Source organism: Cupressus sempervirens, chromosome 2 (genome assembly GCF_028749045.1).
Source record: "Cupressus sempervirens isolate cs-2001-9-10 chromosome 2, ASM2874904v1, whole genome shotgun sequence".
NCBI lineage: Eukaryota > Viridiplantae > Streptophyta > Pinopsida > Cupressales > Cupressaceae > Cupressus > Cupressus sempervirens.
The window spans coordinates 528,656,084-528,728,172 of NC_143119.1; the positions used below are offsets into that span (position 1 = coordinate 528,656,084).

The following is a 72,089-nucleotide window of genomic DNA, read 5'->3' on the forward strand; positions in this document are numbered from 1 at the left end:
CTTCATATCCAAACCTAAAAAGGAGGCTAACACAACATTATCGAAAAAAATTGAGTCTCTTTCAACACTATCCTTCTCATCTGCAACAATATCATAGAATTTACATATCTAGTCGCTAAAATTTGCAATTGGTTAAGTTCGTTTCCCTCATCTTGTTGCTTGTTCCGTGTTGCCATCTCGTCCAATCCCATGCAACTTTCTTCGTCTAAAGTTAAGCCATTCAATTCTGTCCGTTTGTATCTCCATTTTTCTACATCTGCCTATCTTGTCACGCCACGTCATGTAGGAGTGGGATGATATATTCTATAGATAGACGCATGTCATTTATTTGTGTCTGAATAGCTTTTGGTCTATATTAAGGCCAAATCAGTCAAATATATCAACTTGAAAGTTGTGCAACGTCACAAATGAAAAGGAAACGGGCTATTCTTCGGACAAAGTGCACCTTAAAAGTCAAAAAAAAAAAAATTTAAAACATTCTTCAGATCTGCGAAAACACACTGATTTTTTTTCAGATTTGGTCTTTTTTCTTCTTCTAACCATTAATATCAACAGGAATACATACGGAAATTTTCGGATAAAATCGCTGTGTTTTCATAATTTTCAAGTGAAAGGTGCAATTTGTGCGGAAGAAAGCCGCTTCCAATAAAAAGTAATCTGCAATGTCTGTCATCTCAAATGTAGCGAATTATTTTACAAACATCTTTGAATGTACAAGGTAACGCTGCTTTTCCCCATTTGCAGAGATGTTATACTTTCCATTATTTCTTGTGCTTCTTCATTTGAGAGACGTATTTATAGTCTTATTTTATTCCATCAAGTGATGATTCAGTTTTACAGAAGGAATGCTGATGCCCATTCCCCAGGCTTGGAGTCTGTCACGTATAAAGACTTTTATGATATAAAGACCTCTGGCTATTGTGTGTTAGAAGCCAAAATGTGACATTTTCCATCTAGAGAACATGGCACTACTGTTTGATTTCCAAAGTTGAAGGCCTACCTAGAGAATATTGTTTCAAATGAACTGAGGAAAACATTTCAAATTTTCCAGTCTGCAACAAAATTGTAAAGCCAAATTAGTATAAATAACTCCTTGTTGCCTGCTCCAATTGATTATAATGCAGTTGAACAACAACAGCAGAAAGATTCTAGATTCAATAGAATGACCCGAGTCCTCAACCTAACGCCAAACCACAAAAGAACAAAATCTCAACACAACGAAATTACCAAATAATTTTAAATGGAATTCTAAAAACTGAAAAAAATGGCAAAGCTTTAGACAATGTTGAGTTAAAATCCATAAGATACATTAATGTTGAGCTTGTGTCGAAAAGATACAACAGGAATGTATGCCCTTTGGTAACTGTAAGTGTTGCACTGTTGAACAACACAAGTGTTTTCTTGAGTGTCTTATATGATAAATGGCGAAATGCAAGCCCGCAGTAGCTTTTTCACCTGATTTTTAATTAGAAACCATTGTTTCTGTCTCTTTAACAAAGCCATCACCAGTCCAGTCCTTGTCAGATGCTAATCCTTTTCGAATGGCATTCCTCTGCCTGATAGCTTCTTGTTGACGCCGCACCAATTCAGTATGAGTAGTGAAGTAACCAAGAGATGCCCTGAAATATCTAAGAAAGTTATAAGACTCCAGGATAATCACAATATACACTTCCTCTCATATAGACATCTTAAAGATTCCCGAGAAAACTAAAATATTCCTGAATTGGTGAAGTTTCAACTTTCCCTTAAAGATGGTAGGGACAATGAATTACATTAGTCTGATTATTGGCAAAAGAGGCATATCATTCACAATAAATGCTACTAACATGACCAAAGCTTACCCCCGAAAATCTTCAACAGATGAAAAATTATGCTTAGCCATAAAATCTTTTAGCTCAGAGCAGAGTTTTTTCACAAGTCCATAGCCATGCATCATGACCCCTGTACAAACCTGCAAAACAAATTTGAATCTCGACAAGAATAGATGGAGGGGAATGAACCAAATTGATCAAAGCATACGATGTTTCTTCTCCTCTGAATAAAAGTTACCGACAAAATATTAGCATGCAAGAGCTATTGAAGCAATAAAAGTTCTTTTAATATTGTTTATTATTTACAAATATTCTACTCATATGAGCTTCAACATGAGACTTATACAAGCTGTTACAAACACAACCATGAGACCAATACTAGTTCTTTCAAGCAAGCACATTAGAAAAGACCTATGTAAGACCATGAATCACAACTTAGAATTCCATATTAGATGCCCCTTTGGAATTTAAGCTTGGTTCTTCACATATTTATAAAAGAAACATAGCCAACAACAGAAAAATGGGAAACAAATCATTTAAAATTCCTGCTGAAATCAGAGTCATAGAACAACATTTATTGCACTTATCTCACCAAAGTTGCACGGTTTCAATAAAAGTCTTATAGTTTAAATTAACAACCAAATTAAAAACCAAATAGTAAAACCAATTGACTGCACATAATTAAACCAGTCTTTTAACCTGAACGGTGTTTGATCCGAGCAATATAAACTCAGCTGCATGATTTCCAGTTTCAACTCCTCCTATGCCAGAAAGTGACAGAGTTGGATCAGGGAACTCATTCTTCATCATTTGGGCAATGGACATCACTTTTGCAAGAGCAATAGGATGGACAGCCTTTGAGGAATATCCACCAGGAGTTGAATAACTGCAGAACAAAAGTGTAGTAAATAAACACCAGAAACCTACAAAAATAGACCAATTGTGTAAGACAGCTTGAACATAACATATTGACATAGATAATTGTCATTGAGTGCCCACCCCTCAACACAAGGTTCAGGTCTTAATGTATCAAGATTGATCCCCATTACACTCATAATTGTGTTAATGGCTGCAATTCCTTCACATCCCGACCTCAATGCCACCCTGGATGGCTATTGCATCAAAAGAAAACAATAAGATATTTCAAACTTTTAAGGAAAGAACTTGACTGGGAATTTTTTATAATAAAGTTGAAATCTTGAGATAAAAGAAAAAGAGAAGGTTAGAAAATTTTCTGATAATCATCAGTATAAAAAAGTGCAAATTAAATTCTATATAATTCACATATTCCAGTGGCATCTAAAATTGAAAATCCATATTACTAGCAATATAACATATCCATCTCTCTGGCTATAGTTAATATCCGTATTCCTTGACCTGTTTGTTACGATATCCTAAGTATTTTCTGTTTGACCTGGTCCCTTCTTTTTTCTGTGACATGGCTTAAAGTCTGCACGAGTAGACTGCTCTTCCAAGATTGAAAAAGGAATGCACAGAGGTAAAAAGGAAACAAACTTTTTGTTTTCCCATTTTTGTGGTGGGGCTTAATGTCTGCATAAGTAAACTGCCTCTCCACGATTGAAAAAGAGGTTGCACAAAGATAAAGAGAGATGATCATGACAAAAGGAAACAACTAAATATTAAGCATTTATTAATTGTATTTAAAATGCTTTAATAGGAAGAAACCCAAGTAATATATGTGATAGTAGTGTCCTCTTTGCAAAAGAGAAACAAACTTAGTAGAAAATAGGATTAAACTTAGTTACCGATTCGGGTTCGAGGTCAGATTTGGGTTGGAGAATCCAATTCATGGATTCATGATTTTTTATTTTTCCCATTATGATTCATAAGGATTCATTTGTGTGGATTCGTGGGTACTCATTCCAAGTTTGGTCTGCGGGTCCTTGGGGATTCATGCAGGATTTGCATGGGTTCACATGGATTTGTGAGGGATTCGTATAGGTCTGCATGGATTCGTGATGGATTTGTGCAGGGTCCGGAATTGACCCTGTGGATTCATCCGGATTCGTGGTCTGAAAATCCGGGCAAATCCATAGGATCAAAGCTGGACCCTGCATGACTCCGACACAAACCAGTTCACAAATCCAGTCCCGGTAAGGACCTGGATCTGGTTCGGGGCCTGGATGCACGAATTTAATTTAGTCGTTAAAAATTAAAATGCTTAGAAGAGAAGGAAACCTCAGTAATATCTGTGATGTTTGGAGTCATCTTGGCCCAAACAGGAACTGTAGCTTTCTCATTTATCCAGCCACCAACTTCCTCCAATAAGCCACAGTCTTGACCAACAGCCGCACCCATCTTGCGTTCAGGCATCCCATGAGGACAGGAAAAGTTAACCTCTATTGCATCCTGAGCCAACCAATATCAGAACACGGAAGAAGTTACAATCTGACTTCTGAAGATGGGGTAAAGTTAATTAAGCACCTTAAGTAAAAATGCCACTGCCCAAAGTACATAAAAATCACAAAATTTTCTTACAACTCCAGTTTCTTCTACTCGTTCAATGAGCTCCTGCCAAGCAGCTTTATTATACTCCTCCATAATTGAAGCAATGAGAATCCTATCAGGGTATTCCTTCTTCAGCTGTTTAAACTCTTTCAACATAATCTCCAATGGGCGGTCACTAATAAGTTCAATATTTTCCCACCCAATGACTTCTCCTTTGGCTGAACCATTAGAACCTGCTCGTAGACGTGCATATCGTGGAGTCACATTGATGACTTTACTAGAATCCAAAGAAACCTGCAAATTTCCAAGAGTTGAAATGTGTTATTCATGCAATATTTTCAACACAAAAAAATTGATGATTGAGAACCATTCAAAATTTTATTGGCATAATTGTACTACTAACAAAAAAATATTTTTTTTTAAATTTAACTATACCAGATGTCATCCATTTCATATTGCCACAAATGACATAGAACATGCATATACTAACAAAGCTGCATATTTGCACCTACAATTTTATTCTTGAGATATGGACATGGTGTCTCCTCTTATATTGTCTTAATTTAGAAATCCCTCTCCTAGATATCACCATTCTAATATTAGGTTAAAAATTGTCCTTGTCCAGAATAAAAAGGCATTTTCAAACATTAGTGCTATAACATCAATTGTCAGTGACTATAATAGGTAAGATTATCATCACTTACCTTTATTGATTAATAAAATAATCCGGGGAACTAGAAGATTGATCTGTCAATGCATCAGTTGTACTGGACCAATGGAATGGGAACACCAAAAGAGCACAACAACAGCCATCCTCATGCAAAAGATATTTAAGGGTAAGGAAAAAGGGATTGAAAAGGTCAATTTGGTTCAAGAAGATAGTACTCACTTGTATTGCAATTTAAGCAAGATATTTTTGTTGAATAAAAAAATCCTAAATTGTTTCTCATGCTATGTAGAATTCCTCATTGTAATGCAGAAGATCGTATTCTCAAGTAGACATAATAGGCGTTAAATGATTTAGGAAGAATACAATCTACCAGAATATTGCATATGTTTCAATGGAATTATTTTTTGTACCTATCTGTATATACTATATACACACCCATATTTTAAAAAAATTATTTCCAAACATGTTGCAGATTCCTTTCATTGGTATCCTCTCTCTATAATTATGAACCACTAAAAATAATACATAAAATAAATTTAAAAAATCAGGAGTGTAAATTCGGAAATGATTTGTACATTGAACCTACTCAATGGAGCTTGTATTTTGCAGCCCTATATTACCATTTCAATACAGTTTCACTTTTATGTGGTTGAAATTAATCATGAGAATAGCTGCTTAGTGTAATTTAGTTTTCTTTTCATGTTTAAACCCTAGGTTCTCTAAAATTCATCATTTTTATCAACAGATCATGTGAAGAAACTTAAGCACAACTTTAATTTAGAAAGCAATCATCCCAAATAGAGAATTTCAATATATTAAAAAAAGAAGGAAAAAGGTAAAATAATTTTGAAGTTGTCTTTGAGTTTTTATCTTTTTGCTATATGACAAAAAGATAATGATGTATCTAGTCACTTTCTTCTGTCTGTTTTGATATTGTATTCTTTTCATTCAGTAATTGAAACTCACGAAGTATTGCACAAACAGAATTGATCCATTTCTTTCTTGGGTTTTACTCTAACCATCCCTACTTTGTCATCCAATACATTCTGCTTGCTTAAGCATCTAGTTTAACCTAATGAGAAGGTATGCTTAGTACTCCCAAAGACATTTGCATCTTAAAGTAAACAATTAATACCATTTAACCACAGGGATGCGTTCACCCCAGACCGGAATCTGTGCTTTTGGAACAGGACAATTTTTGAGATGCAGGGACTTGGGGAACATCCCTGTGCCACACCACTACCTTCATCAAGATGCCTCCAGGATGTCAAGATGTCCCCAAGGCATGTGGTGAACACCCAAAAGTCCGTTGACCATCCCAAGGACACCCAGGACTCACCCATAGCCCCCAATTAGAAATTCCAACTGAAAACACAAAAAACTGACAAATTGTGAAAATGACATTTGTAATGAAGGTTTCTGAGGTTTTGAAGGGTTTCTTTATGCTTGTTAGTAGGGCCTCCACCCCTCCAACCCACCTTATATCACAACAAGGAGTGGCACATGCATACTACCCCTTGAGCCCCACAAGAGGTCCTGCCACTTGACCCTGTTGGGGGCTCTACCCCAGAGCTCCGTAAGAGGTCTGCCCTTTGACCTTGTTCGGAGCTCTACCCCAAACACTCACCCACCATTGTTATTGTTAACACAATCACTGTCATTACTTTTATGTTTATTAGTTCAAACTTCACTTAGTATGTCTCATTTTCATCTGCTTTCTCCCTAAGTTCCAAAACTCTGCCCACCATTATTGATGTCCAAAATTCAATGCAATCCGTATCATGTTTTTAATGTTTATTACTTTAAACCAAGGTTGCATGGGGACGGGGGTACTTGGGTACTTAGGGTACCGGTACAGGTACAGCTACAGCTATTTTTCAAAATAGGGGACTGGGGTATTTGGGTACGTCATTTGTTTTGATATAAATTAATATTTATAGAAAATCTGAAAATATGAGTCATGACAATAGTTTTAAAAACAAGAACAGTGATAAAGTTTACAGATGGAATGGATTGTTTTCAGTTTCAGATTTGTAGTATGTTTGTAATAATAATATATGATAAATGTTTAGATGCATAACAGAGAAGGCAGCCTTTAATCATGAACAAGAAGATCATAAATCGTATAGCAATGACAGATTGCAAATGATAAACTTCCGACTTGAAAAGCCAAAACAATTATTGTTAATCAATATTGTATCAAAGAATCAAACTGATTAAGTATTGAATTAAGCTTTATAACAAAAAGCTGAAACAAAAATAAGAGATCTTAATCAAGGCCCCTATGTAGAGCCCCGTAAGAGGTCTGCCCTTTGACCTTGTTCGGAGCTCTACCCCAAACACTCACCCACCATTGTTATTGTTAACACAATCACTGTCATTACTTTTATGTTTATTAGTTCAAACTTCACTTAGTATGTCTCATTTTCATCTGCTTTCTCCCTAAGTTCCAAAACTCTGCCCACCGTTATTGATGTCCAAAATTCAATGCAATCCTTATCATGTTTTTAATGTTTATTACTTTAAACCAAGGTTGCATGGGGACGAGGATACTTGGGTACTTAGGGTACCGGTACAGGTACAGCTACAGCTATTTTTCAAAATAGGGGACTGGGGTATTTGGGTACATCATTTGTTTTAATATAAATTAATATTTATAGAAAATCTGAAAATATGAGTCATGACAATAGTTTTGAAAACAAGAACAGTGATAAAGTTTGCAGATGGAATGGATTGTTTTCAGTTTCAGATTTGTAGTATGTTTGTAATAATAATAAATGATAAATGTTTAGATGCATAACAGAGAAGGCAGCCTTTAATCATGAACAAGAAGATCATAAATCGTATAACAATGACAGATTGCAAATGATAAACTTCCGACTTGAAAAGCCAAAAAAATTATTGTTAATCAATATTGTATCAAAGAATCAAACTGATTAAGTATTGAATTAAGCTTTATAACAAAAAGCTGAAACAAAAATAAGAGATCTTAATCAAGGCCCCTAGCTAGGATGATATCCATTGAGTACTGGTACTTAGGGTACATGTATCGGCACGTGGGTTCGCATCCGAGGGGTGTGGGTACATGTACCCATGCAGCCTAGCTTTAAACTTTACATAGTATGTCAAAGTCTAATTTGCAATTCTAATTAGTTATTGTTAAATTTTAAAGGATTGCTGCAAATGAAATAATTATTACGATAATAGATAGTTTCCATTATCTTTGTTTAGAATCTAATGGTTATCTATTGTAATCTTTTGTAAATATTAGAATGTTTCTGATATTTAGGTTTTTGTTTCTAGAATAGAATGTTTTTATTATTTACAATTGTTTCTCAAGAAAACATTATTCAGTCTCTTGTATAAATTGATCTCTTGATCACTGTTAATAACAAGCAAATATTTTCCAATTACTTTGTAATATGGTATCAGAGCCAATACTCTAAATTTTTTTGAAAATAATTATAAATTCTTGGTTGAAATTATCTATCTTTTATTTTCGAAATTATTTTACATGCATATTTGCTTCCAACTCTCTCTATAATCTGACTAGGGTTTCCGTTTTGAGAGATTTGAGTCCACCAACTTCTGGTTCAGTTTGCAACCCATTTATTGATCCGTTTGTTTTTTCTCCACATTTTTGCCATTTTTTGTAGTTTTTTGCAGTAGGGCTGTTTTTGTTCAAAACCTTAATTTTTGGATCCAAAACAATTTTCAAACTCTTGTTCTTGGTGGGTTTTTCGAGAGCTAAACTGAGTTAAATTTTTTTGGGTGCCTTGATTTTCAAGCCAATTGATCTAGAAACTAACAACAAATTCTTTTTGGATTTTTCGAGCTCTCTTTTGGGTTACCCTTAAAATTTTCTGGGTCTCTACTTTTTTAGGGTTGCATGTACTTGCATGTTCATTGCATGCGTTGCTTTACCATGCAACATCTCGTGTTTTGCCTCCCTTAAAAATTCTGGTGGGTTTTCATAAAAAAAATTCCTCAAAAAAAAAAGTTTTTGATGGGTTTTTATTTTTTAATTTTTATGGGTTTCTATAAATTTTCGTTTATAATTTTTTAATTCTGTAATTCGTAAAGTTGTGTGGGATTCCTTTGTGGGGTTGTAATTTTTTTCTCAAAAATTATCTGTTGGGTTTTACCATTTTTCCTTTTAAAAAAATGAAGCTTTGTAATGTTGGGTTTTGAATCTTGATTGATTTTTCACCTCAAAAATCATGTTGGGTTTTGATTGTTTTTGCACCACAAAAATCATGTTGGGCTTTGATTGATTTTTCACCTCAAATCATGGCTTTTGTAGTTTGTTTTGGAGCATTATGCTCATCTACAAAGTTTTGGAGCATTATCCAAAGTACCATCACCAGTCTTCTCAGTAGACATCCTTTGCTCCAGATTCAAAAGGCTCCTAGAAGGAAAACATTCAATGCAACTATTGCCACAAGTTTGGGCACATGAAAGTTGAATGTCGAAAGCGCTTAGCTGCCCTTTCTAGGCAATATGGTTTGTAGCCCACAACGAACAGTGCGCAACACCTTGAGCAGACAGAATATGTCTTTTACTCTTATTGACAACTCCGTGCTCAGGATAGATTAACCATTAAGGGAGGGTATTATGATAATAGATAGTTTCTATTATCTTTGTTTAGTATCTAATGGTTATCTATTGTAATCTTCTGTTCTAATATTTAGTTTTATGTTTCTAGAATAGATTGTTCTATTCTTTACGATTGTTTCTTAAGGAAACATCGTTCAGTCTCTTGTATAAATTGATCTCTTGATCACTGTTACTAACAAGCAAATATTTTCCTATTACTTTGTAATAATAGTATTGCTTGTAATTTATATATTTTTCAAATGCAGCAATCTCTCTCCATTGACATGTCTATTCATTAATTATTTTTATTATATATATATATATATATATATATATATATATATATATATACTTGGTTACCACTTCGAGTTCGGTTCGAAATACGGGTTCAAAGAACCGGTTCACCAGTATGGCAAAATTTTGGAAAGGGTTTTGGGTTCATTCGTACAAAAATATGTAAAAATTATATATATACATATTTATGAAGCCTAGATGCATAGAGTATCATAAAATCATATGATGTAAACTCCACCTTGCACAAACTTCTTTTGCTCAATCACCTATTTGCACACCACAAATGATATTAGAAGCCAAAATAACCTACATGCATTCACATTTTAGGGCAATTGGAACTCAAGAAATATAAAATTCGATCTAGGCAGCCAAAAGTCGCCCGGGTTTGAATTCTGAATTACGGGTTCAAACAAGCCCAGAGAAATTCAAACCCAGATCGAACCGGACCCATATTTCGAACCAGTTCGAACCAACACAAGGTTCTTGGGCTAAAACAGCGAACTCGGGTAACTATGCGTGTGTATATATATATATAATAAACACATTATATCTCATATATAGTATTCATTGGTTTATCCGACTAAAGCTATAAAACATTAACACTCCCTCTTAGCTAGGGAGGATAATCATATGATAAAAATTACACCATTGGTAATATTAGGAAGTCACATCAAGGAAATCTTTGATTAGAAGACTTACATTATATAATATCATATGGGTATTGGGCTATCAAAATATCAACACATGATATTTGCCAAATACTCTTAGTAATGGCCTATCAAAACATCAACTAAATGATATTCACCAAGTACTCAATGCAGTAGTGGCCTATCGGAATATCAAGGCAAGATATTCACCAAATACCTATCATATATCTATACAAACAACTTATAGACAATCAATTTAATGACATCTAACACTCAGTTGTTGATTTTCAAGATACAACCTTTCATGATATATTTCAACATTTACATAAAATGTATATCATGATATAAGTTAATGTAAGGTCGTTACCTTCCAATAACTTTTGCAAGTACAAATGATAATCATTTGGAAGTCATCACTTCCTCATGATGTACACAAGAGGGTTGCCCATACACATGAAGTCACCACAGATACTATCATGTGGTTATATCATGACATCTACCATGGATCATATTAGAGAATAAGGTTTTCACCTCAAACTTATCTCTCATAAAGAAGCATGTATTATGAGGGATTTCACTTGGAACTTCTTCATGAAGAAACACTAACCTTTTGATCTCCTTGTCAAGTTTATTTCCAATAAGGTGTCAAAACTCCCTCTGAATCTAAAACATATCTTCTATCTACTCCCTCTCTTTGTCCAAGGTTGTCTCTAATTGTTACATTCCAAATTTTGACCTAGTTTTAAAATTGCTCATAGCCATTGGATTTAACGGATTTTTCATTCATGATCATGTGAAGTAGGTAGTTAGTTATATCTGTTGTATTAACTATTAATGAAGATGGTCGTTAACCATTATTTTCTATATGATGTTTAGCAATTGCTTGATTTTGGAATTATGGTTAATAATTTTGAAGTCTTTTAAATATTTATATGAAAATTATTATGGAACTATTATTATGGTGGAAGTTTCACAGGTGATTGCAGGTGAAGATGAAGGGGGGAAGCATTGCTAAACGGGATCATCAGAATGGGATACTTGCTTAGTCCAATCAACAGATAGGTATGACCTTAAACTTCTTTGGTAAGGACCTAACGACTTAAACACAGGATACATCTGTGGGATCCGCATGCGCTATTAAATAAATAATTTAAGAAACATAAAATAATTTAATTAAAATATAAAACATACTTCAAAGGTTAAAATGATCTTTCACCATATATATATATATATATATATATATATATATATATATATATATATATATATATATATATATATATATATATATATATATATAGATATAAAAAAGAGGTGGCACCATTATATTATTTTCTTATAATTAAACGATGCCACCTCACTGATATATATATGTGTGTGTGTGTGTGTGTGTGTGTGTGTGTGTATTAACACCTTCCAACTCTTTTTCCATCTTTATTCTTTTCCTTATTTATAACCAATTAAACACTTGGCATATTAAATTGACAAATATTCTTTAAGTTACGGAAGCCAAAAAGTCTCTTTAAACCTTTTTATATCATGAGTCGAGAGAGACAAAGTTGCAAGAGCACTCCTCGTTTCTTCCTTTTAATATCGCATTTCTTCCCTACTTATTCGGTTCATTTTCCCAATCGATACTCTGCAATAAACCTATCAGATACCTGCAATACCATTAAAAAAACTTGTTCATAGCAGTGCCATTCTATACTCTCTGTCGTATATGCTTTTCTTGCCAAGGATATAAGTTTTTATACACTGTGGTGGTGTCTACAAGCAATTGAAGAGGAGCTAATACAAATCAATTTGCAAACTTCAAAGAGTGCCAAATTTATATTAGGGCATGTGATAATCATTCTAGATTGTGTTATTCCAATGTTTTAAATCGATTTCCATAGCGGTCAGCTAGGCTTAGAGACTTCTTTCCTTTCCAGATTACTCTTAGGTTACGTTATAAGCTTTGCTGAATATTCCATGTCATTTGTTATTGATTTTTTTAAACTTTCATAACAGCTAGAATCATCATAGATAATGTCAAATAGAACCTATTAAGAGAGAACTTTCTAAATGCAATAAAACCTAAATGAAACATATTCTATGGAAATCAGAATTCAATAATATTTTCAACTGGTCTCAAGAACATATTCTTCCAAGTCACAGTTTGTGATAAGACATATTAATCAATGAATCCTTTTAGAATTTATGCATAGACCAGATTGCTTAGAAGTTCGAAACACCTGAGATTCACTGGTTGTATAGCCATGTAAAGGTGAAGAGGTGGAATGAATCTGCAAGAACGTAGAAGTGGAATTAGATATGATTAAATTAATTAATTAACCATACTTAATAGCTCATGCTCGTCCCTATAAATGTTCCTGTTGTCAAGTCGAGCGGTGGTGATCGAGTCGTTGAACCCATTAGAAAACCTTGGCCAAGGTAGTATAAAGGCATGTTTGTCATCTAATAATAACTTGATGTTAGTGGTGTCAGTTATGTAGACATGTTCGTTTCATAACTGTGCAGACATTCTAAACACCACGATGCTCAGGTGGCTAGACTAAGAACATTCCAAGCTCGATCCCGAGATAGGGAGGGTCTTTCTAATTCAATAGATTGTGTGGGGATAAGTATGGTCCGAGGTTGGGAGGTTAAGTCTATGTCAATGCTTCTCCTCTTACCAAAAGCCGAGGCTTGCACAACCAGCTAAAGGCTCTCCGGATGATATTTGTATGTTTCTTTTTTTTTTCCCTTGATAAGCATTTACTTACTTGTAAGTAGAAAGGATAGTTAATTGATAACTTAGTTATTTCAATTAATCATTGATACAGTTATTTCCAGTTGATCATTAATACAGTTATTTTCAGTTGATCATTAATACAGTTATTTTCAGTTAATCATTAATCGTTAATCTAGTTATTTCAGTTGATCATAGATACAATTATGTTCAGTTAATTGTGAATCTAGTTATTTCAGATGATCATCAATACAGTTATTTTCAGTTAATCGTTAAACTAGTTATTTTCAGATGATCATTGATATGGTTATGGTTATTTCAGTTAATTGTTAAAACAGTTAATGTCATATGAAAAAGATTTCAGTTATCTATTCAATGAATGTTGGAAAATCTTTATATAAACTTTGTTTTTAATATGAAAAAAATCGTTTGTTACATATGGTATCAAAGTGTTGGGTTCAACACTAAACCTAGAACAGACTACCTTCTATGTAAACTTGAAAAGTTCTTAGAATAATTGTACAGGATGCAAGTACATAAAACACCTCGCAAGAAGGCTCGACATCCCATCTTCTCTTATTTAATTAAAAAGATGCCAAAATTCAACTACACTTGCTGCTCCATGCCCCATTGCAACGAATGAAGAAAAAAAGAATCAAGTGGACTCCTGCTAATAAAGCAACATATACGAATAAACTAATTTAAAACTGGAACACTCATCAGAGCAACTCTTTTCTACATTTCCACAGATCCTGGATGGTGCGGGATATGTACAAATCTGAGTTAGAACTGAATGCTAAAAAGAAAGATTAGATTCCATAATGTAAATATCCTCAGTAGAGACACAATCATCCCCTTCTCTTCGAATAGAGACAAGTCTCTGGATATAATAAGAAAACCTCTTCACCCACTCAAACTGAAAAACAAAAGATACAAGAAATAGTGGCTGATCTATTAGCAGATATTAAGAAAATCAAACCACCCAAATTTGCCAGTTCTGAATCTAAAGAGGATGCAAAGGTTTGGTTAACTGAAATGGAACAGTATTTTGAAATTAAAAACTTTTTAGAAACCTCAAAGGCGGTTTGGGGAATATACCACTTTACTAGGGAAGCTGCTACCTGGTGGGGAAACACCAAAGTTGAGCAAAACATTAAAACCACTGAGATTACTTGGGAAAAATTTGTAACCATTTTTAGAAATCGCTGGCTACCCCAAACCATTTATGACCAAAAACTACTGGATTTCCAAAACTTGAAGCAAGGAGACATGACTGTACACAAGTACTAGGAGAAATTTACCCCAACTATTGAAGTATGTACCACCATATCAACAAAATAGAAATCTGAAAGTGAGGAAATTCATTATGGGTCTGAATAACAAAATAAGAGTAGTTGATGTTCTCACTCCTCGAACCATAGAAGAAGCTTTAGAGAACGTTGTCCAACAGGAATACAAAATCAAGAAGGATGACTCCATTCGAGGTAATAAAAGGAAAACAAACTAGAATACAGAAGGTGTAGATACTGGATCTCAGAAAAAACATTCTAAGGATTTCAAGTATAGCAAACCAAAATAAAAAGGAAATGAAGTCAAGGATTTTAAAAGTAATTTCAATACAAGTAAAAATAATAAGAGTAATGAAAATAAGGGGCCACCTTTGGGATGTTACAATTGTGGGGGAGATCATTATGCTAGTAAATGCCTTGTCAAACCCAACATCAATCAACCGCATCGACCACCTCTTCCACAATAGCATGTTTATCAGCAAAGAATCCATGCAACCCTGGACAATAGACAAGCAAAACAACAGATAGGCCTCATTGAATCTTCGGGTAAGATCTACGGGAACCCTGTCTCTATTTTAATTGATACTAGAGCTTCTAAATGTTTTATATCCCCTAAACTATTAAGTAGATTTCCAAAGAGATCTAATTTTATGGCAAAACCATGGACAGTCGAGTATGCAAACCAGTCAAGGGCTAAGGTAGAGCAATGTTGTTAGGAACCTGTGTGTTCCTTCTGTTTATTTTGTTAGAGTAGTGTTGTTGGACGCATATGCTTTATAAGTCGTCCCGTGAGTATATTTTATTATCCCACATGCATAGGTAGTATTACTTTTCTAGATCGTACCCAGTATATAAGAATAGGTTGAGGCCCTTGATGGACACGGACGAATTTATTGTATTGAGCTTGCTCAAAGGAGGTTACCCCCTCGAAGTGGCCTGCGATCAGTAGATTCATTCTGAGTTCTGCTATCACTTTGTATTCTGTTATTTCGAGCATTCGCACGATATTGCTATAAGGAGGTTCTTCACATCTGGTATCAGAGCACTCTCTTGGGCTCGCTGGGTGGAAATTACATCAAATTTTTTTTCTGTCGTGGCCTTCAGGTTCCTCTCACTTCTAATATCTCTTGTTATTGCAATAACTCTTTTCAGTTGTTCTGTCTGTGAGTGAATTTTTCTAAGTCGACTGTTCAAAAAAAAAAAAAGAGTAAAGATTTTTCTGTTTTTTAGTCGTAGCTTCCTTGTTTGCTTTCTGTTTCTGCTCATACTTCCGCAGAACGTCTGCAATATCATTTCGCATACTTCCTTCCTTGGCGACCCAACCCCAAATTTTACATATCAAAGCCCTAAATCCCTCATTTATCTAATTTTAGGGTTTGCCCTATCTTTTTCACCTCTCATCCAATCGCCACCAAACTGAGCCACAAGATTCAATTCCTCATTTTGCTCCCTTATCCCTCTTGGACTGTTCGCCTCATTTCGCCTCCCTACCCTTGAAACCCTCATTTTTCTTTTTCCCTTGTCCCCAGATACTCTCCTACCACCCGTCGAACACCCATTTCCTATATGAGTTTTACCCAAATCCAAGTTTGCCGTAACTAAAAAAGTTTTTGTTTCTCATCTTCTACCCATTCCAAAAAAAAAAAAAAAAAAAAAACCTTGTTTTATGGTTGTTACGCGTACAGGAGCAAAAATCATGGAAGAGGAAATTGCATCCCTCAAAACCAAACTTCAAGATCTGGATGACAAAATTTTGGGTCTTAACTTTCAGCAGTCAGCCATGAGCCGAAACCATTCAGGAGATACTGGGTCCTCTTCTGGCAATTTCCGTGGACCAAAGCTTGATTTTCCACGCTTCGATGGTTCTGATCCGACTGGATGGATCTATAGGGCAGAGCAGTATTTCAGCTTGCATAATACTTTGGATAACCACAAAGTCTCCCTTGCATCTTTTCATTTGGAACATGAAGCTCTTCAATGGTTCCGTTGGTACATCAAGGCTAATGTAGGCCCAACGTGGAGAGAATTGTGCACCCTCATTTTGGAGCGCTTTGGCCCTAGTTCCTTTGATGATTTCACAGGAGCACTCACTAAACTGCGTCAAACAGGCACTGTAAGAGAATACCAGACAGAGTTTGAAAAATTAGCTAATTACACAGAGGGCTTGTCTGATGAATTCTTCCGTAGTTGTTTTGTCAGTGGTCTGAAGGATGCACTTCGCTCAGAAGTCAAAATGTTTCGACCTACTACAATGATGGAAGCCCTTGGGTTGGCTAAGTTAGCGGAAGACAAGATTAGTGCTCTACAACGCTCCAGATCTACTTTTGTTCCATTCAGAAATACAGGTTCTCACAACCCTCCAGTCATACCAGCTCCCAGAACTACTCCGATCAAGCACTTGTCTGAAACAGAGATGCGAGTCAGGCGAGACAAAGGGCTTTGTTATAATTGTGATGAGAAATGGTCTCGGGGCCATAGATGTGTTCAGCAAAAGCTCTATCTCTTGGATGTGGATTCTCCACCGGAACTGGAAGAATATGTAGATGCTCAGGAAACAGTGGATGATGAGGTTGAGCCTCACCAGCCTGAACCTCTTTCACCAGAAGCTCCACCAGAGATATCTGTCCATGCTTTGGCAGGAGTCACTACTCCACAAACCATGCGGGTCCAGGGTTTCTTCAAGAAGATCCCTCTTACTATACTCATTGATTCTGGTAGCACTCATAACTTCATTGATCCACGAATAGCCAAACAGGCTGATTGCTTTATCCATCCCTGCTCTAGCTTTGAAGTCATGATTGCCAATGGGGGCACTTTACCTTGTAAAGGGAAATGTCGCAATGTGCGTCTCTCTATTGGAGATTATAACATGCGCTCTGACATGTTTGCCTTACCCTTAGGTGGCTGTGATGTGGTTTTGGGTGCCCAATGGTTACGCACTCTTGGCCCCATTCTCTGGGATTTTGCTGAACTTTGGATGCAGTTTTCAGCCGAGGGGCACCAACACACTTTGAAAGGCTTACAACCAGGGTCTCTCAGCATCATCAGTTCACACCGTATGGAAAAACTTCTTAAGAAGAATTCACATGGTGTCATCGCTCAGCTCCATTCCATTCAGATGCAGCCATCAGCAGTCTCTAGCACTCCTGCCGATCTCCAACACATTTTGGACAAGTATTCTGGTATATTTGCTGAACCTGTGGGATTACCTCCTTCTCGTCCAGAGGACCACCGTATTCAGCTCCTTCCTGGCAGTGTTCCGCCCAACATCAGGCCCTACCGCTACCCATTTCATCAGAAGACCGAAATCGAGATACTTGTCCGTGACTTACTGAAGCAAGGTATTATTCGCCCTAGTACCAGTTCCTTTTCTTCTCCAGTTCTGCTTGTTCGCAAAAAAGATGGGTCATGGCGACTCTGCATTGATTTCCGAGCACTTAATCATCTCACTATAAAGGACAAGTTTCCCATTCCAGTTGTTGATGAACTTCTTGATGAACTTCATGGGGCTCATTTTTTCTCCAAGTTAGATCTTCGTTCTGGGTATCATCAAATTCGGGTTAATGAGGAGGATATACCTAAAACTGCCTTCCGCACACATGATGGTCACTATGAATTTTTAGTCATGCCCTTTGGCCTCACGAATGCTCCTTCAACATTTCAGGCAGTGATGAATAACATATTTCGACCATACCTCCGGAAATTCATTCTGGTCTTCTTTGATGATATCCTCATATATAGCAAAACTTGGGCTGAGCATCTCCATCATCTGGAGCTTGTCTTGCAACTTCTCTCTGATCATCAACTCTGTGCAAAACTATCTAAATGTGTGTTTGGCCAGGAGGAAGTGGAGTATCTCGGGCATATTGTTGCACACCATGGAGTGCGGGTGGATCCTACAAAAATAGATGCCATGAAAACTTGGCCACATCCTAAAACTCTCAAGAGCCTTCGGGGTTTTTTGGGGTTGACTGGCTACTACCGCAAGTTTGTCAAAGATTACGGGAAAATTGCAGCACCATTGACAGCTCTGTTAAAAAAGGATGCGTTCTCCTGGACCCCTGTTGCTGAGACTGCATTTGAACAACTGAAACAGGCTATGTGCAGTACACCTGTTCTCGCGATGCCAGATTTTTCCAAACCCTTCACTATTGAGAGTGATGCTTGCGGCAATGGATTGGGTGTTGTTCTCCTGCAAGATGACCATCCTATTGCGTTCACTAGCAAAGCCCTCTCTGGTAAGAATCTAGCCCTCTCTACTTATGAAAAAGAAATGATGGCTATTTTGCATGTTGTACAGAAGTGGCGGCCATACCTCTTAGGGAGTCATTTTTGCATCAGAACCGATCACCAAAGTCTGAAATACTTCCTGGAACAACGGGTATCCTCTCCTACACAACAGAAATGGGTCAGCAAACTCATGGGGTATGATTATGAGATCACCTACAAGAAGGGTAAGGAGAATATAGTGGCAGATGCTCTTTCTCGCACATTTGATAATCAAGCTTCCCTTTCCGCTATTTCTATGCCCATTCCCAATTGGTTAGCGTCTGTTCAGCAGGGCTATGACAGTGACTCTTCTTTATCTCAAATCATTCACCAGCTAGCCAATAATCCTTCTGCTATACCACATTACTCTTGGGATGGTGCTTCTCTTCGATACAAGGGTCGGCTAGTGCTTCCTCAGAACCCAGCTCTACATCAGGCTATTTTTTATGAACTCCATGCTTCTCCTTCAGCAGGGCACTCAGGCTTCCTCAAAACTTATGAGCGAGCAAGGAGAAACTTCTTTTGGAAAGGGATGAAACAGACGATTCAACAGATGGTGGTTGAATGTGATACTTGCCAACGCCACAAGGGTGAAACGACCCTCCTTCCTGGCTTGCTCGAACCATTGCCCATCCCTACACGGATTTGGACTGATATTTCTATGGATTTCATTGAAGGGCTTCCTAAATCCGGTGGCAAGACAGTGATCTTGGTTGTGGTTGATCGTCTCTCGAAATATAGTCATTTTTGTGCCCTCAGCCACCCCTATACTGCCTCCTCTGTTGCACAAATCTTCATGGACCAGATATTTCGTCTTCATGGACTCCCTTCTTCTATTGTCTCTGATCGTGATGCAACTTTTACCAGTCATTTTTGGACCGAACTGTTTCAGAAAACTGGCACCAAACTGAAGATGAGTTCGGGCTATCACCCACAAACTGATGGTCAAACTGAAATTGTCAATAAATGCTTGGAAACTTATCTTCGTTGCTTCACTTCCGAACAGCAACATCAGTGGGCCAAGTGGCTCCCTTTAGCTGAATGGTGGTACAATACCTCTTACCACACTGCCTCTAAAATGACTCCATATGAAGCAGTCTATGGTCAGGCACCTCCAGTGCTCCTTCCCTACACTCCCAACAGCTCACCAGTCCAGGCAGTTGACATAGTTCTCCGCAGCAGGGATCCGATTCTTCGTACCTTACAGGATAATCTTCACATGGCCCGTAATCGGATGAAACAGCAAGCAGATCAACACCGTTCTGAGCGCTCATTTCAAGTTGGGGATATGGTTTTTCTTCGTCTACAGCCATACAAACAATCCTCCCTAAAGCTGAAAGGGCGTCATAAGCTGGCCCCAAAATTTTATGGGCCTTATAAGGTTCTGCAGAAGATTGGTTCAGTTGCTTATAAACTGGAACTTCCTCCTTCTTCCCGCATTCATCCAGTCTTTCATGTTTCTTGTCTAAAGAAAGTTCTGGGTACCACTATCAGAGCACAAACTACTCTCCCTGAAATGGATACGGAAGGATCCATTATCCTGGAGCCGGTGGCAATCATTGACCAGCGCACTCGCCAGCTTCGCTCTCGCTCCATCTCTGAGGTCTTGATTCAGTGGCATGGCATGCAACCAGAGGATGCTACCTGGGAACCCCTTCTTCAGATTCAACAACAATTTCCACACCTTAAGCTTTGAGGACAAAGCTTTTTTCTAAGGGAGAGGGGATGTTAGGAACCTGTGTGTTCCTTCTGTTTATTTTGTTAGAGTAGTGTTGTTGGACGCATATGCTTTATAAGTCGTCCCGTGAGTATATTTTATTATCCCACATGCATAGGTAGTATTACTTTTCTAGATCGTACCCAGTATATAAGAATAGGTTGAGGCCCTTGATGGACACGGACGAATTTATTGTATTGAGCTTGCTCAAAGGAGGTTACCCCCTCGAAGTGGCCTGCGATCAGTAGATTCATTCTGAGTTCTGCTATCACTTTGTATTCTGTTATTTCGAGCATTCGCACGATATTGCTATAAGGAGGTTCTTCACAAATGTCTGTTTGAGGCTCAGGTTGATTTTCCAAATTTTTTCACTGAATTGAATTTGTATGTAGCACCTCTTAGGTCTTACGATATTATTATAGATATTAATTGACTCAGTGAACATAACAAGCATTATGAGGATTAAACATAAAATTAAATCAAAACAGATATCTGCCATGCAACTTAAGAAATATGGAAGAAAAGGTTGTGAGGTTTTTGCAGTAAGAGTTGAAGACATGAGAGATCCTATAAACACCACTTATGGAGATGATTACATTCTTGAACATGGGGAAATCAGAGAAAAGTTTAAGGAATCTTTCGAAGAAAAGTATCCCTATCTAAAGAATTATCGAGATGTGTTTCCTGAAGTACTCCCCGATCTACCACCATCCTGCGTCTTTGATTTTACCATAGATTTGATACCAGGAGCAGAACCCATTTCTCGAGCACCATATCGAATGACTACCACAGAATTAATGGAGTTGCAAATACAATTACAGTATATGTTAAACAAGCAATTGATTCGGCCCAGTGTTTCACCATTGGGAGCCCCAGTATTGTTTGTTAGGAAGGACAAAACCATGAGATTATGCATAGATTACAGAATGCTCAATAAGGTTACCATCAAGAACTGGTATCCACTTCCTAGAATTGATGACCTTTTTGATCAAATGGAAGGCGCAACAATATTTTAAAAAATTGATTTGAGGTTAGAATATCACCAGCTCCGTATTGAAGATATTCACAAAACTGCATTTAGAACCAAGTATGGGCATTATGAATTTATAGTGTTAGCTTTCGGGTTAACCAATGCTCTAGCAATTTTTATGAACTTAATGAATAGCATATTCCAAGATTGCCTAGATAAGTTTGTGATGGTCTTTATAGATGATATTCTAATCTATTTAAAGAATGAGGAAGAACATTTGGAAAAAGTTTTACAAAGGTTAAGAGAACATGTATTATATGGAAAATTGTCTACGTGTACTTTCTATCAAAAGGAAATTCAGTATTTAGGGCACATTATATCAGCTCAAGGAATAGTTGTAGATCCGTCAAAAATCAAAACAATTAAGGAATGGCCTATACCTAAAATGTCACAGAAGTTAGAAGTTTCATAGTTCAATAGGAAGTTTGTCAGGAATTTCTCCAAAATAGCTTACCTGATTACATCACTTCAGAGAAAGGGAAGGAAATTTGTATAGACAGAAAAATGTCAATCAGCTTTTGAATACTTGAAAGAAAGTTAACCACAACACCCATATTAAGAGTACCTGACCCACAAAGGAAATTTGTTGTTATAACAGATGCATCAGGACGAGTAAGAGGTGTGCTAATGCAGAATGAGCAGGTAATTGCATATGGATCTAGGAAATTGAAGAATTATGAGCAAAATTACGCCCCTTATGATTTGGAATTAGTAGCTATTGTTCATACTCTTCAAATGTGGAGACATTACTTGATTGGAAAACCCTTTGAACTATGATCTTACCATCATGACCTAAAATATATTTTCACTCAACCAAATCTAAATGCTAGACAAAGAAGATGGTTGGAATTTTTAGCAGACTATGAATTTGACATAAGTTATATTAAAAGCAAGGAAAACAAAGTGGCAGATGCCTTAAGTAGGAGGAGACACATTTCTGCAATGGCTACTATAAATTTCAGATCAAGGGACTAGATTTTACAGCACCTAGAGTGTGACGAATTTTATGCAGAGATCGGCCTAGCTCTCATCAGGGACCTATAGGATTCCAAGTATTCAGAATTTAGGTTAGAAGAGGATGGATTGTTAAGATATCATAACAGGATTTATGTACCCAACAAAACTGAACTTCATTGAATGATTCTGGAAGAATCTCATTCAGCTCCATATTCAGGACACCCTAGGGTAACTAAAATGTTGTCAGATATAAAACCTCTATATTTTTGGAAAGGAATGAAAAGGGAGATAACAGAATTTGTGGCAAGATGCTTAGAATGCCAAAGAGTAAAAGTAGAACATCGATACCCCATCGATCTTTTGCACCCAAATGAAGTAACAAAATAGAAATGGCCAATAATTTCCATGGATTTTGTGCAAGGATTACCAATGACACAGAATAGACACAATACCATTCTGGTAGTAGTAGATAGATTGACAAAAGTTGCTCATTTTATACCAGGAAATCTAACTGATGGAGCACTAATGGAGCACTAGAAATTGCTTATAAATTCATAAAAGAAATTTTCAAATTACATGGAGTTCCAAAGAAAATTATTTCAGACAGGGATGCCAGGATAACTTCTAGATTTTGGCAAACATTATTTTCAGCACTAGGAACTAAACTACACATCAATTTAGCTTATCATCCTAAGACAGATGGTCAAACAGAAAGAGTAAACCACGTATTAGAAGATCTTTCGAGAGTTTACTGTATGGATCGATAATATCAGTGGGAAACATATTTACCTTTGGTAGAATTTGCTTATAACAATTCCTATCGATCCACCATTAAAATGGCCCCCTTTGAGGCTCTATATGGCCGCAAATATAGAACTTCGGTGAGTTGGAATCAATTGGAAGATAGAATTATTGTTGAGCCTGAAATGCTTAAGGAAATGGAAGAACGGATAATCCACATTTGTCAAAGATTGAAGGAAGCTAATGACAGACAGAAAAGTTGAAGGAAGCTAATGACAGACAGAAAAGTTATGCAAACACAAAAAGAAAACTTAGGGAATTCTTAGTGGGAGAAAAAGTACTATTAAGAGTAAAACCTTAGAAGAGTATTACCAAGTTATCCCCACGGTATGTGGGACCCTTTGAAATATTGGAAGTTGTGAACCCAGTAGCTTATAGAATTGTTTTACCACCAGCCCTTGCAATGATGCATGACGTCTTCCATGTGTCATACCTTAAGAAATACATTACTCATCATGATCATATAATTGATTAGAACCTATTACAGGTGCAAAAACCAAGGGTGGTAGAATTAGAACCACTCAGAATACTCGAGGTGCATAAGCTACGCTTACGAAACCGAGAGGTGACTCAATGCGAGGTCCAGTGGGATCAATATGCAAAGGATAATGTCACCTAGGAAGATTATCACAAAATCTTTCAAATACCCTCATCTTTTCTCCAAGGCTAGAACCTGAACATTTCTTTTCTTGAATTAATTTGATTAGATATTGTTTACAATTTTCTTGTGAAATTCATCGGGGATGATGAAAAATTTAAGGGAGAGGATATGTTACATCCCAAATTTTGACCTAGTTTTAAAATTGCTCATAGCCGTTGGATTTAACGGATTTTTCTTTTATGATCATGTGAAGTAGGTAGTTATTTATATCCGTTGTATTAACTGTTAATGAAGATGGTCATTAACCATTATTTTCTATATGATGTTTAGTAGTCTTTTGATTTTGGAATTATGGTTAATAATTTAAAGTCTTTTAAATGTTTATATGAAAATTATTATGGAAATGTTATTATGATGGAAGTGTTTCACGGGTGATTGCAGGAGAAGATGAAGGGAGGAAGCATTGCTAAACGGGATCATCAAAATGGGATACTTCTTTAGTCTAGCCAACAGGATTGACAGGTATGACTTTAAATTTCTTTGGTAAGGACCTAACGACTTGAACATAGGATATATCTGTGGGACCCGCATGAGCTATTGAATAAATAATTTAAGAAACATAAAATAATTTAATTAAAATATAAAACATACCTCAAAGGATTTAAAATGATCTTTCACCATATTATTATATATATATATATATATATATATATATATATATAGATATAAAAATGAAGTGGCACCATTATATTATTTTCTTATAATAAAACGATGCCACCTCACTAATATATTTACATGTACATATATAAATATAAATGATAAATTATGACCTTCCAACTCTTTTTCCATCTTTATTATTTTCCTTGTTTATAACCGATTAAACACTTGGCGTATTTAATTGACAAATATTATTTAAGTTACGGAAGCCAAAGAGTCTTTAAACCTTTTTATATCACGAGTCGAGAGAGACAAAGTTGCACGAGCACTCATTCTCATTTCTTCCTTTTAATATCGCATTTCTTCCCTACTTATTCGATTCATTTTCCCGGTCGATACGCTGCAAAAAACCTATTAGATACCTGCAATACCATTAAAAAAACCTTATTCATAGCAATGCCATTCTATACTCTGTTGTATATGCTTTTCTTGCTGAGGATATAAGTTTTTATACAATGTGGTGACGTCTACAAGCAACTAAAGAGGAGCTGATACAAATCAATTTGCAAACTTTAGACAATTCCAAATTTATATCAGGTCATGTGATAATCATTCCAGATTGTGTTATTCCAATGTTTTAAATCGATGTCCATAGCGGCCAGCTAGGCTTAGAGACTTCTTTCCTTTCCAAATTACTCTCACGTTACGTTATAACTTTGTTGAATATTCCATGTCATTTGTTATTGATTTTTTTTAACTTTCATAACAATTAGAATCATCATAGATAATTTCAAATAGAACCTTTTAAGAGAGAACTTTCTAAATGCAATAAAACCTTAATGAAATATATTGTATGGAAATCAGAATTCAATAATATTTTCAACTGGTCTCAAGAACATATTCTTCCAAGTCACAGTTTGTGATAAGATATACTAATCAATGAATCCTTTTAGAATTTATGCATAGACCAAATTGCTCAGAAGTTCCAAACACCTAGGATTCACAGGCTGTATAGCCATGTAAAGGTGAAGAGGTGGAATGACTCTGCAAGAACGCAGAAGTGGAATTAGATATGATTAAATTAATTAATTAACCATACTTAATAGCTCATGCTCATCCCTATAAATGTTTCCTGTTGTCAAGTCGAGCGTTCATGATCAGGTCATTGAACCCATCAGAAAACCTTGGCCAAGGTAGTATAAAGGCGTGTTTGTCATCTAATAATAACTTGATGTCAGTGGTGTCAGTTATGTAGACATGTCTGTTTCATAACTGTGCAGACATTCTAAACACCAAGATGCTCAGGTGGCTAGACTAAGAACATTTTAAGTCCGATCCCGAGGTAGGGAGGGTCTTTCTAATTCAATAGATTGTGTGGGGATAAGTATGGTCCAAGGTTGGAAGGTTAAGCCAATGTTAATGCTTCTCCTCTTATCAAAAGCCGAGGCTTGCACAACTAGCTAAAGGCCCTCCGGATGATATTTGTATGTTTCTTTTCTTCTTTTCTTGATAAGCATTTATTTGTATGTAGAAAGGATAGTTAATTGATAACTTAGTTATTTCAGTTAATCATTGATACAGTTATTTTCAATTGATCATTAATACAGTTATTTTCAGTTAATCGTTAATCGTTAATCTAGTTATTTCAGTTAATCATAAATACAATTATGTTCAGTTAATTGTTAATCTAGTTATTTTAGATGATCATGGATACAATTATTTTCAGTTAATTGTTAAACTAGTTATTTTCAGATGATCATTGATATGGTTATGGTTATTTCAGTTAATTGTTAAAACAAGTAATGTCATATGAAAAGGATTTCAGTTATCTATTCAATAAATGTTGAAAAATCTTTATATAAACTGTCTTTGTTTTTTATATGAAAAAAAACCGTTTGTTACACTAATGAACTGTTATGCTCCATGGTTCAACAAGTATTCATCTATCTAGGAATGTTGTGGTCTAGATATCCTTGATTCACATGGAACTTCATCCCATGAATCATAGTCCCCTCAACCGTGATAATTTTCTAATTAGTGGAGAAACCATCTCAGCACACTCTACTCCTTCTAATCCAATATGACCAAGATTCTTAGAAGCAAACTGAAACATAACATCTATCTTCTCCTTCTCAGACGGATGTGCCACAATCCCTCTTGTTATGGAAGGGTACTCATATTTTCTAGCATGCCTAATGTACCATTCTTCTTATCCTACAAGAACATTCTTGGAGACGAGAAAAGATCAAGGCAAAATGGCTCTTTATAGTATGTATTGATATACAAATAAGAGGGAGATACTATAATGAGTAGATAAATGTAATACTCAAGGATAATAAATACTTATCTACACATTAACATCCTTGCCACAAGTTTCTCTAATGCATCAAACCATAAAATGCCTTCATATAAGCATTTTTTTCGAATAATTTGTGAAGTAAATACACTCTCAGATAGTCTTGAGAGATGTCTCCCCCTTGAACCATATCGTCTCTAAGGATGGTTCAACTTGGAACTCTGATAGTGTCTTTTCTCTAATATCTTTCCTCTAAGAATGGAACAAATTGAAATGGAACATTGGTTATGATTCCCACCACAATGTATAATTCTCACACTTATATCATTGAAAAGTTTTGCATCATATCAAATATGGAAAATTTCTTTCTTTCCCTTTTCTTCTTTGCAAAACCATCTCTGGCAATTAAAGAAAAGAACAAGAGCATAATAAAGAAAATAACTCTTATATTCCATGCATGGATTAGTTACGAGATTGACTTCAATATGCAAATAAATGCTATAATCAAGAGATAGTGAGCTTATCTCATTATTTGGAAGCAATTAGAACAAGCTTTCAACACTAGCAGAGAATCACATCATTATTGTAATCAGAGTCCCTAAGGCCTCCCATAGAACTCAAGAACTCATGTATTGCACAGTCAGTTACTACAGTATTCATCTTCCTTCTGTAATTTATCTAGAGGTTGTTATTTGCCTCGGACCTAATCACATACTCATGGTTATGTGCCTTCCCTGGTTGACTGTGACTTTCAGCTTATCTCATGAATGCTGCTCAGGAATATCTGTACTGATCAAACGGAGTTGCCAGCAAGGAAGCAATGGACTCACATGTTTTTCACCTTAGCGACTTCCTCTTTAACAACCTCCAAACATTATTTTATACAGCCTGATAAACTCCAAAACACTCAGCAACGTCTTATTAACCCAATTAATGACTGGGATGTGTTATTTTAATCTCAATTTCTCTGTTGGAAAGTCTCCCAATCACCATGGACTCATTTGTTTTTTAATACAAAACTTGAGCCCATACACATCGTTTCTGTGTTCATCTTTAGCCACATCATTTTAACTCTGAATTTCGTTATCAAAAAGATACTTGATATTTGCTTTGTTGGCTGTGTACACTTTGTTCCTTGGCATCGATAAGTCAGAAGCCATTGAAGCTCTTAATCACACTTAAAGATCTGAATGCTTAAGACCTTTCAAATCAATGAACTTTTGCAAATCTCCAATAGGCAGTCATCAAGCAATATACTCTCTCGAGATCATTGCTCATATTCACTAAATCTGATTGATCAAAAGAAAAGACATCATCTGCACACAATGTGATAGACATTTTCACATTACCATAGATATACCTGACATCTCCATATGTATAGAAGATGCAATCTAGGTCTTATTGAATCATATTATAAGATGAAAAATTATTCTGATTTTAAGAAATTTGCAAGCATCGACAATCATACTAGGAGCAGACACAGATACACATGATGCTAGAGTACATCAGCATGTCATCTATATCATTGTATGGTGGTGTAACAACAAATATTCATGCCTATGAAGAGACATGTCCCTTGAAGGGACATGTCTATTCATTAATTTTATATATATATATATATATATATATATAGAGAGAGAGAGAGAGAGAGAGAGAGAGAGAGAGAGCCTTATATATAATAAACACATTATATCTCATATATAATTATTCATAGGTTTATCTGACTAAAGCTATAAAACATTAATAGTTATTTCTTACACATCCTTTTATATCAAAATTTTCAAGTGCTATATGAATTTGCAAGTCCTGGCCACCCCACAACTCCCACAAACCTAGGCCCTTGGTCCCCGATCCCTGTAAAGAAATTCTTTGGAACTATAATTAAAAAGGTACAACCAATCAAAAAGAGTTATCAACATATTTATTTCTAATTTTTAAATCCTTTTACTCTTAAAACAACATAAATGGCAATGATTATTTACTGACTCACTCTCTCCTCTTCCAAAATGACATCTAAATGAAGAAAACATGAATATGGATCAGGCCCAATGGCAATTATATTCAGCCCATGCATTATTTATGTATGTAATAGATGTCTCAAGGTATGTTTTAAGTAAAATGTAATAACCTGTTCTAGAACGTCTCTTTTTTTAATATGATAATGCTAACTCAATAATAATTGTAATATTAGTCATACAAAATATTGTTGCAGAAAATGCACTTTGGTAATAATTTGACTTGGAAGCTAATAATTTTTCTCTTGAAAAACAAGATACTCGTCCCTTAGTTTTCTATTCTATCTTCTTCAAACTGCAACGATTTCCTCTTGTATTTCTTCTTAGAAAGTGCTTTCAGATCTGCCATAATCAGGGGTTTTCATCCCTAGTTCAACAATGGAAAGTAAGGATTTTTATCCGTAATCATACAATCAGGAGTTTCATCCTAGGATTGGTTCAATATTTAATCATTTTAATTCCTCCACAAAGAAAATCTATAACGTCTTGGTCAATTGATGTCCTCCTTCCCTTGTTTGGACTCCCTTGAAAATATATTATTTCTTCAACAGTCATAACTCTTCAAAATATCCCTTGACTGTTCTTTATTATTTTTATTTAAATGGATAATTAATTATCTCCTCACATAAGGCAGACCAAGGAGTATTCTATCAGTGTTTGATGCCTTCATAAATGAGGCATATATTATTTGATGTCCCTTAATAGTATACACCAAAATAATCTTCTGCAATTTATGATTAGCGATTGAAGACTATGGATAAAAAACATGATTTAATTTGGAGTCTTTTATGACTTGGCAGGGATTAATCTTATTTTCATTTCAAGGAGGGGTATTAAAGGGTCCACCCAAAGATTTCTTGTCCTTGTGCAATCACAACTAAGATGCCGAAGATCTTTTCTGCAATCGATTGACTCTTCCTAGGGTTACCAAGATCCCAAATCAATCTTGGACATACACACAGTCTTTTAAGTGATGCAGTACATTTCATTGACTATCTATTTGTTTGCAAACCTTGTTGAACAACTGTCTTTGATAAGTAGGAGATTTTTCCACAGCAAGTCAAATTGTGATATTGCTATCAGGATTTAACTGTGTAGTTTTTTAGTCAAACTCATTGACCCATATTTCATGAGTAGTGGGTGAATGAGTTTGCTGAAAAACTACACAATTAGATCCTGATAGCAATATCACAACTTTGTCTTTCTTGTCTTCAAATACTTTTGCTTGATGATTCATTTTACCTAGCAAAACTTGTCAAACCATACCTAAGTCTACTAATTGTTCTTTCCCTGGTATGCCACTCTGTTATTATCACAAGTTGCAAAATTCGCACCAGAAAATGTTTCTGCCTTTAACTCAAATAATGGGCTATCCCAATAAACAAATCTCTCTGTATCCATATCAAAAAGTAGGTTATCTAATGCCCAATGAATAATTTGAAAATTATTCCTATTATTCGATTGGAAATCAAATTTCTGTTAAGACCATTCATATTGGCCCAATGCTGAAAAATCATATTCTAGATTAATCACTTCCAATTCCCAGCCAATGCCATTTTTTTTAACTTGCTTACCAGTGATAGTGACTATCAAAATCATTTCTTCAAGTTATTCTTGGTCATCCAACACATCCTTGATAAAAACAATTACCGTGTCAGAAATAAAGAGATCACCCAAAAGTTCATCTTTCATAAACCTTTCAAACACTGTTTTGGCTATTTGTACCAAAACAACTTGTTTTCTTGAAGTTTGAGAAATGAACATAGAGAAATTTAATAGGTAAATTTGCAAAAGCTTTATCAATAACGATGATATTGAACTTATTACAAACTTCACCCTTCATGTATTTTGAATTATAACCTGGATCCCACACTATTATGTTCCAACAGTTTTGAGTCATAGGATCCATGTATTCTTTACAACAAGTTAAATTTCATTTTACTCCTTTTCAAATGTCTTTCATAGTGACATACGTGGAATATATCTGTGCTATCACTCCCATAATTGGAGCTGAAACAGTACAAGTATTTTGTGTACTTGCCTTCTTTAGCTGAATTGGTAGTTTTTGAGGGATTTACTTCAAAAAAAACATCATTATAACTTACGATTTCAGCATTAGAATCAATTAAGAAATCCTCCAGAACTGTGTGCTATTCAACCTGGCTACTCTAACAAATCAACTATATGCAGCAAAATTTCATCTTTTGGGAAATAAAAGTGGTCCTATTGGCATAACTGGTGCAGTGATGGTAGGTGATGTATGGTGTTTTCATTTTACAGATTTGGTTCAATGATGATCAGTTATTGTGTTGTCATTGATATCAAGTATTGAACTAATGTTCCTAGTATGTTGTTGAGTATAACTATGATGAACAAGGTGTTGTAATGTGTTCCAAGAGTATCGATCCTTATGAGACTTATGGGTGTTCTATAAATGTCGAATGTATGACTGCTACTCTTGAAGTAATGATTTAAGCACCTTATGATCAGATGAAGGTTGACAATGCAAATGCTAGAACAATTAGTGATAGGCAATAGGTGATTTGACTGTTTTGTCAAATCTTTGAAAAGTTAAGTGGATTGGTCACAGCAGAAGGTAAACAATGGTCCTTAGATGCTATGATTGTGACCACAACTCATTTGGATGACAGGTGAGCAAGTATTATAGCGATGAACAAAGTTTTTGGATAAAGTGTTTGTGTTTTTGAGCTACCATTGGTAGATCTTGGATTGGTGACCGGTATGGATGATGAGGCAAGTACAAATGAGTTGGTCGCAATGTAGTGACATATCTTAGGAGGTGATGATCTAGCATTCAAGTGACCAATGCAGACGTGCCATAAAGAGTCTAGAAGAAGGTTTGTTTGGTCAAAATGTGTTTGATTGTTCTTCATGAATTCAAATGTAAATTTAATTGTGGGAAGATGTGGTATAGGAAACTTTTGTACATGGCGATATGTGTTTAGGTTTCAAATTCAAATTGAGACGTGTTCAGGAAAGTCTAAGGTGGTGGAACATTTTAGGGTTTAACGAGCATTATATATTTGATGAAGGTGAAAGAATTGTGTTGATCATGTAAAGGCCATGAATGTTAAGGGGTGATCAAGCTAGGACATAGTTGAGTATAAAGTGAACTGATTCTCTGGATTACAGTGGATCTAATCAGACAAAGAAGTTGTTGTTTTAGAAGATCTTGTTGATGCTTGGTAGCTTCTATCAGATAAACATATATATGATTATATGAGATATAAATTTATGAGAGAAATATATATATATATAGGTATGTATGTATGATTAAGAATATTATTATATTAATTATCTAATAACGAATAGACTTACCTTCAAAGGGACATGTCCATTCATGGTTTATACTCAATATAAATGTAAGTGATTGTTGCATTTTGAAAACACATACCAAATATTATGGCAGTGCTTACTACATTTGCAGCGATCCTTGAAACTCAACATGGTATTAGAGCCTAGTTCCTTTGAAGAAAGCTTTACCACTAAAAGGAAGATTTTAAAGACCTGAATACTATAAGGATAGAGATTGCAGAAAATTTGCTATGCAAATGTGACGAGAAAAGTATAGATGGATGTGATAACAACTATGAGTTATATTTTTTATAATGTGCAATCTGATACAAATGAGATAGAAATGATAATTTTCTCATTATAGCATCAGCATTGAAAGACACATATGCAAATCGATATACAAATCTGAAGTATATAATCAAAATTTGTTGTTACACATTTTTAATGGCATCGGCTCCTCGATATCTAATGGTTCATAATGATGCAATCGAGTGTCCTGATCAACATCGTCATGAATTGGTCCTGTGATCTCAAATGAATGCTTGAAAGACCACTGGCAACTGTGTCAACAACTGGAACAAATAGTATATGACACTGAAGACCTTATAGATGGTTGCTATGTGTATGGAAATGCACTATGTATGCCAAGTAATAATGTCGATGAATTACATCTCTCGTGCATGTATAAAAAGAAGATTGTAGAGGTTATGAATAGTTGTTTATGTAATTTAATGACTGGATTAATGATATGGTTCTGTATCTATTCGTGCATTGGAGTCTCTATGTTGTTGTTGTCATAGATTTAAAAATTGCCCCTGATTGTTTTCTTTAGTAGCGTACTCTTGAAGGTTATCACAGATATATGATATATCAACTTATTGATGCTTGGAATAGAAATTACAAAAAAATTTAGAACACCAAGGCAAGGAAATTGCAAGAAAAGAATTGAGTGCAGATTAACCCTTGTGATCTCCAAATTTATCTTGAGAACAACTTGGAATGTGAGGATTAAGTTACAAGATACTAAATCAAAGAGGACTCTTTTAGCCTGATGTCGTTCTTCATGCAGATTCCATATCCAAAGAGTTTTTTGATAACCAGATGAACATTATAAGACGTGATTAAAGAAGGAACACCATTGAGCAACTATGGAAAGTCAAGCCTCGATAATTTGAATATCGACATTCTTAGAACATTTAAGATAAAATAAGACAAGGACTCGATGTGATTGAGGATCCCACCACAATATGGACAAGGAAGAAATATGAAAGCATCAGGTCCATATTTAAAGTCGACATGGCTCTTAGATGTTTCCACAAAATGATTGAAACTACTTCATTGTTTGAACATGTTGGGCATTGTGTAATCTCCCAGCACTTTCCTTCCCAAACCTAGCGTACCGCCTTCTTTGAACAAACCTTCAGTTGTCTATTTCCCAAGCATCTTCCTTACTCGACATGTCTCCACCCCACAAGCATATCTAATAGGGAAGAATGAGAAGGTAGCTTATAAGGAGAATAAATGGCAGAAAGTATGCACCATATAGCAGGGACGTAAGGCAGGCCATAACATAGTGAGGTATTGGGTTGAGGAACATGGTAACCAGTGATGAAATAAGACCATGCCATGATGTGGAGATAATAACCCCAACACCATACTCTACTTGAACCGCATATCAAGCAAAGTGTTAGGCGGGGCAATTAAAAGGAGTTCAACCCTTAAGGATCGGACAACGCCCACATTACTAGAGGGTAAAGGTAAGTGGACACAGCATTTGCAAGTATGCCACATTAGGCGTGAATAGTATTATGAATTTGAATTTGTTCTCACAGATATAATATTAATTAGGATGTTACTAATTAATTAGATATTTGTTCTTGTAATGTGGTTATTAATAAGGAAATAATATGTTCAAAATATAGATTAAAATATATATATTGAGGATTGAATATATGCATATATGTTCAAATCATATATTTAAATTAGATATTTATCTATATTTTAATGATGTTATATAATTATGTAAAAATACTTGTTTTCCTTGGGTATTATTGCAATCTCTCTCTCTTAGTTTTATTTTAATACACTATAAGAGCTACTTGCCTTGATATTTTCTTGCGAGAATGTTCTTGTAGGAAAAGGAGGATTGATATCAAGTTCAGAGGGAGTTTAGTACTTCATCAGAAGCATTATTGGATGAGGAGCTCAGAAGATTGATGTTCATAAGGAGTCTGACACATTCGTCTGAAGGAGCGGATGGAGGATATATTTCAGTTGATCTTTGGTGATCTCGGCCATATTGACTCAGAGGGAGTAAAAAAAATTGAGTATATGGTGAATGTCTTGCATATCAACATTCTGGAAGGTCATGACTTAGACAGTATTTGGTGAATATCATTGATATTCTAGGAGGCCAATACTATTGATATTAGATGTGATATCAAACCTTATTTTGAGTATTTGGTGAATATCATTGATATTCTAGGAGGCCAATACTCTTGATATCAGATGTGATATCAAACCATATTGAGTATTTGGTAAATAGGATATGTTGATAACCTGGGAGACCAATACTCTTGATATTGAATGTGATAATCAAAATGATGGATATCTTTTGATCAAAGATATCCTTAATTTTGCTAACTTAATATTACTTTTGAGGTAATATATGTGTTTATCCTCCCTAGCTAAGAGGGAGTGTTGATGTTTGGTAGCTTCTATCAGATAAACATATATATGATTATATGAGATAGAAATTTATGAGATATATATATATATATATATATATATATATATATATATATATATATATATATATATATATATAGGTATGTATGTATGATTAAATATATTATTATATTAATTATCTGATTAACGAATAGACATGTCCCATGAAGGGAGAAGGGACATGTCTATTTATGGCTTATACTCAATATAAATGTAAGTGATTGCTGCATTTGGAAAACACATACCAAATATTATGGCAGTGCTTACTACATTTGCAGTGATCCTTGAAACTCAATAGATCTTTCTACTTGTTGTTCCCTAAATAGTTGCTGCAGTAAAATCTCTTAACCAAGTGGATCCTAATAGGTCATTTATTGTAAATCCTTTAACAGGGTTATAAGTCCCTGATTTAGCAGGTTCCTAGAGGTTGGATTTTGTCATCTCATCAGCACGACCCCAATGAGTTGACGTGTGGTTTTGGGGGTCTTTGATATGGATTTTCTATTTGTGGACTTACTATTTTTAGTAAGTCACTTTTGGCCAGTTTCTATTTTGGTCAAGGAGGTTTTGGCAATGTTGGTTACTGTTCTTCTTACTTTTGGGCTATGGTTGAAAGGATTCAGTGAAATCATATTTATTGCAATTATAGTGGGACTTAATGATTATTTAATGCATTGGTGATTGATTATGGTGCTCTTAATACAAAGTGTTTGAATGTTATATTATAAAGCAAGGTTTAAGTGAGGAGTGTCAAGGTGAAGCCAAGTTGCACAAGGTCTATATAAAGATGACTTCATTTCGAGGAGAAAGGCATCTTGAATATTATATATTTCTTGCTCTTTCCACTACCTAAGGGTTTTGAAGAAGTTTTGAGTTTTTCCCATCGATAATTGTGCTGAGGTAAACAATTATCCCAATCTCCAACTATATTGACTGTGGCTCTAGAGATTAATTATTTTGAAGAAAATCGTTAATGTTGGGTTTGCAAATTGGCAATCAAATTTACACAGCGATTGCAAGATTATAATGTTGTGGCGACTCCTCTAAAAGCAGCGTCTGAGATTTCTAGGAGCCACGCTTAAAGTGTTGTTGTTGTTCTCCCAAGGTGGTAGGCGGATTGTGTCATATCCTAGCCGACAAAACCAAACTATAGCCTAGAAGTTATAACGCTGACATGAGCCTGCAAACAAGTCTTCACTAGACGTTATCACTTGGTCATCGATTCATTGCTGGTGTAACACGCACAGTAATTAGTCCATTCTCTATTCCTCAATTTGGCATCAGCATTCTTACATCGTATATTGCGTGAGGGATCATCTAATTGCATAGCGTGGACCTTTCCTTTTAGCCGGAAAGGGCTAGATTGTGGTCTACAAATTTGATTAGGTTCTACCATTTTTTTTAAGAAAGGAAATTTAGTTATGATAATTCCATTATTTCCTTTTAATTACATGTGATGTTAAGAGGTTAGTTGATGAGGAAAATTGTTTGTATTCACTATATCTATTAAATATCAAATAAAATCAAGAACTTTGTTCTCTGTTTCTTGGTAATTCTATTGGAGTCGACTTGGGGTCATTACAATGGTATCAGAGCGGTTTCCTACCAGCCTACAGAAATTGGGCTCAAAATTTTCAAAAGAATATTTTTGTTGTTCTACATCTTGAGATATGGAGGGTGATAGAAGGTTTTTGCCAGGCATGCACTACACCCAACGGGATCAAAATGTACCTCCCAGAGAGGGAGAGCCAGAGATTCAGTTTGGCTCAGTGGGCAGTCCGGGTGGTTCTGGTAGCTTCAGACAAGGTGCTACAGATGCTCAAGCATTTAGGAATATCGCAGCTAGGCAACAACAAATGACAAGTGTTTTCCAACACTTGTGTCACACCTTGCAGTAGTTAGCTTTGCCTCGAGATTGGGGAAGTGAGAGGGATCAAGATGTTTCTGTTGGTTCTCATAGGTCACATGTGGATGTGAGGCCCAGGGTTGATGACAGGCACAAGATCGAGGATCATGTCAAGATAGATGACAAGGTGGATAGGACAGGCTATATTGGTGCTCAGGACAGGCCACAGAGACCCACTTTTCTGAGACTTGAATTAGATGCAGTTAGCACTACTTCTAATGTTGCTCCATTTGTTGATGATGCACTGGCTCATTTTCATGAGTGGGATGCTCTTCCTTAGACAGTAAAGGATAACTAGAATTTTGATAGATATCTGACACAAAAACGTGAGCATTCCAAGGGTAGGCCTACTACTGACAGATAGCAGCCCAAGTATATTGAGCTCCAGCAGGCAACTGGTAAGATGACATTGGCTCATTTTGATGGGACCGGTAGAGTGATGGCTAGAGCTTGGGTCCACAAGCTCGACACCTACCTTGCATTGCGACCTATGACTGAGGAGGATGCCATCAGGTTTGTTGCACTACACCTTGATAGAGTTGAGCATGATTGGTGGTATCATGGTTTAGTATTTGTCCATCATGATCAGATCATATCGTACTAGGAGTTTGCTGACAGGCTGATAGAATGTTTTGACAAGAAGGATCCTGAGGTATATTTTAGGGAGTTGGCTCAGTTATGACAAATAACTAGTTTGGAGGCATTCATCAATGAGTTTAAGAGGTTGTTAGTGATGGTGTATGATATATCTGAGCGAAGGAGGGTTATGCTCTTCATTGAAGGTCTTGTTGAGCCACTCAAAGGGTGGGTTAAGTCATTAGATCCCCCTTCGTTGCAGAAGCCAATGAAAAAGGCTCATAACTTAGAGGCTTCTACACTTAGAGGCAAGTTTGTCCCAAAGCCTGCTACATCCTCCTATGATAGTGCACCACTCCAGAGAGAGAAGAAGACTAAGGGTAAGCATCTTGCTGCAGCACCTTTGAACTGGGAAACCATTAATGATCTGAGGAGGAAGTTGTGTTTCTATTGCAAGGGTCCTTATGATGTTGACCATGACTGTCCTATGAAGCCTAAGGGTAAAAATAGGATGATGGAGTGATTCTATGATGATGATAGTAGTGCTGATTTTCAGGAGCAATATGGGGATTATGATCAGGATCAGCATAGGAGTGATGATATTGATGATGAGGTGGATGACTCCAACCTCAAGGTAGCTTACTTATCTGGTATGAGGAAGGAGGGAGCTTTCAGGATGCGTGGGCTCATTGTTGGACAGTGTATTGTTGCTTTATTTGATACTAGAGCTACTCACAATTTTATAAATGCACAATTCGTAACATGAGAGGTATGTTGACTAAGGATTTTGAGGGCCTATAGGTACAAGTAGCTGATGGTTACACTTTAAAGTGTAACAAGATGATTATAGATCTTCCTGTGAAACTCAATACATATACCAACTCTACTGATTTTTATGTGGTAGACATGGGGGGAATAGATATAGTCCTTGGTATGACCTGGTTACACGCACTTAAATATTTACTTAAGTGTGGAGAAAATGTAGATGAGATTTATTAAGGACGGGCAGCCCCAAGTTCTTAAAGCAATCCGTAATGATGAGCTGAAGCAGATCTCCGTTAGGCGCATGTAGCACATGGTTCGACATGAGAATGTTATTGATTGGGCAGTGGAGTGCAGGATTATGCCTACTCAAAAGAATATTGAGGAGACAAAATATCATCCAAATATCCAGCAGTTAAGAATTAGAGATTCTAAAGTGTTTAATGATTTACCCCTTGGTAGGCCACCTGATCGTGGGATTAAGCATATTTTTGAGTTTGAGGAGGGCACTAAGCCTATTATGATTACTCCTTATCGCCATCCAAAAAGGCTCAAAGATGAGATTCAAAAGACCATATAGGAGCTACTTGATCAGGGGCATATTAAGCCAAGTAAGTCCCCATTGGCTTCTTCAGTTGTTTTGGTGAAGGATGGCACCCTTCGAATGTGCATTGACTACCGAATGCTGAATAAGAGGACCATTAAAAATCGGTATCCAATTCCACGGATTGATGAGCTCATTGATGAATTGCATGGGGCTGAGTATTTTTCGAAGATTGATTTGAGATTCGGCTATCATCAAATCCGGGTCAGAGAGCAAGATACAAAGAAGACAACATTCAGATGTCATTGTGGGCATTTTGAGTTTTTGGTCATGACTTTTGGTCTTACCAATGCTCCTACCACTTTTCAGCTTACTATAAACAAGGTGTTCCATAGTCAGCTCCGCAGGTTTGTGTTGGTCTTCTTTGACAACATTCTGATTTGCAGTAAGACTTGGGACAATCATGTTATTCATTTGGATAAAGTCTTGGGTATATTGGATAGGGCTTCCTTGTATGCCAAGGAGTCCAAGTGTGCTCTCGGTATGACAGAGTTACTTTACTTGGGACATATTATTAGTGCTGATAGAGTTCGCATGGACCTAGATAAGATCCGTGCTATTGTGGAGCAGCCTACACCTTAGACCCCGACACAGTTGAGAGGGTTTATTGGACTTTGTGCCTTTTACCGTAGTTTTGTAGCTAATCTCTCATGACATGCTACTCCCCTTATAGATTTGACCCGTAAGGGTGCTTTCCAGTGGTTGGCTCAGGCACAGGAATGTTTGAGAAGTTTAAGACAAGTATGACTTCATGTCCAGTGTTGGCTTTACCTGATTTTTCTAAGCCTTTCGATTTGCATTGCGATGCTTCCAGAGAGGGCATTGGTGTTGTTTTGTCCTAGGATCGACATCCCATAGTTTTTGAGAGCAGGAAATTGCGGGATCTAATAGAACTTTTAGTATTTATGATAAGGAGATGTTAGCTATCATGCATGCTTTGGCTAAATTCAAGCAGTATTTGGTAGGCAACAAGTTTTGTATTAAGACTGACCACAATAGCTTGAGACATTTCCTAGAGTAGAGGGATTTGAATGAGAGACAGCAGAAATGGGTCAACAAGCTACAGTCTTATGATTTTGATATCTCCTATATCAAGGGGACTCAAAATGTAGCCGCGGATGCTCTTTCAAGGAGACCTCACCTTTGTGTAGTATCTGATATTTTAGAGGATTGGAGTCATTTAATTATAGCCAAGTATGCCACGGGACCTATGGGCAGTAGGTATTGTGGATGGTAGTATTTAGGATGATAGATATTTGCTTTCAGGAGAGTTGATAATCTACAAAGGGAGGATATATTTGGTTCCTTAGTCAAAGGTGCGTAAGATTATCTTGCAGTCATTTCATGATTCTCCTATGGTCGGTCACCTTGGTTTTTTAAGACTTATAGACTGGTTCGAGAGAGATTTACATAGAAGGGATTGAAGACTGATGTTCATCACTATGTCTGTGAGTGTTCGGTTTGTCAGCAAAACAAACATGAACACACATATCCTACTGGTTTAGTATAGCCACTTCCTATTCCTGAAAGGAAGTGGGAAGGGATCTCCATGGACTTCATAGTGGGCTTACCCAAAGCCCAAGGACGGGATTGCATATATGTGGTGGTAGATAGACTCATGAAGTATGCTCACTTCCTTCTTATTACCACTACCTATTCAGTCGTGCAGTTGGTTGAATTATTTTTCAGAGAGATCTTCAGGTTGCATGGTTTACCTAAAACCATTGTGAGTGACCGTGACAGTAGATTTATGAGTCATTTTTGGCAAGAGATTTTTGGATCGTGTGGGACTGAGTTGACTCCTAGCACCAACTACCATCTCCAAACTGATGGACAGACGAAAATAGTGAACAAGTGGATAGAAGGATATCTGCAAAATTATGTCTCTTCTCAGTAGAAGGCTTAGGTAAAGTGGATTCACTTATGTGAATATTGTTACAATTCCACTCACCATATGACTACTCAGATGTCGCCTTTTAGGGCTCTATACGAGTATGATCCACCTACTTTTATAGATTTATTATGTGGTGATAGCAGAGTACCGAGTGCAGACATTTTTTGCAGGACAGTCAAGATGTAGTGAGATCCTTGAGAGATAATATATAGAGAGCACAAAATTAGCAAAAGCAATATGCTGATCAAAAGAGAATAGTTCGGACTTTCTAGGTGGGTGACATGGTCTACTTGATGCTACAACTGTATCAGCAGTCTTCGATCAAAAAGAGTGGGGCTGAGAAATTTAAGCCGCATTATTATGGTCCCTTTTGGATTGTGCGGCGAGTTGGTGAGGTGGCATATGAGTTGCAGTTGCTTGATCATAGTAAAGTTCATAATGTGTTTTATGTTTCACGCCTCAAGGAAGCTTTGGGCCATCATGCAATACCTTCTCCTGTATTGCCTCCGTTGGGTGATGAAGGAAGATTGGAGTTGATTCCAGAAGTAATTCTTGATGCTAGAGAAAGGCAGTTGCGACGGAGGACCATTCGTGAATTTTTGGTTAAGTGGTAGGATCTTCCAGATGAGGATGCCACTAGGGAGCCTGAGGATATTTTAGAGCATCCCGGATTGTGATTGCTTGAGGGCAAGCAATCTTGGGGAGGGAGGCCTGTAATGTCCCCAATTTAGTAAGTTCCTGGAGGTTGGATTTTGTCAGCTCATCAGCACGACCCTTGTGAGTTGACGTGTAGTTTTGGGGGTCTTTGATATGGATTTGCTATTTGTGGACTTACTATTATTAGTAAGTCACTTTTGGCCAATTTCTATTTTGGTCATGGAGGTTCTAACAATGTTGGTTACTGTTCTTTTTGCTTTGGGGCTATGGTCAAAAGGATTCAGTGAAATCATATTTATTGCAATTATAGTGGGACTTAATGATTATTTACTACATTGGTGATTGATTATGGTGCTTTTAATACAAAGTATTTGGACGTTATATTATAAAGCAAGGTTTAAGTGAGAAGTGTCAAGGTGAAGCTAGGTTGCACAAGGTCTTATAAATATGACTTCATTTCGAGGAGAAAGGCATCTTGAATATTATATATTTCTTGCTCTTTCCACTGCTTGAGGGTTTTGAAGAAGTTCTGAGATTTTCCCATCGATAATTGTGCTAAGGTAAACAATTATCCTAATCTCCAACTGTATTGACTGTGGCTTTGGAGATTAATTATTTTGAAGAAAATCGTTAGTGCTAGGTTTGCAAATTGGCAATCAATGTACTCATCAATTGTAAGATTATAATGTTGTGGCGGCTCCTTTGAAAGCAACGTTTGAGATTTCTGGGAGCCATGCTTAAAGTGTTGTTGTTGTTCTCCCAAGGTGGTAGATGGATTGTGTCATATTCTGGCCGGCAGAACCAAACTACAGCCTGGAAGTTATAACGCCCACGTGAGCCTGCAAACACGTCTTCATTGGACGTTATCACTTGGTCACCAATTCATTGCTCGTGTAACACACAGGGTAATCAGTCCATTCTCTATTCCTCAGTTTGGCGTCAACATTCTTACATTGTATACTACGTAAGGGATCAGCTAATTGCATAGTGTGGGCCTTTCCTTTCAGCCGGCAATGGCTAGATTGTGGTCTGTAAATTTGATCAGGTTCTACCATTTTTTTAAGAAAGGAAATTTAGTTATGATAATTTCGTTATTTCCTTTTAATTACATGTGATGTTAAGAGGTTAGTTGATGAGGAAAATTGTTTGTATTCGTTATATCTATTAAATATCAAATAAAATCAAGAACTTTGTTCCCTGTTTCTTGGTAATTCTATTGGAGTCGACTTGGGGTCATTACAAGGGTGGCACTTTAACTAGTGTTCTTGGTCCTCTAACAAGGCTACTTTTAACAAGGCAAAGCTCCAAACAGGGCTAGAGATAAATCATGTGTTCCACGGAGATGCATCCACTAGGTTTTCTGCCCCGTACTACAAAATGGGGACATAGGTACCATTTTTCAATGTACCCTGTGCTATGCCGAAACAACAATTTTGGGTACCATCCCGGAAATGCGGTTCCCAATTCAACAAGAAATGGGGGTATGAAAGTCCATACTAGGGATTCCATTCCTATCCCTCGACCATCCCCGATACACATTCCTGTCCCCTTTTCCTAGAACGATGATAGTTTTAAGGCAAAAAAATAGTTATTTTAATTTTCTCTCCCCTCCACATGGACGTTGGGATATGATAAAAAAAGAAAACCCTATTTTGACTTTAAAAAACAAAAGGCTCAAGTCTTTTCTTCATTTGCAATTATTTGCTAATTGTGAAGGGAAAATGAAAACAGCAGCAGCAAGAGAGGAGTGCATTTGGAGATGCAAGAGGAGGTTTTGCCTTCATTTCTTCTTCATTCCAGGTATGTATTTTGTTTTCTTTTTGTAAGATTCAAACCCAATTGTATTTGTTGTCATTTTTAAATTTTTTTTGTCACATAGAGAGGGCATGTTAAATGAAACATTGAAATGTTTATTTTTCCATAACTTGCAGCAGTATAATACATTACAAAATCCAAAAACATGAGCACCAGTGAGGATCAGGGAAGTAGTGATAGCATGGATGTTGTCATGCAAGAAACTCAAGTGTCACATTTGCAAAGACCAAAAAAATGACCTAGGGAAGCCATGGATGATTCTTCAGCTGATATAAATGTCCCTATGGAAGATGCAATGCCCAATCCATTTGAGTGCCCTTCCAAAGCCCTCAAAAAATATGTCAAAGGCCCATACAACCCTAAGAAATCTCTCCTACAATTTGCCACAAAAGTAGACAACAATAAGAAGAAAAATCCGTGAGGTAGTAGGGAATGGGAGTGCCATATATGTAAGAAATATTATGTTGGGAGCTACACAAGAGTGGATTGTCATCTTTCATGTATAGGTGGGCAAGGGGTGAAAGGTTGCAAAAACATTACAGCTGAAAAAAAAACTTGAGGCCAATAGGTTGCATGCAAATGGGGAGACATTGAAAGCGGGCGATCAAATAGGTACCACACCCACACCCACATTCACTCCCACTAGCACTAGCACTAGCACTATTAGTAAAGGGAAGGGAAAGGCCAAGAGAGATACAAATGTGCTGAATAATTTAACATACAAGCAAAAGAGAAAGCTGAAGAGTCCATTGGCAGACTTCTTTTTGCTCATGGTATACCATTCCATGTTTCTCATTCCTCAATCTATAGACAATTATGCAAAGATATATATGCCGATGGTCTCTCATTTATAACACCAAGAGAGACTAAATTACACACCACTATCCTTGATAAGGAATACTCAAAGTAAAAATTTTGATGGAGGATATGAGACAAATATGGATGAGTGATGGATGTTTTATCATCATGGATGGGTGGACTGATATCAAACACCGACCACTTATCAATCTTATTGTCACTAGTATAGAAGGGGCCTAGTTTCTTGTAGTAATTGATTGTTTAGGAAAAAGGAAAGATGCATCCTTTGAGGGATGCTATAAAAGAGGTAGGGCTCTAAATGTTGTGCAAATGGTCATTGATTCAGCCCGGGTGTGTAAATCAGCTGGATTGATTGTAGCGAGCACCTATAGACACATCTTTTGGACCCCATGATTGTGTACATGCATTGAATAACACCTTGAAGGACTTTGGGAAAACTGATTTGATAAAGGCTATGGTGTTTGAGGCTAGAGATGTGCAAATGTTTATTTGCAATCATCACACATCTCTTGCATTATTTAGTACATTTTCCAAAAAAGAATTCCTCAAGTCCATGGACACTACATATGCTAGCTACTTCATTTTGTTGGAAAGAATGCTTGAGGTCCAAGTGGCCTTAAAATCCATAATGGTCAATGCAGAGTGGAATAGATGGCACGAATCAAGCACCCCACATGGAGCAATTGTCAAACGAAGAATCTTGGATGATAAGTGGTGGACCACACTGAGGTAAGGAACTTAAATAATTCACATCATAATTGTTATTGCAAATTTAATAAAAATATTTCTGATTTAAGCATTTGCTGGTTTTTTAAAATTTATGATGTTTCTCACTTGTAATTTGCTTTCATTTGCAAATACATCGTTCCTTCATTGACCCTATTGTACAGGTCATTAGATATGTTGATACTAACTCTCATAGCCTTGGAGAGATTTATGAGACCTTTGATAGCATGCTAGGGCAGGGCAAGCAAGCTATTAAAAACAAGGAACCTACTTTGGAGTTCTATGAGGAGCATCTTAAGCCCATTGTGATGAAAAGGTGAACACTATGAACACCCCACTTCGTATGGCAGCCTATGCAATCAATCCTAAATGGTATGCACCAAAGCCTAGGAGAGTGCCTCCATCTGCTGATGAGAAGGTAAGTCTAATTTATGTTTAAGTTTTAACTTTTAACTTTTTAACAATTTAAGATTTCTGATTTTTTTAAAAACTTTTTAAAATTTTAATTTTATTTGTAAAGTTTCTAAATGCTTGCTTCCAAATTTGTGTTTGTTCAATATAGGTGAAGGAGGGCTTCTTCAAGGCCCTTTCAACAATGTAAAATTCAGAGGATGCTACGAAAATTCAAGGCAATTGCTTGACCTGCCAATCTTTGTGGTCCAGCTTTTGGTAGACCAAAGGCAAGGACTGGTAGAGCTACATTATCTCAAAGGAACCCAATTGAATGGTGGACATGGCATGGTAGAGCTGCACTTGAACTGAAAGATCTTTCCATCGTCTTCTTTCACAAGTTGCGAATTCCTTTGCTACAGAGAGGAATTGGTCTACATATAGCTTCATCCAATCAATTATGAGGAACAACCTTACCTCTAGACAATTGGAGAAGCTTTTGGCTATTCACAGTGTATTGTAAATACAAGAGTGGAAGAGTCTTGAGTATCGACAGACTCTAGCACTACGGTAAAATGTTAATCCCGAGGATGCATTGCAAATTGATGACGAGAGGAATTGGTCTACATATAGCTTCATCCAATCAATTATGAAGAACAACCTTACCTCTAGACGATTGGAGAAGCTTTTGGCTATTCACAGTGTATTGTAAATACAAGAGTGGAAGAGTCTTGAGTATCGACAGACTCTAGCACTACGGTAAAATGTTAATCCCGAGGATGCATTGCAAATTGATGACGAGAGGAATTGGTCTACATATAGCTTCATCCAATCAATTATGAGGAACAACCTTACCTCTAGACGATTGGAGAAGCTTTTGGCTATTCACAGTGTATTGTAAATACAAGAGTGGAAGAGTCTTGAGTATCGACAGACTCTAGCACTACGGTAAAATGTTAATCCCGAGGATGCATTGCAAATTGATGACGACACACCTCCAAGGCTGCTTGGTGTTCCATTGGATGAGGACCCTCTGCCTACCCCTGCCAGTGATTTAGAGGAAGAGGCTGGCGCTAAGCTTGATTTAGATATAGATTTAGATTCCTAGAGGACAGCCATATATTTGGCTTTTGGCTTTGTAGATACTCAAATTCATTATTGCTATGGAGTTGGACATCTCATTTAGATTTCTAGTATTTACTTTATCATTATGTCATTTTGATTTCATGCATGATAAATTGATACTTGAAGCCTTTAGGCATTTTTGCTATATGTATGTGATATTCGGATATATCATATTGTCACTTGAATCTTGGTAGTTTTCAATTTCCATGTATTAATCTTCTAAAATGTCTATGACTCTATGATGAATGGTTTATCAATGTTATGATATGCATATTTGAATTATGTCTCTAATACTCTATATATATAAAAATCCCCTATGTGTTTAATCACCGTCCCCTGAGGTCTCATCCTCTAAATTTTGGCTTCGATCCGTATCCATATTGGAAACACGTTCCCATCCCCTAAAACGTCCCCGTCCTAGAAACTCTATGGAACATAGGATATCCCTTAATCAGCTGGCACGTAAGAGTGTCTCTGTAAACTACTAACAAAGCGTACTTCAGAAGAGTGCACAATTTGTGGGTACTAATTCGCACCATGGTTTTTATGCAAATTGGGTTTCCACGAGACCATATCTCAATTTCAAGATTTGTTTTATTTTGTGGATGTGTTTATGTGTTTGATGCTTACGTTTGCTGCCATTAAGTTTATTTTTTGATAAGGACTTAAGAGGTTGAAAAGTTGTTGAGTTGGTTGATTATTGATTCACTCCCCCTTAGTAATCTGATCCCTTAGGACTAACAGGTTCATGATTTGAAACATCTTCTATCTTGGTCTCTTCATCTTTCTTGTAGCTCTCGTTCTAGACCTCCTTTAATTGGGTCTACTAGCTCTTTGTGACTCTAATTCTAACTTTGACTGTTTTTTCTCTTATCAAAATTGATTCTTTTGGGTTAGTTCCTTGATCTCCTCCTTTGCCATTTTTCTTATGTATTCATATTAATCTCTTTCATTAGGGTATTGGTTCCCAGATTCCTTCAAGTACTTATCAAGTGGGAAAATAGCTTTGAAATCGTCTGAAAATCTTTGGTACTAGTCAGTAATTTTGGGGGCCTAAAGTTTGAACAATAACTATTGAATAGGATCCATATCTTCTTCCTCTTTCAGACCTTCAAATCTCTTTGATTAGAATGCAGCTGTCAATTTAGCTTTATCCCATAGGCTGGCATGATTTCTGCTCTATTATTATTTGAAATGTCCCATCCCAAAACAGTTATTTTCTGTAATGATAACCCCAACTAACATTAATAATTGCAATACTAATCTTAAATATTATTATATTCAGAAATTGTACTTTTTGTCATATAGTTCGGCTTGGAATCTAATAATTTGTCTTGAAAAATAAAACACCAATCCTTTATCCTTCCATTCTTTCTTGTTCAAACTGCAATCATTTCCTCTTGTATGACTGCTTTAAAAGTGCTTTCAGATCTGCCTGTCAAGGTTTTTCATCCCAAACTTGGCATTGGCGATTATTGGTTTCCATCTTTAATTGTATAATCATGAGAGGTTCAGTCCTCAGATTGGTTGAATCTTTAATTCATTTTCCGCAAAGAAAATAATTAATGTCATGATCAATGGATGGTCTCCTTTCCGAGGACTCCCCTTACATATATTAATTCTTCAACGGTGATTACTCTTCAAAATATCCCTTGATTTTTCAAAATAGTAATCAATTATCTCCCCACACAAGGCACAACAAGCCAAGGCATATCCTGTCATGGTTTGCCACCTTCATAACTTGAGGCTTCTATGATTCGATGCCTCTTAATACATGAAAATTATCTTCTGCAATTTATGATAAGAGATTAAGGTCCATGAATGTAAAAAATAATAATTTGGATTCTTTAAGGATTAGGCAGGGGTTAATCTTATTTTAATTTCAAGGCAGGGATATTACATTGACTTGAGATTGACTTGTAAATATTCTTTAATGAGAGATGCACCAAAGATAAAATCCAACCAAAACATATCCTTGAGAGTTTAAGCATAATGTCGCGGTTTCTAGGAACAAATCGAACTAGTCGATTCATCTCTGAGTGAGTTTGGCACTACTCATACAAAGCTGAGAATGTGCAGCAGTAGATTTCACAATTTTTCTGTACAGATAATATTGCCAGGTTAGAAATTCCAGTTTCTTTCAAGTGATTCGGTCCTGTTAAATGAAAATGAGAAAGAACCATCAAACCAAAAACTGCATGGATTGAGATGGAAAGAAAGATACATTTAATATGGCCTTTAATATGAATATTGATTTTTTAACTTTTATCCCTGTAGACATGGACTTATGCAAATATATATTTATATTATAATGATAAACTTTGGATATCATAGCAGTGAATGCTAGTTAGGAAAGCGGCCCACCCTTAGTTTCTTCATTGACATTGGGATGGAAATGACAACAGATTCAAAAAGGTGTAGGAAGATTGGGAAGGGTTGATTGTCTTCTAAATCTCTGCCACAATGTCAATGAACAAAGCAGAAATATTAAAAGTAGAACAACATATATTGTTACTGTGAAAAGTCCTTTTTCGCAATGCAATGTAGGTCTCATACACCATGTCTTCTGTGTTAGTGAGGCCAAGACAAAATCAATTCATTAAACATGACTACTGTTATCACTGCAGGGTCCCTGATTTGATTCTAGTCAACTCAATTTGGGCTCTTAAGGTAATACGAATGTCATCATATGAACACCAATGACTACCAATTTGACAATCTTAATGAGTTAAGAGAGCTTCTACATGTTAAAAAACCTTGCACGCAGTTTTATCCAGAAGCTCTCTTGAGTTTTAACTCATTACAGTGAACTGTGGAAAAATTCATCTCTGTTATTCATCATCATTTAGCTTTTTCTTCAAAAAAGGTAAAATGATATCACTAAAGAAAAGACATCCAGGCTGCCGTGAAAGAATGGTAAAACCTACAAGAATTTGGAGGCTTTATTCAACTACAAAGAACTCTGTTTTGATGTCTAGCTCAGTGGGTTCATAGATAGCAAGTAAAATAGGTTGATTGATCTCAAAATCTGTTACAACTTGCAAGGCTAAGAATAATAATTCAATGGTCATTCAATATAATAGCACGATGCAGTTGGGCTTCCTTGAAATATATATATATATATATACCACATGTTGTTTAAATATATTGAAATCCAATTTCACCATGCTAGACAACTTGTTGAAGCTGGGAACCGGAAGATATGTTCAGAAAACATAACTTACCGAAAACAGTTCCATAAGGCACTGACAAAAGGCATAAATACAAAATACTTTGAATAGTGTCCACAAACTACAAGAAGTCATTAGAATACAATAAAAATTTGGCAAATCCCAAAGCTGAGTAAGAGAAAACATCAGACAACAGGCACGAGGTGTACAAGTCAAGAAATCGGTATGCTTTCTTCCAGCATAGTAAAACTCTATTTATCGCAGGTAACAGATTTTGTAAGTTACGGAAATAAAACTGAAAATTCAGAATAAATATTCCTTTACATGACGAGTGGACTCCCTTTGCTATGGTTAGATACCATTTTGTTTTTGTAGCAGAGTTTACCATAGCACTGCGTGTAGATTTGCAGAAGCGGAGTCAAGCGCAGAATTTAGTCCTTGGACTGCTAAATATTTCCATTCTCAAAGCAAATTCATGAAGTATCTTGTTGTTTTATATGAACATCAATTTGAGAAAGTATAACCCGTGCTGCATCTTTCCTGTGGATCGTTAATTTACAGAACGGGCATTGCAAGAATTCAGCAAGATAATGCAAACCAAATCCTTTTCATTGACCTTGGTAACTCTTATCCATTTATAGACTAAAAAGGGGCAAATTAAGGCAGTTCCTGTAAGCTATTCGTAAAATATGCGCGGGAAGACCTTTGCTTTAATTATAGCAGCAATTGCGGTCAGCGTGGTGCTGAAGTGCAGGAAAGCATAATGACAGTAACTTCCAAAGACAATTCAAAACGGATCGAACAATAGAAGTCATAAATTATTGTAGGATAGAACTACTTATAGATCTTACGAAAGATTCGTCTACAATTTAAATTTCAGAATAAAAAAGCGTCAAATCTGGCATCTAAAAACTTGGTCAACCTAAACAGGTCTAGCAAATTTTCAGTGATCAAAGTTTTTTGTTGAACCGTTAAAAGAATACGTCATTAGCCATGGCTAAATTTACTGATTCTGGCTAAGTTTTACCTTTCTGACTCCACAAAACATAATTGACAGCCCGTTCTCTCTAAAAAAAATAATCATATATGCAAAAGATTCTCGTTTAGATTTTAACTTTTATTGCCGACAGATCCTCGCTTAAAATTGATAAATTTGACTTTCGAATCCAAACCCTTCAAATTCGAAGATAATTGAAAGAAATCTTACACAACATAAACTACAAATTAAAAGCTTTAAAGAAAAAAATTGATATTGAATGAACCTACTGTTTTAGCAATGACGGCTCCCCATCCTTCGTCGAAAGCCCGTTTCATGACGGTGTAATTTGTACCAGGTGGCCCGGAGCCAATGACGAAGGGATTCGGCAACTGTAGGCCATTGACAGTGACGCTCAAATCGGGCTCGCTATTACTTTGTGAAGCTCGGATCGTCAACCCTTTCGTTCTTCCATGCCCGAAAGCAGGTGTTATTTTTGTTGATTTACTAGCCAAGCCACAACTCCTTGTTCCTCCATTAATTTTCTGTACATTCAAACCCATCCCTGCCATTGCAACACTGAACTATTCTATCAAATCTACACCAAGCCCAAAGCCAAATACGGGAAGCCAAATGTGACACTCCTCGCTTTTTGTGATTCGAATATTTAGAAAGGAGATGAAGGCAAGCGAAATGAATTTTAGACGTCGCAAATTCTGTCGACTTACGAGATTTGCTGGAACTCTGAGCAAGTTAATCAAAGATCAAGGCGTCTGTTCGACCTTGAGCACGACTATCAGGTGCCGGCGCCGGCGGCGACTATTTGCCGATAAGATCGACTCCAGGACAATTTACCTACAAATTTGTGAATTGCTGACAAACACCATCGCTATCTGTCTACCTTGTAAATATATTAATTTTTTGCGTACGGGAAATCTCGGTCATAAATAATCTAGAAAAATATCGTATCGCATTCTATTGCTTCGTGAAAAACATAATGTAAAGAAAAAAACAAATCATGTAAAGTGGCTTCATAAATTAAAAGTAACTTGAACCTCTTAGAATTATTGCTGATCACTTGAAACAAAACAAAATTATCTTGTTAAGGAATATTTTATTTGGTTTCATAATAATAATAATATTATTATTATTATTCTTATTCTAATGCCAACATTTAAACATGTTTTGTAGGAGAGTTTTACATAGTAAGAGTTTATTAGTGCGTTTGAATATTCATAATAACTTTAAAGTCGCTATTACTAGTATTATATAATAAAAAATATTAAATATTGAATTAACAAATATTATTATAATTATAGTAACATGTTCGACTATATCTTTTATGTTGATTGACTTCAAAATTTATTAGCATGTAACAAATGAGTTTGAATAATTTAGTAATCATTCAATATAAAAGTGAGAACATAATCATAATGATTGTTATTGAAAAACTTATTGACTTTGCCAATTTATTATTTTGTTATTTATTTTGATGATTAGATTCACTATTTCCTCAACCTTATCCTCTTTTAATAGAGTATGTAGAGAATTCAGCCATTAAAGTATCCTTCTTGAAATGTCTCTATAAGATTTGAGCTCCGTAATTAAATGTTTTTTTGACTCAACTATCTTGGTTGTGCTAAAGAATCATACACTTGACTTCTATTTTATTTTGGTCGATTCCATCTATTTTTTATATTGAAGGTGACTCGAATTAGTCCTCAAACGCATTGTGAACATATATTCTCTCGAGGTGATATGTGTCCCTATAGGCCTTTTGATGGTGATCAAGGGTAGGGATAAGCTCATTCAAATAATATTTATTTACCATAAATCATCATATATGTGGTATCTCGCACATATACTTCTCCATAACAGCATAGTTGCATGATCTTCTTTGATACTCAGGTTCATCTTTACTCCATTACTAATGCTTTCTCTCCAAGCTTCAAACATGTCGTGCAATACAGAATCAGTAGTGTGATGAAGCTCTATAAGGGAAGGATCTGGTCTCCCTCTTTTCACCAATTTAATAGGCATGATCCTTTTTAATCAACAGAGTCACCAATAAGATACAAGATAATAAAGTTTCTGAGAATGAAAGCACCGAGATCTTCAACCAGAAAATATGAGAATAAAAACGGAGCCGCCAATCTCTTGCAAAGATAACAGTAAAACTGAGGAAGTAAAATTTAAGCACTAATCTTCTTTTCCACGTCCCCAGAAAAGTCACCAAAAATCTATTGGTAAACAAATTGCTCTTCTTCTGACTCTCTTTTCAATTTGCCCAATTTGTAATGAAGAACAACTTTACACAACAATTGGGAAACTATTTCTAAGAATAACTAATTTTCCTTTGAATTAAGGTACAGCTCCCTATGTGAAAAATATTCAATGAATTATGTTTTGAACCTAAAACTAATGCGGGGTATGCTCTTAACCCAAGAGTAGAAGGAGCAAACCAAACTAAGTCTAACCAGAGCTTAATTCAGGCAGGAAATACTTACTAATCTACAAACCAAGCTATAGAATCCACAAATCTTATGAATTCATAACCCAGCAACTATCTACAGAAATTTAAATGAAATGATTGAGAACTTCTGTTGAATCTTTCCCTGAATCTCCCAAAGCACTTCTTACTCTGATTAATTCATATCCTTATTACAAAAAGAACGAAACATCCCTCCTTTCTTCCTGTAATTCAGATTTAAAAGAAAGACGCATAGAAGCAACAGGCTAACTAAATGGAATAGAAATTATTGACATAAAACACTCTTTTACTGGCTCTGCAATATCAAGTCCTTTACACCAATAACTTGTCCACACCCCCCTCCTTTTTTTTGCTTTCTTTACAACAGTTTATATAGGGATTACAATATATGATCTTCATAAGAATTTGAAGTGTTTCAGCTTCCAGAATCTAGAAAGGTGAAAAATAGACACTTTTGAAATTACAAATAAAAAGAAACTCAAAAGGCTCTATGTTTTCCTTTGATCTGCCTCAAAGAATGTGAAATGAAAAGACTCTACCAATTGACATGAACTTGAAGTATGCCACATCTGCATGTTTGAATTGATGAAGAACACCATTTACCTCACTCACTTTTGCACAGTAGTTGCAATACTTCTTTTGCTTGCCTGTTTATCATCTCCATTCACATGCACTAAGAAAAGACAATACCATGCTTCTCACCTGCACAATCGCACAAACACTTGGAGTGCTCCCGTTTAGTCCAACAGAAGTAAACAATGACTCCTGTAGCCGATTACAATGCAAAAAGCCATTTCATTCACCAGCAACAATGCCTTTTGTTTCTCTAGAATCTTCTAAAAATGTTAAAAAAACATTTTCATAAAATTCAGTACATTCAAATGTTCCTGAGGAAGAAGATAGAAAGCTCATATTTCAACACCTGTTGATCCAAATCCACCTTCACCCCGGGCTGTAGAATCCAAACTATCCACCTCTAATATTATATCTTCTATATGGCAACCTCTACCACGGTCTTTATAATGTAAGAATAATCGAAATGCATGGAGCAAATCATATGTACGTGGATAAGTAGAGAATGGCTCACACCAATCATGAAAGGTACCAATCAAGCCCCTGTCGTAGATTGCAGGTAATGTATTTCTTAAGGTTGATGGATCTACATTAATGACTCAAACTGGTTTCATGCTTAAAATGAAAGAAAATCCACCATAGAGAGAATTCATATCCATTACATTTCGAATATCATGTTCACTAACATTCAAAAGGTTCTAGTATTCTTCTACTTGCTTCTGCCAAAATGTTGTATCTGTACTAAAATCCATAGCAGAGATTCCTTTTTTTCGAGTCATTTAGGGAAGACTGATAGGCGCTCTCGAAAGGGAGGAAGTTGATGGAGACTTTCCTTTTGGGAACTTAAAGTTAGGCAATTTTGTAAAGTCTTATTCCATGATTGATCTGGATCATCTGACTGGTCACATAAAATCAAACTTTTTTACTGTGCTTTCTAAAATTGGCATTCCCTATTACCTGGCTTAAACCAAATTGCTGTTTGAATTTGGCGTGCAATTAGCTTCCTGCACATTGAATTTGTCAAATTTGTCATCATCTCCCATTGAAGTGGGAAGTCCTTATCCTTCCTATAAGCAAGTGGTGCAGAATAAACGAAGTACCTCTTTGGTCTCAAAAGTTGATCCACTTTTTTTAGCAGAATGCCATCATTTTCATGCCAATCAGCATGACAACGTGAGCAATGAACCATTTCAAATGAATTACTTGGATAGGGCAGCTGTTTTGTTCCCAGAATTGCAATCATAGCACTGATTCCTCGTTCAAGAGAAAACTGAATTTGATTCGCATGCTCATCCTTCGGAGCAAATGAAATTGTCTGTATATCCAATTCAAGAAGGTAAGCTGCAAAACTTGCAACACCACAGCCAACATCTAGAACTTGCACCAACTACTGAGCATTGGACTTCCCTATCAATAAAAAAAACATAAAGACTACTATACGGCTACTCTGAGCTGCTCTTTGTCGTCTTCTGCTATTGATACTTAGGAAATGCATCCATCTAGTTAATCACCATCTCAGTTTGGTAGGAAAGCACTTGTCAATGAGTGATTGATAGTATGGTTTCATAGCTTCCACATCTACTCTTACTTTGCTCTTGTTGTATAGATCATATTTGTTGAATATTTTGAGCCATTCTAACATTTTGTAATCCTCATCCTTCATCAAGTGTTTGTATGCACCATTTCGATGCAGAGCATAGAAAGAATGAAATCTGATTATAAAAAGCGCAGCAAGAGGTAATGTGGTATTGTTCATTTTTGCTACCATGTGCATATATTCATCATGGCCCCATGAAATAATCACATTTTCGAGTCCACAATTTGGAATCATACCATGTCTATCACTGTTCTATTGAATAGGCCCAAGAATCATATCATGCACCATAAATACATCCTCATAATACGCTTGCTGAGCCTCAAAATATCACAAAGACTGTTAATATAACCGAATAATGACAATTTAATTCTTTAATGATCACTATTCATCCATTGCTTACCTTGAAAAGCCACGGCTCCTTCATAATCAGAGTTAATTCTTTTGTGACTTGGTAAGACTCAACATAATATAGGCAGAGTTTTATGATAAAAACATTCATAACCCTATCCTTTCTTATCTTCAAAGGAGACTAATCATAATTTGATTTGGAACTGTCCCAAATTCTGTTACCTTCATAAGATTATAGTAATACAATACTGCTAGCATTAACGTATCTTCTTAAAGTGATTACTTCAATCAAAGAGCCTTCAGAGAATTGCATCCATAGTCTTGTATTAATAAAAAGACTTCTTCCCAAGGTTCTATTGTTTGGACCTTGCTCAAAACTATAAACAATCTAAGATGTGATTCAATCTGTGACTGTCTATACTCTATTGTTGAAAGCCATGTTTGCACATATGCATTCATTTAGTATAAGAAAGGTTTCAACAACTGAATGCACAAGGAATCAAATCTGAAACTTCCAAAACCAATTCTGTCAATGTGTTATCCATATGTAAACTTTCTGAATGCTTGAAAATCATAATCCCCAACCATTCTTCTACTGAAAAGATCATTAATTGAAAGATCGTAATCTTTGCCAGATTGGGGGCTACAACCTACCCAATTAATGAGACCTTGAAAATGTCCCACCCGACTTAAAACAAGATGGCAAATGAAGGGAAACCTGGCAAAGATTACCTACCTATAAAGACTTAGACCTAGACACCAAACTAACTTGATGACTATATGACTCAATATTGCCAAAAAAATGGGTGACTTAAAGTCAGGCAACACCACTTAATCCATGCATTTTGTTGTTCGGTAACATAATTTCTCAGGTATCCTTCTAACCATTTATTCACCACCTCAGTTTGCCCATCAGTTTGGGGGTGATAGTTGGCACTCAAAGTTAGTGTTGTCCCTCCTAGGCAAAAAAGTTCTTACCAAAATTTGCTAAGGAATTTACTATCTCTATCACTAAAAATATTTTGAGGAACCCCATGGAGTCTATAAATCTGTTTGAAAAGTAAATTGGCTATCTAGCATGTTTTATATTCTATGGAGATAGCAAAGAAATGAGCATATTTTGTAAGTTTGTCCACTACCAAAAGATGCTATCCTTCCCTTATATACCTTTGGGAAGCCTGTTATGAAATCCAAAGATATACTTTCCTATTTTTGGTTTGGAATTGGTAAAGGTTGTAGTAATCTTGCTGGGTGTGTTAATTTGTTCTCCCCTATCCATATTTTTCTCCCTCTACTTTTCTCCCTCTCTTTCCACTTCTCTCTTTTTCCCTCTCTCATGTTCTCCATATCTCTATTCTCCACTCTCTCTCTCTCTCTCTCTCTCTCTCTCTCTCTCTCTCTCTCTTAATTTGACTTGAGTGCAACCAAAGAGCTATAACAAATATTGGTATGCATTGAATGTAATTCATTGTCTCCTAACAAGGTCCATCCTTGTACAAGGAACTTATATATTAATACATCATTTTTTGGGTACCATCCCCATAGGGGTTTTCCCTCTGATTAAGGATTTCCCTAGTTAACAAATCTATTTTTATTGTGTATGGTTATCTTATTATCATTATTGCACTTTCTTATTACATATTTAAGATTTAAAGATTTAATAAGGATAATAAAAGTTTCTTTGATCAAATAACTGATTCACCCCCCCCCCGAAGTTATCTTGGTGAACTTTAGTTTTTAACAATGAATGATAGGTGGCATAAAAAGCAATTTTCCATATAGAAGATCAAAAACTATTATTTAATCATTATTTAAAAAATGGTGAGAGAGGGAAAAGGTAGAGGAAGAAAGGTAAATAAGAATATTGGTTTTAAGTATTGTGGTTATAGAATTTAGGGTTTAGGGCATAGGACCTTTAGGGATTATCAACTTAGAGAGAGAGAGAGAGAGAGAGAATTTAAGTGATTGTACAAGGTTGATGCTACATAAGGTTTAGAACATTTCCAACGTTTATACTTCTATCTATTAATCCAACCCTATAGATAGAAAAATCTAACTCCAAAATGTAATAAAGAAGTTTTACACATCGTGTTCACCAAAATGTTTAGTGGGAAATAGAAGTAGTGAATTTAACAATTTAAACTAGATGAGATGAGTTTAGTTGAAAATTTCACCCTAAGCCATTCAATACATGAGAGAGAGAGAGAGGGGTTTACAAACATAACTCAAGTTGGATAGGAAAAAGCTCAAATAGGATGAAGGGATGCCAATGCTAAACCTAAATTATACTAAGTACATAAGTAAATCCTATTTCATGTGTCATTCATTAACTTTAGATGTACTATGTGAAAGTAAATTTATCCAATTGATTAAATTAAAAAGTTTAATAGATGTAGGAACAATATGTATCTCACTCCCACTACGAAAGATTTTATCACATTAAAAAAATATTATATTGGTTATCTATAATGGGTGGTAAAAAATAACCAACATAAACTTAAGACATTTGTGAATAGGAGAATGTACAACTTGCATGGAAGAGAGGGAGATAGATATATATGGGAAAGGGAAGGGAGAGAATTATAGAGAGAGGTGTTTACTTTTGATCATTTGATTTCACCTCAAATTAAATCAGATGGTTGGCGCTATTTATGATCTAATCAAAACCTAAACAGAAATTAACCCTAAAAATAAACTAAATTGTATGATAACCTTAAAAACAAAACTAAAGTAAATTGAAAATCTAAACCTAATTGAACTCTCTCTCTCTCTCTCTCTCTCTCTCTCTCTCTCTCTCTCTCTCTCTCTCTCAACTAGAATATGTGTATGAGATAAAGAATCAATGATACTATAAGAGTGTACAATTATAGGAGTAAGGAAAAGAGTGTCACCTTTGAGTAGAAACATGAATAACAAAGGATAAAAGAATAATTCAATGAAAAAGTTTAGGGAATATGAAGGTCTCCACAAGGTATTAAGAGGAAAGTCTCTCAACAAGATAAATTTCCCTACTATTTTATTCTCCCCCCACCAAATACATCTTGATCTTAGCATAAATAAATATTACAAACCCTAAATCCTAAACCATATTCCATAAATATTAAACCCTAAAATCATAAGCCATAATCCCTAAATCCTTTCTCTATTTTTGTGTTATATACATATCTTTCCCCCATGTTTCTCTACATTTAAAACTCTCTCTTTCATCCTCTCACAGTCTCTCCCTCTTTCCCTTCTCCATGCCCTATCCTTGTTATTTCTCTTCTCTCTCCCATCACCATTCTATATCTCTCCCTCTCCAGATTTCTATAGGGTTTAGCCAGGTGGAGGATTGATAGTACAAGGTTTATGGTATATAAGGTTGAGAGTGTTTCCAATGTTGATACTTCTATATAATTCCTATGTTCTTAACTAATTTTTTAGTCTTTCTTCTTCCTCCCTTCTATTCTATCCCTCCATATTACAAGAAAATTAAAAAAATCTCCTCAAATGTTATCATTATTTTAATCTCTCTATCCATATTTATTTGGAGGGAAAAATTAATAAAATGATTCCTAGGGTGGTGGTTAGACTCTTTTTGTAATTTCCACTTGATCTCTCATGTCTCTCATGTCTCTCTCCCTCTCTAGGTTTATTTGGATTCTATATCAACCCCCTCTCTAGGGTTATTTCTACTCTTCATCCACACCCTCTCTCTTCCCTTCCATATCCCCTTATCTCCTCCTCCATGCTGATTATATTTTAATATAATACAATCAACATGTAATATAATAGCATAAACATAAATAATAAAATATAATTGTAACACTAAACTATAAATCTAAACTACAATCCTAACCATTAGTTAAATCTATCATAGAATCCTATAATTACAAATAATTGGTTAACAAGTTAATTATTTAACATTAGTTGCAAATAATGTTTTGAATATGAAGAAACACATACTATAACTAACTCACAAGGAATGTGTCCACCTCCATAGGAGAACGTTCCACCTCAAAAAAGGACACACTCAAAGAGGGTAAGTTATGACAAATATAGGCTCTAGCATATGATATAAAAGATTATTTTTAAAAAAAGTGACCTCTCAATAATCACCAAAATAAAATACTATCACAAAATAGTAAAAGAGACATAGTTCCTCTCCTTCATCTTCCTCCCTCTTTACCTACTCCTCTCTCTACCTTTCCCCTCCTTTTTCTCCCTCTCTCCCACTTTATCCCTCATTTGCTTCTCTTTATCTTCCCTATGTCTCCTATATAACTTCCCCCTCCATCTACCTTAAATCCTAAACCATAAAACTACCAAGTGAAGGCTTAACCGAGAGAATCAAACATAACTGAGCATGTTGTTACCAAATGTCAACACATCTACTAAGCGTGAATAAAGTGTCAACCAGGTTAGACAAGAAGTACATAAAAGTTTGAAACATCAGTAAAATCTATGTATTTTGATTCTATTGAGTGGAAAAAGTTGTTTATAAGGATTAAGAAGAATATTTGGTAAGATTTATTAGGGAGAGAGAATGAACTAATGATGATCCCAAGGAAGAGTATGAACCAATGGAATAGAAGATGATAAGGATGAATATAGACTGTAGATCTTGATCAATGGTGTATTCTCAAATTTTCTTCATCCCTAATTAGGTCACGGATCAAAGAGGAAAATATGTTTCTTTGTAAGGATCTACTGAAGAGAAGTTTAAGGATTTTTTTTTTTTTTAAATGTTTAAGCTTGGGGATATGTTAGAAGATTAAAGAGGTGAATATACTACAAAGAAGAGTATTATGAAACAACTATGGAAAGGATTGAACATTTAAGTCACAAGAGGTGATAAGGTATTAAGCAGAAGATAGATCTGGACAACAAAGTAAGTTGCACTCAATCGGATCAAGTTCACTATTACTTTCTTACAATTGTAAAAGATAAATCCTTTAACATGGTAGACCCAATAATCTTTTTGTAAACCTCTTGACGGAGTGCACACATTGTATAAGTGTTGCAAAATCTTTGAGAAAGCTAGATTTTGATAGATCCTATTATATTTCTCCTAACAGAGTAAGTCACTAGAAGTGACAATCTTTTGAATCCTTGATAGGCACTCTCTTATTGAAATAAAAAAGGATTTGTGAGTGTCATTCCCACCATAATTTTCCCTTTAACCAAGGGTTTTTGTGTGACCAAAACCTTTTTTTTGTGTCTGATGATTTTATGGTTTATGTTCATGTGCATATCATGAAGTAGAGTAGTTATGTTAAGTTAAATTTCATTTTAGTTTATAAAGTTATGAATATACATGTGTACCAAGTTCATAAATTACTAGGGATAATAAGATTTGAAAGAGTTTAAATTTTGTAAAGGATAGTAATTTAGCTCCCTACCATTCCTAAACATTCCAAAACCACTCTTCCTTCTTTTCCTACTATTCACCACTTTCTCTTTCTCTACCCACAATAATAACCAAAACAAAGACCCTTATATTAGTAATAATCCTAAACCTAAAACCTAAAGTCTTATCTTTATTTTTATAATCTAAAATTGCTAACCTTAACAAATATTCTAGCCATAATTGTAATGCTAACCATGATGTAAGCCCGACATTAATTATTTGCACAACCCTAGAAAAATACAAAATGATAAATTTAGTTTTTTAGGGGTACATATACTCCTCTTACCTAAAGTAGGAGGTTTTAATATCCAACTTCTCTCTTTCTTTTCTTCTCGTTCATCCTCAGTACTATATGGACATGAGAGGTAGAGATAGAGGGAGTGAGAATGAAGAGGGGGAAGAAAGAGGGAATACATGGAGATGGAGAGGGGGGAGAGAGGGAGTGGTTGTTAAAGGAAAACATTGAGAGAGAGGGAAAGAGAGTAGATAGGAAGCTTGGAGGAAAAAAAGAATGTCTAGTAGGGTAATGGGAGAGAGAGGGAAAGGGAGAGATGTGGGGGAGAGTGGGAGAGGGAGAAAGGTGGGGAATATAAAAATAGAGATACAACTATGAGTATGTGGGGGAGGGGGAGGGAAATAGATAGAGAGAGGTATTAGGAGGGATAAAAATGAGGGATAGGAACATATTGAATTCAACTAAATATAATGAGATATTGAACATGATAATTCTATAAATATAAACTAAATTCTACCATAACCTTAGTTCATTAGACCAAATTAAACATGTAATATAAACCTAATTAAAACCTACACCAAAATTAACCCTAAAACAAACTAAATTGTATCATAACCTCTAAAGAAAAATTAAAAACCTTAAACTAATTGAATGAGAGAGAGAGAGAGAGAGAGAGAGAGAGAGAGAGAGAGAGAGAGAGAGAGAGAGAGAGAGATTTATCATTTTTATATTATTATATATATTATAATAGAAAGTAGACATATTATAATATTAATTAATTGGTTAATATTTTAAGATACACAAATAATATACTATAATATTTATATGTATATTATATTAATCCTAACTAAAATTTTAGCCATTATAATATATCTCAAGCATAATCCCATCTCTAACCCTAATCTTAACACTGTAACAATGATGAAAACCCTAAACCCAAATATTATTTCAACATAAACAGTATCCAGCTCATCATAACTTCTAATCTTAATCATAATGCAAACCAAAACATGGTGTAAAATATGAACCTATAAAATATCTAAACCATATCTTACCCTAACCTTAATCCTAGCCTCTTCCATAGTCATATGTCAAACCCTTGACCCAACCATTCTATAATGTCTAACTTAATTTATAATTATTTTAATGTTATTTATATTAATCATATTTACTTTTTCTTTCCATCATATATTGAAAATTATTTTATGTTTACTCTCAAATTTTGTTTTTTTCAAAAATACATTCAAACAAAATTCTATCACACACATATATGAATACTTTGTAAATCATATATACAAAAATATATAAATATTTACAATTATATATTAAAAAATAAATAAAAAATGCATAAATTTTTAAAAGAATGTGAAATTTAAAAAAAAATGTTACAAAAAACTATAAAAATAAAAAATAAAGTAATACAATAAAATAATTCTAGATATGAAATTAATAAAAATGAATTTAGAAAAGTTATTTTTGCCCCTCACAAATATTTTTAAAATAACCAGTCACGTCAATTAATTTTTTTTAAAAAGCAAGCAAAATTATGATATTGCTATCAGGATTTAATTGTGTGATTTTGAGTCAAACTCATTGACCCATGTTTCATGAGTAGTGATTCGACAGGAATCCATCTCTCATGAGACACTTGGTGAAGGTTTTGCAAATGGGGTTGCAAGATTTGGGTTTAACCATGGAGGAAACTCTATAGTTAGGTGCGCTCAGGCTAGAGTAGTACTAGGATGGGCGACCTCCCGAGAAGTCTTGGTGCTTCACCCCTATGAGCATCACCTAGATCCAATGAGTGCTAAGTAGGAGATAATTTCTATAGCAAGTCAAATTATCATATTGCTATCAGGATTTAACTGTGTGATTTTGAGTCAAACTCATTGACCCATGTTTCATGAGTAGTGATTCAACATGAATCCATCTCTCATGACAATAAATGGAACACTTAGCACTCGTTGGACCTGGGTGATGCTTAGAGGGGTGAAGCACCAGGACTTCCTAGGAGGTCACCCATCCCAATACTACTCCAGCCTAAGCGCACTTAACTATAGAGTTTCCTCCATGGTTAAACCCAAATCTTGCAACCCCATTTGTAAAACCTTCACCAAGTGGTGTGCCTTATGAGCCATCCATTAGAAAGCCCCTTAAGCTCATCAATTGATAAGTAGGAGATAATTTCCGCAACAAGTCAAATTATGATATTGCTATCAGTTGCTATTAGGATTTAACTATGTGATTTTGATTCAAACTCATTGACCCATGTTTCATGAGTAGTGATTCAACATGAATCCATCTCTCATGAGAATAAATGGAGCACTTAGCACTCATTGGATCTAGGTGATGCTCACAGGGGTGAAGCACTGGGACTTCCTAGGAGGTCACCCATCCTAGTACTACTCCAGCCTGAGCGCACTTAACTACACAATTTCCTCCAAAGCCTAAACCCAAAGCTTGTAACATAGTACTGGGATGGATGACCTCCCAAGAAGTCCCGGTGCTTCACCCCTATGAGCATCACGTAGATCCAATGAGTGCTAAGTGTTCCATTCATTCTCATGAGAGATGGATTCATTTTGAATCACTACTCATCAAACATGGGTCAATGAGTTCAAATGACTCAAAATCACACAATGAAATCCTGATAGCAATATCATAATTTGACTTGCTATGGAAATTATCTCCTACTTATCAATTGATGAGCTTAAGGGGCTTTCTAATGAATAGTTCACAAGGCACAACACTTGGTGAAGGTTTTGCAAATGGGGTTGCAAGATTTGGGTTTAACCATGGAGGAAACTTTGTAGTTAAGTGCGCTTAAGCTGGAGTAGTACTAGGATGGATGACCTCTCAGGAAGTCCCAATGCTTCACCCCTGTGAGCATCACCTAGATCCAATGAGTGCTAAGTGTTCCATTTATTCTCATGAGAGATGATTCATGTTGAATCACTACTCATGAAACATGGATCAATGAGTTTGACTCAAACTCACATAGTTAAATCCTAATAGCAATATCATAATTTGGGTTGCTGTGGAAATTATCTCCTACTTATCAAACAGGCAAAATTTTTGAACTTAATACTTTGACAAACTTTGACTAATGTTTCCTCCGTCATTTTTATTTAATAAACTCTGACAAACTAGTCACCTAGATCCAATGAGTGCTAAGTGTTCCATTTATTCTCATGAGAGATGGATTCATGTTGAATCACTACTCATGAAACATGGGTAAATAAGTTTGACTCAAAATCAAATAGTTAAATCTTGATAGCAATATCATAATTTGACTTTCTGTGGAAATTATCTCCTACTTATCAAGTAGGCAAAATTTTAAACTTAATACTTTGACAAACTGTGACAAATATTTCCTCCGTCATTTTTATGTAATAAACTTCGAAAAACTAGTCTCCAACGTCTGTCCCCATTGCCATTTTAGTCTGTCTCGTTTCTTTTTTACTTAGTTTGCAATGGAAGCAAAAAATGTATGTATGGGTATGGTATTTTTGTCATACTAAATGCCAATATCACTTTTTGGAAAAGGATAGTCAGCTCTTAAACCCCCTCATAATCACAACTACTATAAATGTTTTAGCCTTTTGAAAATTGTTCATTTGTATAGACATTGGTTTATGAAAAAATTGTTTGGCTTCTTCATCTACATAACAAGTGCCACATAGTAGCATGCACTTGTCGTTAAAGTGCATTGTAAAAAAAACCATGATAATAATTGTTAAAATAAATTTGTTATAGTAAATTTGTAGTATTTAAAGATAAAATGTGCTAAAGATTAAAAAAATAGGTCTATAATCAAATTATTATTAGCATTGAATTGTGTATTATATTATATTTTAGTACTATAAAGTTTCTTTTTATTAATTTAATATGTTTGTTTAATTGAAATTATTCATTTTCTTTACTTACAGCTAAAATGATAGTAAGCATTTAAATTCAGCTAACATAATTTTAACATAAAAATTAATTATTTTTATAGTAGTATATTAAAGTGATTTGTAAATGATTTCATAAAAAGTAAAAATATTAATATTACTAAAATGTATTAACTAGCCAAAAATCTAGGTGAAAATAAATCAATATGTGAGAGCCTCCAGAAAAAGGGATCCTATAACACCTAAATAAATCAATCAATTATGGTTGAGATAAATAGTATATATAAGAGATAAAAATAAAAAATTAGTATAATAACTTTGTAAATATTTGATTATCAAAAAATGGTTCATTCTTATTGGTTGATTGATATTGAACTAATTCACTAATTGCGCAAAGTGAATGCAATAGTACTAGCCTATGACAAGTATAATAATATTTCACACTCTTATTTTCAAGTCTTCAGAACATTGAATTGAACTTTCTTGCACCTTCAAACTATGTAGTTGATTAGATAGGAAACGAGCTCTTTTGATTCAAATATTTTTTCATCCCTTTTAGATATTCACATCTTTTATGATTGCAAAAAAAAATTTATATATGAAAATTTGTAAACCCTTTGAACATATATGTAAGCTTTTCTAGTATTAGCTAGATATTAAATAAACATAAAATGTTTAAGGAACGTTGAGAAAAAAATCGAAGTGTCACCCTTTGTAAGATATATATTTTAGTATGTTGTTTAGACATTGCATTTTCCTACCTAGATTCATTGGTCCATCCACAATTCATTTTTATACAACCTATCGTAGATTCATTTTACCATTCTTTGTTCCAACACATTTTTTAGAATGATTTCGTAAACCACAAATTTTACATGGATGAAAATCCCACCACATGTCTTTAATGTGACCTTCTCTATTACTATGAGAATATTGGTTTTCTTTCTTTTTTTGAGCTTATTTGTTTAAACATATATCATATTGAACACCATTCTCACCTTTATTGTATTGAAGACCTTTATATAGTGGCCCCATTGTGGTTTCAATAGGATCTCTAATTCCTTGTTCATATTATCCCAATCCTTTACCTTCGTAACACATTTTATTCATTATCTTTAAGACAACATTCTTATTGTGAAAATGTTCAAACATTTTATCATTTTCTTTAGTATATGTTCTTCATCATAAACACATTCACACTTACCATCACACAAATCATTTTTGCCACATGATACATCACATCCATATGGTTTTAACTTCAAACATCCATTACCTTGTTTCAATTTTGATATTTCCTTCCTACAAACTATTTTCTTCTTTCAATTGTGAAATTTCATTCATTTGTAAACTATTTATTATTCTACTCTATTAAGTTTTTTTGTCAAATGTTCATTTTTTTGTGACCTCAATAAATAACTTTAACTTTTCTTCTAATTTCTCATTTGTACCTTTAATTTTGTTCAGTTTCTTTTTCAAGGTTGTAATCTTCATGTAAAATTTCATAATTTTGTATTTATGATTCTTACATTCATTCAATTCTTCTTCCAAATGATTTATAAATCTCTTTCTTTACTCTATCCACTTTCCCCTTGAAACAAAATTTTAATAATACCTTTAATTATGTGTTTCTTGAAAACTACTACACACTTCTCAATCTCTTAGGCCAATTTCAGCATGAACAAAGTGACACATTATAATATAATCAATAATTCACCTTCAATATCTCAAACAATAAATATAACACAATAGTAAACTAGCTCATATATACCTCTATATATATTACGCCGAGAGTAATCGTTCTCGAGGCGCCTATTTTTATTTAATCCCAAAGTTATTTTAATTGAAGTTGGGATTTATGAAAATAAAAATAGGCGCCTCAAGAACGATTACTCTCGGCATAATATATATAGAGGTATATATAAGCTAGTGGCAATTGCGGCGCAATAGGAAAAATATTTACTTTTTATTTTTTATTTTGATAAGGTTACTATAAAATTGTTAATTAATTTTTAATTAGAGTTGTATGAAGTTACTATAAAATTATGCTTCAATTTTCAAAAAAAAATTAATATAAGGAGTTTAATTTAGATTAAAAATATATATATTATTTTTGGGATATTTTAATGTAAAATGTTATAGTCATATGTGGATATATGGTTAAGGACAAAGTTACCATTATAGTTAATGTTAACCTTAGGGATAGAATTAGGGCTAGGGTTAGCATTAGGGTTAGAGTTGGAGTTAGGGTTAGGGTTTGAGCTATGGTTAAGGTTAGGGATAGAGTTATGGTTATGGTTAAGGTTTAGATTAGAGTTATGTTTATGGTTAAGGTTAGGGTTAGAGTTATGGTCATGGTTAAGGTTAGCGTTAGAGTTATGGTTATGGTTATGATTAGGGTTAGTGTTAGGGTTATAGTAAGGCTAAGGTTAGGGTTAGGGTTAAGGTTTGAGTCAAGGTTAAGGTTAGAGTTAGGGTTATGGCTTGAGTCAGCATTAATATTAAGGTTAGGGTTAGGGTTAGAGTCTGATTATGGTAGAGTCAAATCTAGGGTTAGAGTTATGCTCATGGTTAAGGTTAGTGTTAGAGTTATGCTTATAGTTAGGGTTAGGGTTAGGGTTAGAGTTTGAGTCCAATCATGGTAGAGTTAGAATTAGGGTTAGAGTTAGGGGTAGAGTTATGTTTATGGTTAAGGTTAGGGTTAGAGTAATGCTCATGGTTAAGGTTAGGGTTAGAGTTATCAATATGGTTATGGTTAGGGTTATAGTGGGGATAGGGTTAGGGTTAGGGTCTAAGCCATATTTTTTAAAATTTAATATAAGGAGTTTAATTTAGATTAAAAAATTATTTTTTTGTGATATTGTAATGTAAAATGTTATAGTCATACATAGATATATGGTTAGGAACAAAGTTACCACTACAGTTAATGTTAACATTAGGGATAGAATTAGGGTTAGGGTTGGATTTAGGGTTAGGGTTTGAGCTATGGTTAAGGTCAAGGATAGAGTTATGGTTATGGCTATTGTTAGAGTTATGGTTAAGGTTTCGATTAGAGTTATGTTTATGGTTAAGGTTAGGGTTAGAGTTATGGTCATGGTTAAGGTTAGGGTTAGAGTTATGGTTATGGTTATGATTAGGGTTAGGGTTATAGTAAGGCTAGGGTTAGGGTTAGGGTTATGGTTTCAATCAAGGTTAAGGTTAGAGTTAGGGTTAGGTTTTGAGTTAGGATCAAAATTAAGGTTAGGGTTAGGGTTAGAGTCAAATTATGGTAGAGTCAAATCTAGAGTTAGAGTTATGCTCATGGTTAAGGCTAAGGTTAGAGTTATGCTTATAGTTAGGGTTAGGGATATGGTTAGAGTCCAATTATGGTAGAGTTAGAATTAGGGTTAGAGTTAGGGGTAGAGTTATGTTTATGGTTAAGGTTAGGGTTAGAGTAATGCTCATGGTTAAGGTTAGGGTTAGAGTTATCATTATGGTTATGGTTAGGGTTATAGTGGGGATAGGGTTAGGGTTAGGGTTAGGGTTTGAGTCAAATATTTTTTTAAATTTAATATAAAGAGTTTAATTTAGATTAAAATATATATATATATATTTTTTTTGGGATATTGTAATGTAAAATGTTATAGTCATAAGTAGATTTTTTGTTAGGGACAAAGTTACCATTACATTTAATGTTAACCTTAGGGATAGAATTAGGGTTAGAATTAGCATTAGGGTTAGGGTTGAAGTTAAGGTTAGGGTTTGAGCTATGGTTAAGGTTAGGGACAGAGTTATGGTTATGGTTATTGTTAGAGTTATGGTTAAGGTTCAAATTAAAGTTATGTTTATGGTTAAGTTTAGGGTTAGAGTTATGGTCATGGTTAATGTTAGGGTTAGAGTTATGGTTATGGTTATGATTAGGGTTAGGGTTATAGTAAGGCTAGGGTTAGGGTTAGGGTTTGAATCAAGGTTAAGGTCAGAGTTAGGGTTAGGATTTGAGTCATGATTAAAATTAAGGTTAGGGTTAGGGTTAGAGTCCAATTATGGTAGAGTCAGATCTAGAGTTAGAGTTATGCTCATGGTTAAGGTTAGGGTTAGAGTTATGCTTATAGTTAGGGTTAGAGTCCAATTATGGTAGAGTTAGAATTAGGGTTAGAGTTAGGAGTAGAGTTATGTTTATGGTCAAGGTTAGGGTTAGAGTAATGCTCATGGTTAAGGTTAGGGTTAGAGTTATGGTTTGGTTATGGTTAGGGTTATAGTGGGGATAGGGTTAGGGTTAGGGTTTGAGTCAAGGTTAAGGTTAGAGTTATGGTTAGGGTTAAGGTTTGAGATAGGATTAAAGTTAGAGTTAGGGTTATGGTTAGAGTCCAATTATGGTAGAGTTAGAGTTAAGTTCAGGGTTAAGGTTAGAATTAGGGTTAGGGATAGTGTAAAGGTTAGGGTTAGGGTTAGAGTTAGAGTTAGGATTAAAATTAGGGTGAGGGATAGGGTTTGAATTAGAGTTAGGATTAGATTTAGGGTTATTGTTAGGGTTAAGGTTACAATTAGAGCTATTGTTAGGGTGAGGGCTAGACTTAGGGTTAGGGTTAGAGTTAGCGTTACATTTAGAATTAGAGTTAGAATTAGGATTAGGGTTAGGGTTAGAATTAGGGTTACAGATATAGTTAGGATTAGAGTTAGAGTTAGGGTGAGGGTGAGGGTAAGAATTAGGGTGAGGATTAGAATTAGGGTTACAAATATAGTTAGGGTTAGGGTTATAAAAATACTTAGGATTAGAGTTAGAGTTAGAGTTAGGGTTAGGGTTATATTTAGGGTTAGAAATAATGTTAGGGTTATAATTAGGGTTAGAGTTAGGGTTAGGGTTAGTGTTAGGGTTATGGTTAGCATTAGGGCTAGCATTAGGGTTAGGGTTACAATTAGAGTTAGAGTTAAAATTAGAGGTAGTGATAGTGTTAGTGTTAGTATAAGAGTTAGAGTTAGAGTTAGATATAGGGTTAGAATTGGGGATAAGATTAGGGTTAGGGTTAGAATTAGAGTTAGAGTCCCAGTTCAAGTTAGAGTTAAACTTAGAGATAGAGTTGGAGTTAGGGTTAGGGTTAGAGTTACCTAGTTAGATTTAGGGTTGGGGTTATATTTAGGGTTGAGATTAGGATTTAATTAGGGTTAGGGTTGGAGTTAGAGTTATATATATTGTTAAGGTTAGGATTAGGGGTAGGTTTAGAGTTAGAGTCAGGGTTAGGGTTAATGTTAGGGTTAGGGATACAATTAGAGTTAGAGTTAGAGGTATAGTTAGGGTTAGAATTAGAGATAAAGTTAGAGTTAGAGTCAGGGTAAGCGATAGAGATAGATTTAGGGTTAGAATTAGGGTTAGGATTAGAATGAGCATTAGAGTTAGAGTTAGGGTTAGAATTAGTGTTAGGGTTAAGGTTAGGGTTAGGGTGAGAATTAGAGTTATTGTTAGAGTTACAGTTAGGATTAGAGTTATAGTTAGGGTTAAAATTAGGTTAGGGTTAGGGCTAGAATTGGGATTAGGGTTAGAATTAGGATTAGAGTTAGGGATATATAGGTTAGGGTTAGGGGTAAAATTAGAGCTATAGTTAGAGTTAGAGTTAGGATTAGGGTTAGGGTTAGAATTAGGGTTACAAATATAATTAGGGTTAGAGATTGAGTTAGATTTAGGGTTAGGGTAAGGGTAAGAATTAGTGTTAGGGCTAGAATTAAAGTTACAAATAAAGTTAGGGTTAGAATTAGGGTCAGGGTTAGGGTTAGATTTAGAGTCAGGGTTTGAGCTAGAGTTAGAGTTAGAATTAGAGTTAGAAGAAGGGTTAGAGATAGAGTTAAGGTCAGAATTAGGGTTAGGGTTAGCACAAGGGTTACAGTTAGAGCTAGGGTTGGCATTAGGGTTACAGTTATAATTAATGTTAGTGTTAGCATTAGTGTTAGTGTTAGAATTAGGGCTAGAATTGAGGCTAGGGTTAGGGTTAGGGTTAGGGTTAGGGTTAGAATTAGAATTAGAGTTAGAGTTAGGGATCAAGTTAGAGTTACAATTAAAATTGGAGATAGAGTTGGAGTTAGGGTTAGATTTAGGGTTAGAGTTAGGGTTAGATTTAGGGTTAGAATTAGGGTTGGGGTTAGGATTAGAAGTAGTGTTAGGGTTAGAGTTAAATATAGTGTTAAGGTTAGGATTAGCATTATATATAGTGTTAGGGTTAGGATGAGGGGTAGGGTTAGGGTTAGTGTTAGGGTTAGGGTTACAATTAGAGTTAGAGTTATAATTATAGTTAGGGTTAGAGTTAGAGTTAGTGTTAGGGTTAGAATTAGGGGTAGGGTTAGGGTTAGAGATAGAGTTGGAGTTAGAGTTAGGGTTAGAGTTTGAATATGGGTTAAAATTAGGGTTAGGTTTAGGGTTAGAATTAGCATTAGAGTTAGAATAATAGTTAGGATTAGGGTTATAGTAAGGCTTAGGGTTAGGGTTAGAATTAGGTATAGAGTTAGGGTTATAAAGAGTTAAGGTTAGGGTCAAGGGTAGAATTAGAGTTAGAGTTAGGGTTAGGGTTAGGGTTAAGGTTAGGGTTAGGGTTGGTTAGATTTAGAGTCAGAGTTAGAGTTAGAGTTAGGATTTGTGTTATTATTGCGATTAAGGTTATTTCTAGGTTATTAATCATATTATAGTTGATGTTAGTGCTATTATTATAGTTTATCTTAGTGTTAGGGTAATTGTCAAGTTAAATTTTTATGTGGGTTAGTTCTATTATAGTGCCCATGATTAGTGCTATTGTGATACAAGTTATTAATCTTTTTAATAATGTAATCCCTCCCTCTCCCATCCTCTCTCTCTCTCTCTCTCTCTCTCTCTCTCTCTCTATCTCTCTCTCTCTCTCTCCCTCCCTCCCTCTCTCTCCCTACTCTCTAACTACACCTAGTAATATATTCCCCTGTCTAAATACACCCTCTAATCTCTCTCATCTTGCTCTCTAGATATACCTCCTAATCTCTCCCTCCCTTTATGTTCTCCAGATACACCTCCTAATCTCTCTCTCACTCTCTCTCTCCCTGCTCTCTAGATACACCTCCTAATCTCTCTCTCTCTCTCTCTCTCTCTCTCTATATATATATATATATATATATATATATATATATATATATATATATACTTATAAAAAATATAATATTATTTCTAGTTTCTAGTACATATAGGGTTAGGTTAAGGTATATAATTTACTAAATGCTTAGTACAGTCATATATAGAGTAAGAGTTAGGGTTAGGATCCAAGG

The 72,089-nt window shown here is 35.3% G+C and overlaps 1 protein-coding gene and 1 pseudogene across 6 annotated transcripts; both read right to left on the reverse strand.

Annotated features, from left to right (window-relative positions):
- Positions 1-570: 570 nt before the first annotated feature.
- Positions 571-51,193, reverse strand: PYD1 (pyrimidine 1). 6 transcript variants are annotated; one of them, XM_089814493.1, is made up of 9 exons: positions 51,041-51,193; positions 50,603-50,877; positions 4,311-4,574; positions 4,011-4,181; positions 2,811-2,923; positions 2,511-2,697; positions 1,842-1,951; positions 1,456-1,619; positions 571-1,052 (listed from the first exon to the last, which is right to left on the reverse strand). In XM_089814493.1, the coding sequence occupies exons 2-8, from the start codon at positions 50,873-50,875 to the stop codon at positions 1,463-1,465; spliced, it is 1,275 nt and encodes a 424-aa protein (XP_089670619.1). In that variant the 5' UTR covers positions 50,876-50,877; positions 51,041-51,193; the 3' UTR covers positions 571-1,052; positions 1,456-1,462. The 6 variants fall into 6 exon arrangements, with proteins under 6 accessions (XP_089670619.1, XP_089670620.1, XP_089670616.1 ...); XM_089814494.1 differs by having other exon boundaries at positions 571-1,180; XM_089814490.1 differs by having other exon boundaries at positions 50,603-51,193.
- A 2,518-nt stretch (positions 51,194-53,711) lies between these two features.
- LOC149573280 (putative methyltransferase PMT7 pseudogene) lies at positions 53,712-55,132 on the reverse strand (annotated as a pseudogene).
- Positions 55,133-72,089: the final 16,957 nt, after the last annotated feature.

What these genes read in the sequence shown, in the direction of transcription:
- PYD1 (XM_089814490.1), bottom strand. Translation starts at nt 50,884, where the DNA reads ATGGCAGGGATGGGTTTGAATGTACAGAAAATTAATGGAGGAACAAGG. An exon ending in ACATCACAGATATTACTGAG is followed by an intron (nt 2,924 to 4,010) that starts GTTTCCTTCTCT and finishes TTGATGCAATAG; the next exon opens with CCATCCAGGGTGGCATTGAG. An exon ending in TCGGATCAAACACCGTTCAG is followed by an intron (nt 1,952 to 2,510) that starts GTTAAAAGACTG and finishes TTTGTTTTGCAG; the next exon opens with GTTTGTACAGGGGTCATGAT.